This window comes from Malus domestica, chromosome 03, assembly GCF_042453785.1.
Source record: "Malus domestica chromosome 03, GDT2T_hap1".
NCBI classification, from domain to species: Eukaryota; Viridiplantae; Streptophyta; class Magnoliopsida; order Rosales; family Rosaceae; genus Malus; species Malus domestica.
This window is the reverse complement of record NC_091663.1, coordinates 35,015,579-35,079,890: the sequence shown is the minus strand read 5'-3', so window position 1 is coordinate 35,079,890 and position 64,312 is coordinate 35,015,579. Positions and strand designations below refer to the sequence as shown.

Below are 64,312 nucleotides of genomic sequence, written 5' to 3'. Positions count from 1 at the left end.
ACACACCAAAACTAGCAATGAAGGATATCACCTGAACAAAATCCAAAACTCTTTTACAATCCTTATCGACTATAAGTATATGCTCTGTTATTCTCATGCTTTGAGCAAATTTGTTCTTTTAAATAATCTTAAGCATTTTTAACACGTGTTTCCTTCTCTTTTTTCCTTGATGACTCCATAAAATAATCTTAAGTTTCATCACTACTACAGTGTCGCACTTGCTGTGGACAGTCCTGAATTGTTCAATCGGATTGTAGAAGCATTTTCGTCCAAGGTTGTCATGAAATTTGTAATTTTGCTTTGGGGGGAGAAGTCAAGCCTGGGTCGAGAGAGTCGTAAGAGTATGCTCGACTTTAATGATGCCCGTGCAGGGATGAAACCAAAGATTTGTATGAAGTGGGGCATCCTCATACAACAAAGTTACAATTATAAGGCTAAAAAATTTACTAAACAAACACTTATATATTAATCTATAATGTTTTTCATACAAAACACTATCATTGTTGGCGAAATCAGTCATATTGATACTAGGAGAAATGCTAAAGAGACTCTCTCAAAGTGGGACTCTCCGCCACCTCATGTTTTTGGCGCACTTTTTAATAATGTTGGTATGGGGATTGTGCTAAAAATATGAGGTGACGGAAAGTCCATGGAGAGGTCCATTTTTGGAAGAGCGTCCTTAGCATTTCTCTTGATGCCAATTAACATATAGGGTTTAATTTTTATTTTAATTAGGGTTGGTCATTGAGATGCAAAATTGTACAATTTTTCTGCACCCACACACACACAAGAGTGGGGGCATCCGCCCCCTCTAGGCCTATAGTGCCTTCGTCCCTGCCCGTATGTCATCCCTCTGTCTTTGCTAGCAGTTTCTTTTTTGCTTTAAGATAGTACCAAAGATCTAGGATGCTAGGGCTTCAGTAACCTTAGTTTAAACAGTCTATTAGGAGACCTCGTATTCAGTCTATTACTAATTTCATGCCAGTAATCAGATTATAGAGTTTCTCAGAGAAAAACAAACCCAAAAATCAACAAAACCCTAGCAGCAAAGAAACTGATGAACAGCCGTAGGGATCCTTGTGATCCCTAAAAGATGAATATGAATATAGAAGTTTAAATAACGCAGCAAATGCAAGATTAAATAATTATCGATGTCGTCGAAATCACTAAAATAATGAAAACTATGAAGTCATACCTCATGTAAAACTTCCGAAACATAGATTTCGTGTTCCATTTGTCCAAATCAATTTTTCTCAATCAACATGTTTGTAGTTTCATTGGTTAGGGTTTTGTTCAACAATGGAGGGTGAAAGAGTTTTGATAGTTGAGAAGATAAATAATACGCTAAAAGTGATTTGGGGTGTATTTAGAAATATTTTTTTTTAAACCTAATAAGGTCAAAATTGTCATTGTATAGTGGGGTAAAAAAGTCATTTAATATTAAATTTTAATGTGGGGTACATTCAACATTTTGTGAGGTGCTAATAAAAAAAGTCATATCTTATTCCTTTTTAAATTTGAATTACTGTGCAAGGCAAGTAAACCTAGCAATCGGAAACATCATCACATAAAAATAGAGAAATATATATTAACGAAGCAGAAGCTATGGTCATTGTGAAGGAACCAGAAGGCCACGGTGGCATGATCAAGATCGTCATTGTGGTTGCATGAGCAGATAATCTCTCTTTCGTTCTTAGTTCCGGCATTTATGTGTTATTGCATCATATTTTGCTTTACTATTTAGCATGTGAGTTTGTTCGTTTATGTACCATATATTGGCTTTGAGTTATTTTGTTTTTTGTGGTTATACTAGTGAAAACTATGAAATAACCTTAATCTTATCTGTATCCAATAATTCAAAATTTTGGAAGTGATTATGGTTTCTTTCAAGAGTTTTGAATTTTTGGACTTGGGTTATATTGTTATTTCAGTATCTGTGATGGAGATGTGATTTCATGTAAGGGAAGGTAATTCGATAACAGCACAATATTTTTATATATGTGAGAAATCCATTTTCTTGTCATTTTTTCAGAGAAGAAATGTGATTAGTGGAGCGAAATATTAGAGGGACAAATAAATGGGTGATCTAAGCATGAGGGCTGCTGATGCTATATATATCAGTGGTGATGGTGAACTCAATGAACAGATCTTATTTTGGCAATGCTAACTTGGTGTTTGTAGGGTTGATGGTGATGGTGAGATGTGTTTTATACCAGCTAGTAGATGGTGTTTTAGTGGTTGCATTGAGATTCTACCTTAAGCCTAACTTGCTCTTGCATTCTCTTTCTCACAAAGGATGAAATAGATCCTCTATATTTTGTTCTATATACCGAACTATCGACTATGCTGATCTCTGATAGGATAGCAGATTGAACTCATATATTTATCACTTGTTTTTACTTGAAATATTTGTTTTTTCCTTAATTCTGAAATACTATTAAAATTGTTTATTCAACATCCGGAAAATCTAATGCAATTGCAATGCTTTAGTTGTGCGTAAATCATTTTTGCCAGTCCACGTTTGGTATGTGGTCCTAATGCAAAAATACATTGTTGCACTTTATTAGAATTAGACTAAAAATTGTTAGGTTCGCTTGATGTAGATGATGAAAAATAAATGAAATTTCAGATCGAGCAATATTTTCAGTTCTATTTGCTATTTTTGATTCAGAATTTGATTTTGGTTGTGCTTATTTCACTCTTTTACTAGTTGCGTAATGTAGGAAAGGATGAATATGGTTGGAGTTGGGTTGATGAACATTCCATTCCCCTTATTTGTCCCTACTACCACTATCTTTACCATCTTCTCACAGTTTTATCGCTAAATTGAATGGTAAACTGTAACGCTATCTAGTAAACCTAAAAAACATGTGCTCAATTGCACATTGACTGGACATGATTTTGTTGCTAATATGATTGAACAATCCCATTACTGGAAACGGAAGCAAAAGATATGAACACTGCTTTTATCTACTAATAAGTCGAAGACTTAAGAATGAAAAGCAACATTGCTAATGCAATAGCCGTGACAATGGCATATTGGCAATGCATACAATGCTAATTTGGTATTGGCAGTGTGAGAGTCAAGGATGGAGATGTGATTTTGCAGCTGTTGGTGTTACCTTGGTTGTAAATGAGTCGGTTGTAGTTTTTTGCCTATTTTTTGACGACGTTTTTGTACACTTTTCTTTATGAAGGATGAAAACACAGTTATTTCTCAAACTTCAGGCGTAGCAGACTATGTAAGATGAAGTACCCATAAGTTTTCTCACCAAAAAGAAACGGGTATATAATTGGATCGCTCGTTATAAACACCTTGAACATTTTTTATTTTGCCCTGAAATTTTCCATTATCTAAGTGTCATTTTATGTACTCGTGCTTTTACTGTTGTTAATTTTGTGTCCTTGTTATAGTGTGGATGAGGGACCCTAAATTATTATGAAACTTTAGACTCAATTGTTAAAAATACATTATGGGAACACTATGACTCCAAACTACTCAAGCACTACAAAACTACTACTTGAACATTATAAATGCACTACGTAAACACTTTTCCTACCAAATGTATTGCATCTAGTCATTTTTTAAGTTCCTATATCCGTATTTTGTAGTGCATTCCTACCAAATTAGGCTTAAATTCCATGCAACTTTAAGTCCCTCTTCCAAACGCCTTTAACTGGTATATCGAACATTTCCGCTGCAACTCTAGTAGTTGCAAGGGAGAGGTAAAGTATCTAATTATGCACCAAGTAAAAACTCTCTCCTTTTCCATAATGAAAAGTTTATTTCCCTCCAAACAAACAGTCGAAATAGGAATACTGGTGCATGCATTCAATCCTGTTGGAATTAAATAGAATTTGGTTTTGATCGAATGGTTGAGAAGGAAGAAACCAACAGTTAAGTGAATGCTTAGTCTCATAGGACAAGTGTATGCTTTAGATTACTGTTTGTGAATCAAGGGCTGATATTGCTCTAGAGTAGCTTGTAAGACGAAAGTCCAATGTGTTGATATAAAATGAAAATATATGTGCTTGCTCCAGAGAGAGAGCACTGCACATTCCTCTGAAATTCCTAATTCTTGTTCCTTGTCAATTTCCAGAAATACATCATACCAACTACAAATTAACACACAAGAATTTATCATGGTATCAGAGTATAGGTTCTGATCAATTTCAGGACTGGGCGTTTTGTGTGCTTCATATCTCTGAAAAGAAAAGGGGAAAAACAAACCCAGGTTTTGAAAAACCTCATCTGTTCTTACAAAGTCTCACATGGCTACCTCGAGCAATGGAGGAGATCTGAGGGCTCCTATCTTTAATGGGTCCAACTATGATTTTTGGTCCATCAAGAAGAAGACCATATTCAAATCACATGATCTCTGGAATTTGGTGGACAAGGGTTTTGAAATCGCAGAAACTGAAGATGAGTCTAACGATGAAGATCAACAGTCTGTGAAGAAAATGTCAATGAAGGTTAATGAAACCAGAGATGCAAAAGCTCTTAGTGTCATTCAAGGGGCAGTGTCTGATGAGATTTTTCCTCGAATCTCAAACTTTGAAACCTCAAAGGCTGCGTGGGATGTTCATCAACAAGAATTTCGTGGTGATAAAAAGGTTAGATCTGTCAAACTACAATGTTTAAGGAGAGATTTTGAGTACACTAGGATGAATGATGGTGAAGCTCTATCTGTTTATTTAACAAGAATGACTGACATTGTGAACCAAATGAAAACTCTTGGTGAAGAACTGTCAAACCAAAGATTAGTGCAGAAGATACTTATTATAGCTTGCCTAAATCCTATGATTCCATCGCATCTATTATAGAAGAAACTAAGGACCTTGACTCCATTGAGGTTCAGGATGTGATTGGTACATTGAAAGGCTATGAGCAGAGGTTAAACATGCACTCTGAAAACTTAGCTGAAAAGGCTTTTGCTAGCCTAAGTGTGGCTGAGGGAGATAGCAGTTACAAGGCTCAGGGGAACAACTCAAATCAAAAGAAATTCTGGAAAGGAAAAGGGAAGAAAGTTTTTGTAGGTGAAGCTTTAGTGTTGAAGTTTTTGTATTGAAGCTTTGTAGGTGAAGCTTTGGAGTTGAAGCTTTTGTTAGGTACCATGAATTGATTTTGCTTCACACTTTCTTGATCAAGAGTGTTTGAAGCTTTTGAGAATTGCAGTTGCCCTCTATTTGTTGAAGCTTTGTAGGTGAAGCTTTGAGGTTGAAGCTTTGTTAGGTACCATGAATTGATTTTGCTTCACACTAGCTTGATCAAGAGTGTGTGAAGCTTTTGAGAATTGTAGTTGCCCTCCATTTGTTGAAGCTTTTGTAGGTGAAGCTTTGAGGTTGAAGCTTTGTTGGGTACCATGAACTGATTTTGCTTCACACTATCTTGATCAAGAGTGTGTGAAGCTTTTGAGAATTGTAGTTGCCCTCCATTTGTTGAAGCTTTTGTGGTGAAGCTTTTGTGTTGAAGCTTTGTAGGTGAAGCTTTGAGGTTGAAGCTTTGTTGGGTACCATGAATTGATTTTGCTTCACACTATCTTGATCAAGAATGTGTGAAGCTTTTGAGAATTGTAGTTGCCCTCCATTTGTTGAAGCTTTTGTGGTGACGCTTTTGTGTTGAAGCTTTGTAGGGTACCATGAATTGATTTTGCTTCACACTATCTTGATCAAGAGTGTGTGAAGCTTTTGAGAATTGTAGTTGCCCTCCATTTGTTGAAGTTGTTGAATTTCCCAATTTCCTCTTTTTTTTTTCTTTTTTTTTTTTTTTTTTGGGAAAACTAGAAATTTTAAAATGTGGGAGAGACAACATATACAAATTTTTCTTCCACATTGTTGAGCAAGAGATTGTGATGCAAGCCACACCTTGTAGTAGTCGAAGGTTTGGATGAACCATATAAATTGAATTTGCTTTGAACAGTCTTGATCAAGAGTGTGTGAAGCTTTCTACGAGTTGTAGTGTTTGCATTGTTACAAAGGAGAAATGTCTGAAGCAGATGCAAAAGGGCTGAAGAGTTTGATCTTCGTATACCATGCACTGAATCCATTGTTGGCTTGCAATAAGACTTTGTTGGTGACTATAACTCTTGTTAGGCATAAGTGCTCCCCTAGTTGACTTGTAAAGCTTGAGGGTTTTTGATTATTTGTGAATGCTAGGAGTTACATGTACAAGTTGTACCACTCGTCTTCTGGTTGGTGGAATGAATGGTGAGTTGCTTTCATCACTTGGTTGGTGGTACAAGGTGAGTTCCTTCATCACCTTTCATCACATTTCATCACCTGGTTAGTGGCACGAAGATGAGTTCCTTCTTCACCTGGTTGGTGGCATGAGTGGCAAGTTGCCAAATGATATTAGAGTACGGGTTTACATTTCATCACCTGGTTGGTGGCATAAAGGAGAGTACAGGTTGTAAATTTCATCACCTGGTTGGTGGGATGAAGATGAGTTCCTTCTTCACCTGGTTGGTGGCATGAGTGGCAAGTTGTCAAATGATATTAGAGTATGAGTTATACATTTCATCACCTGGTTGGTGGCATGAAGGAGAGTACGGGTTGTACATTTCATCACCTGATTGGTGGTATGAAGATGAGTTCGTTCTTCACATTTCATCATCTAGTTGGTGAGAATAAGGGCAAGGTGTCGAGGCACATTGTAGTAAGTGTCCAATGACACAAAGTATGTTGAACCCTTTCGAAGCACAGTTGGCTTATGTATGGATGTGTTGGAATGTATGATGTTTATGTATGAATGTGTTGGAATGTATGATGTTTATGTTGATTGACATGAGTGATGCTTATGAATGTTTTGCTATTCTTTCGATATGTGAACCATGTTGGTTGTAACACTTAGTATCACATACTTTGTGTCAAAGTACGCATGTTGAAGCTCTGAGTTGGAGTATAGGGGTAGGTCAGCATAGACCAAGTGCTCTAGTGCTAAGAATGCAAAAGACTCAGAAGAAGTTGTCTGAATTCCCTCTTCTTTAAATATTTGCCGAATGGCTTTTGTGACAAGAGATCTCAATCATTTGTAATGTGTATGCCTTCTTATAATAGCATTTCCTTCAATACCTATTCCTCCACTTTGAAAGAGTGAGGCTTGGCCCCATAGTCATAATAGTCGACGGTACGTTCACCCCTGGTTGTCTTGATACGAATTTTTATCCCTCTTGTTGTAATGGGCTTGCTGAGAGTAAAAATCATTCCTCTTACCAATAGACAAATACGTTTGGTGACTTAGCGAGTAGCTAAATGAGGCAAGAGATGATGCAATGGGTGTCTGAATGGCCAAGATCTCCTCACTTGGTAAAACTTGACTTCCACTTCCCACTTGTTGATAGGGGTTAACCATATGGGGGTTCCCTTGGTATGTCCTTGCTTCGGCGAATGTGTGGTTGTAAGCATGTGCCATCACCTCAGAGTAAGTCTTCCAAGTGTTGGCATTGATCATGTACTTGAAGAAACAATCACGTAGGCCTGCCGTGTAGGCTTTGAGGGCGGTCTTGTCATCTGCCTCAGCGCAGCGAAGATACTCATGGCTGAAGCGACCGGCATACTCTCGTAGTGACTCGTCCGGCTTATGGCGAATAGTGTACAAGTCATATGCAGAATGTAAGTGATCGGTCTGGAAGATGTGTTGAGAGACAAACAGTTTCCTTTGTTCCTTAAATGAGTCTACTGTCTTGGGTGGAAGACAACAATACCAATTTAGAGCTCCGCCAGAGAGGGTGGAAAGGAAGAGAAGACATCGCTCTTCATCGATGTGCATCCGATATGCCATGGTGGACTCAAAGAGGTTAAGGTGTTCAATCGGGTCCTCCCTTCCAATGTAGAGTTGTAAACCAAGCTTTTGTTTTATCTTCATTTGAAGGGGGGTGTCAAGGATCCTCCTTGTGAGAGGGCCAAGCGTGGGTTGGTTCCAGTCAGGTATCTCGGCCTTACGTTTAGCCTTCAACTTGTTTACTTCCTCAATGAGCTGTAGGACAAGGGGGTCTTAAGTGGAGTCATGTACCACTGGAATTTTCTTCCGTAAGTCTTCATCATCTCTCGGAAGTAGGAAAGTTTGAGCAAGAGCGTGTGATTTTTCCTTGGACTCGCCGTACTGACTTCTAGGGCGAGTCTGTCAGAATACCTCTGAGTCCCCTGTACATTCATGTTCCTCTGGGACCTATCGTTCCTTCCTTAGATGGGCAGCTGGCTTGGCTCGTGGGAGGGAACCGAGTCTTTCAGAAACCCTTGGGTCATTGATCTTCGAGCTTATGTGGAAAAGATTCTCTCGACGTTGCTTAAGGAAGTCTCGGCAGTCACGATAAACGACTTTCGATCATTCCAACCCTTCTGCAATGAGCTGTTTTCCTCCACTTCTTCTGCTTCGGGTTGAAGCAGCTGGGTTGAGAGAAGTCTCATGTTGATCAATGTTTTGATGATTAGCTCGCTCCTCATCAGGGATACCCATGTCGAAGGAATGTGACCCTCCGTGTTGGGGGGGCACCCAGATGATGGTTGATGTTCGCAGGGGCAACAAGCTCGCATGTTTGAGTACGCCTAGTTTCATGGAACGTCTCGAAGAGCTTTTCATAATTGTTCTTGGAGGATCTCATTCTTTATTGCTATCTTGTTGTTCTGAGCCTCCAGCTCATCGACTTTAACTTGAAGAGTATGCTTCTTTCCTTCCTTCTTTCATTGCTTCGCACTAGGTGCAAAAGGGGTGTCATTCTGTGTGCCATGGCTTCCTCCGCTCCCCATGTTGGAGAAGGATGCCTGGTCAAAAGAGAGTGTACGAATGGTGGAAACCAGCTTGACAAAGCTGAAGAAAGTGGGAATAAGTGTCGTTCCCACAGACGACGCCAAATGTTGATGCACAAAATCAGTGGGGACTTTGGTACAACAGAAAGTGTTAAGTTTGTGACCTTCGCTAGATTGCTCAGGTCACTAGTGTGGATAAGTATGCAAATTGATAGAGACAGGGAAACAAACACAAGATGTACGTGGTTCACCCAGATTGGCTATGTCCACTGAGTAGATGAGTTCTCATTAATTGTGAAGGGTTTACACAAGTACATAGGTTCAAGCTCTCCTTTAGTGAGTACTAGTGAATGATTTAGTACAAATAACATTAGGGATTATTGTGGGAGAATGATCTCCTTTTATAGAAGAGAGTTTCTAGCTTTGTTCTGGCCTTGACACGTGTCATGCTGGGATTGGCCTTTGATGTTAACATGTGTCGCCCTGTGATTGGCCTCTTGGTGTTAACACGTGTTGCGCTGTGATTGGCCTCTTGGTTGGAGGGAAACTCTTCTGGGTCCTTGACGGTATAACGTTGACCGGTGTTTGGTAGTTTCGGGATTGATCAAGTATGGTACAAACATATAATTTTCCCAGAAATAGAATATAAACATATGCATAAATATATATGTAAATATCTCAATTCAAATCTTGCTTCACATAATCATATTTAAGTATGTCATGCCAAAACATAGAAATAGAATAAGTAACTCAGGTGAGAATAAATTCATGGAAAATAACATATTAGTCGGAACCCCTGCATAAGTTTGTACGGCTGAATTCATAGCTCATTATTCAATCTAGCCGGAGTCACTACAATGACCTATGCGGCACTACACTGCACATAAGTCGGAACCACTAAAAGGAGTCTGTACTACAAGACTGGGTGTAATATAATTATGCTCAATACCACGCTCTCATGATAGTTGGGCGATAAATCGCTAGTCCCCTACAAGTCGGAACCACCTATGATGGTCTGTACGACAAGACTGTGCACCTAAATTGGATCCAATGTGAGCATATGGTGCGGGAGGTGACATTATAATAACAGGCCTGTGTCATATATTTGGCTAAATCACAATCACCCTAGGTGCAGGTTTATGAGCTCAATGTTTCTCAATCACAACTTTAATCACATTCATAATTCATAACTCACCTGAGCTTACCTGAGCATCCACAGCACCACAATTATATATTATACATCATATACCAATTCATATACAGAATATAAATTTATATGCATGGCATTTCAAGGCATACTTTCATTTAAATGCATTTTCTGGAAAAAAATATCAAGTATATAAGTATATACTAACAATCAAAAGCCCACTCACTGGTATGTAGAAAGGTCGTAGCCCCGAGTCGCCCTTGACTGCGCTCGTCCTCGAGATAAGTCTCCCCTATATACGAAACAACTATAAAAACGTTAATTTAAAGCACATAACCAATACAAGCTAATAACTTCTCATACATTGCTCAAATGGGATGTTTGAATATACCAACGTGATCTACACAACCTCACGAACATCCCCATATTTTTAGAAAAACATTTCGACGTCCCACGCGCCGCCACGTGCCGACCAAGGCACGGCTAGACGCGCCGCCCATGCGCGGGCATGTGCCAGGCACATTGACGGCGGCAGTTAACATCGTCAGGAATATTTCGTCCAAAATTAAGCATATACCGTTAATTATTAACGGCATCATCTAACGCCGTTAGCATATTCCGTCAAAACTGACTGAATATGCCTTCATCTTCTCCGACGAGTCGCCGGACGCCGGTGACTTCGCCTATTTCTGGGTTTTATTTCAAAACCTTATATCTCTCTCAATTTAACACCAAACTTCATGAAACTTGAACCATTTTGAAGATCTCACCAAGACGAACAAAATCATACCTGAGTCGAGCCCTGAAACCACCGGAAAAAAGCCTCGATATTCAGGCAATTCTTAAAACTCGTCGTTCTCGATAATTCGACGTCCAAATTCTTCCAACGAACCACTCCGATCCTCGTGAGGACCTCCTTAAGCTACCTATAAGCTTGAAATCCCCAAAAACACACGATTTTACGATTGCATGAATAGTGACATAAATCGGGTTAGGGTTTTCACGAGTTTTCGAAGAAGTTCTTACCTAAAAATGGTACCATTCAACTCGTATGAACCTCAGGAACACAATGGTGCCCTCTGAACCCTCGATCTGCGCGTGAAAGGTTGGTTTTGAAGTTCGTCCGTACGTTTTGTACGGATTTTCTGAAAAATCCGAGAGGAAGGAGAGAGAGAATGCACGGGAGAGAGAGAGAGAGGAAGAGTTTGTGTGTGTATGTGAGTAGTCCACGTGGGTCACCAACCAAAACCACAAAAACTAAGTTCTAATTTGGTCCAAAAATTAAGGAAAAATATAAGTTTGGACCACCACTAACATGCATAATACACACCACAACACTCACGTCCAAGGGTAAAATAGTCAACTCACGTCATCGATAATTTATTTCGGGACGGGCTATGACATTTATAGACTCTTTTTTTTAATTTTAATTGGCTACCTCTGATTTGGATTTAAAATCCTCTTGAATCCTTATTTTTGTGGATGCAAATTTCCGCCATTTTTTCTTTTGACGAAAATGCACCTGCAAAATAATAACACCTTCGATTAAGGCTAAAAGCCTTACGCGCCCATGATGAATGGGGGGAGGGCTTTGGCCGAAGAATCTTTGATGCCAAAATTAGAATTTTGAAAATAATGTGTTTTAGGAGTTTGTGGATAGCAAATGACTTAGCATTTTAGTGGGATAAGAGAGGTATTTATAGAAGAGTGATTGGCCCTTTAGGTGGAGAGTGGCCGTCCATATTTGGTGATAATGGGTGAATAATTGCAAGATATGATATAAATTCAATTGGATTCAATTGTCAATTGTTCCTATCGGAATCGGAAATAGGATTGACTATGGATTCGAGCCATAACACATGGTTTCAGAAAATCGTACGATTTAAGTTTTGGGAGTTACCTTTTGAATAAAATAAAAAAAAACATTCAACAAGAGATCGCAACAAACAGTTTCGTGTACTTGTCATTTGTTTTCTACAATAAAATTCCTCATGTACTTTTTCTATGAATAAAAACCTTCACTATCAGTAAAACGGTGTACAAGATAACTTTAATAATTTGTTTCCTTCGATATTGTATGAGTTCAGTTCAGTGTGAACGTCCTATAGAAAAGTAGCAAGTTAACAAGTTAACAATATCAGTAAAACGATGTACAAGATAACCTTAACCATCCCCTGTTTGTCGCTGTTTGACTACCCTACCACAGCCACCACCTATGCTACCTCCACCGAGCCCTGCAGATCCATTTCTTGATTATTCGTACTCTCAACCTCATCAACATGCATTGGAGTTTTCATGGACCACCCCTGCGATGGATTCAACCCAAATCGTTTACCTTGTGGCTTACAATAATTATCACCCAAAACATCATTCTAAAACCAACAACCGTACGGCTTCAATAGGTCATCATCGTTTTTACCCTTAAACTGCATACATCGTTCTTCCATATGTCCAATGATCCTACATAAGAAGCAGAATACTGGAAGTTTCTCATAACGCAAATCAATCCCCACCTCGGTGCCCTCGAGTAATAACAATAAACTTTGCCGTAAAGGTTTTGTAATGTCCATTGCAACTCAAATACGCAATAAGCTTCCTTGGAGATCACCCTTCCTGCTCTAATCAATTAACACATGTTCTCCTATCTGATTTCCGATGAACTGTCCCATATGGCGAGTCATATATGAAAGAGGCAAGCCCTTAACCTGAATCCAAAATTCCTGAGAACACAATGGAATATTGGCAGGGTGCTCCAGATTATTAGCCTCCGCCAGCACCAACAAAGCGCCATCATACAACCAAGGACCACCCTTCTGCACCAACGCTCTTTCTCGTTTATTATCAAACCCAAACGAAAACAAACCATCCTTCAATTCCACAATCGCAACTCTGGCCTTGGGGCCCAAAATTGACTAGGCTATTTAGTTTTAGGGGTGGAGATGCATTTGGCCAATTACTGTTCATTGAAGTTAATTACTATTTATTTAGGTGCATTAAGTAGATTTTGAGCCATCTCATTTTTTAAGAGTGCAGTTGCTCTAAAGTGTGATGTTAGAAATTGAGAGGAAAGGGTTGGCTGCACGGCGGCTTGAAATTGGCTAATGTGGGTGGCTCCCAGACGTGCTGCCTTACTTATAAGTTGTGTTTCAGTGAGTTGAAATTGGCTACCACAATTAATTTAAGGGTGATCCCTGGCCATTTGGACCACCACAATTAATTAAAAATCCCTTTTGTTTTAACTCACTGTTTAACCTTATTTTGTTTCATGTTTTGTTTCGTGTGTACCAAACAAGTTGAAGAATCCAAATTACGTGGCTCAATGCTTTTTTTTATTCTCTTTAGGTAGTATAAGAACGTACCACAGAAAATTACATTAATTCACCAAATTTATTTTGTACTTTCATCACCATGCTAACCCCTTCCGCAAGTTGCAATTAGCCTAGTGCAACGAAAGATTTTCAGGTGTCACTGGATAATGATAGACATGTAATTGTACAAGTACATATTATTTCACAAATTTTTAGCATGTTGAGATGAATCTTACATTGATAAAAAAAAATGGAACTTTACATAAGCTTATAAGTAAGTTTGGCTACTTCATATATTGCTAATTAGTTTTATGGTAGAATTTCAACTTCTTTCATGATATCAAATCAGCAGTTTGTCCCATATGTGAAACTCAATGTCATACATCCTCCACGTCACGCCAATTATGTTGTTCACTTGTTTGGCTTAAAAATTCGTCATATGTGAGAGGGTGTGGTGAGATGAATCGCACATTAACGAGAGGATGGACCTTGCATAAGCTTATAAGTAAGTTTGACTACTCTATCGACTTTGATTGCTTTAAATCCAATGTCAATTTCATAGTTATTTTAAGTGGGTGTGCATCGCAATCCATGCATAACGTCAATTGTCCTTTTCTTCTTCATTTTTCTTTTGGTGTGAAAATAATTGATTAGACACAAATACTTAAAGTCTGCCTAAAAATGAGAGATAACTTAAATAATACAGAATACTAAGATGGCGACATGCTTTGTGTAATGGAAGTCCTTCTCGGAAAGACATGATATAAACGAAGATATGAAATCAATTAAGTCAACCAAGATATGAAACCAATTAAGTCAACGAAGACATAATATTCATGAAAACCCTAGAAACCCTAGCATCAATACATAAAATTGGTCTTAGTTTCAATATTTGATGCTATATGTAGACATGGAATGCGATTTTGATTCTGGTCAAGGTCCATAATAGTTTTTATAGCACACTTTTGGGGGAGTGTCTTTCTTCAAGATCCTTCCTGCAAAATAAAATACAAAAACAACATTTTTTTGCAGTTGTAATTGACAGTTATAAATTGAATTATAAAAGTCTAACTATAATAATATTATACCTAAGACAACCCCACCGCAATGGGGATCCAACATTGCAGCATGTGTTAAGAGTGACATGGTGTCGTGAACGACGTGCCCTAATTGTTCATACGGATGGTCTCTCAGATGGTTTAGATGGTCGATTGGAATGCTGAAAATTATTAAAAAAGTATTTAGACTCTTATATATATATATATATATATATATATATATATATATAAACAATTAGTTAAGTTATTTTTAAAATAATTCACTTACTCATTTGCCCCTGATCCTATGGCAAATGTATGGTCGTCAATAATTCTATCATCCGATGTGGTAGCACAATACATATGCGGAAGTACGCTCGTATTGTCCCAGCCCATCACCAGGGACTGAGCCGGTAAATGACCAGGAGGAACCAAATATTTCGAAAAATGATAAGCAATTTCATATACTGTACGATCAGAATGTGGGAATGTTTTAACCTGACAACATGATTAAAAAGTTAATTAGCACAAGAATAAACTATTTTAACAATTTATTGATACAATCCCACAAAATACTTACCATAGTGCTTAATGTTTCCAAAATTGTATGAAAAGTAGCGGCGGAGCTTGCTGCAGTCATATAGATATTATCTGTCACCCTATAAAATTTTAGACTATCATAATTAACTACTTCTTTGGTTCGAAGATTTGTAGCTTGTGAATCCACACCTACACAAATGCTATTTCCCCAAATTTTTGCCAGGTTTACAGTGCCGTGACAATCCCCTATAAAAGAATTACAAATTAGAACAATTTTTTAATAGTTAAATTACAAGGTAAAGTGAAACGTCTGCAAGAACAATCTCCCAAATATGAAATCATTTACTAGCTCCGTTTAAATATTTTTCCATCTGAAACTGAAAATCAAATGGGGTTTATGTAATTAACTCCCAAAAACTCATGGAGCATGCTCTCGAAAATTCATAGCGCATATTTTCTTAATCCTACACTAAGGATACTAGAGGAAATATAAGGACTGAAACCCAAATAATTCAGAAAAGCATAGGACAGCCACATATATGGGATAAAATGCATAATCCCTTGAAAACTAAAGTATTTCCTATGAAAGAAAAAATGAATAGAACAGCCATCAATGTAAAGAGGATATGTAAACAGAAAACCTTCAATTTGTTCTAACTGGAGTGTGCATCATCGAAATGTGATCACGTGGGTCCCAAAGAGGGAGAATCGTGGAGGATATGGTAGTGTGGTCTAGCATCCATTTTACCAATGCCCCAAAGACTTGGTGTTAGGATGCCAAATGGCATCATCTTGTGGTGACAGCTAGAGTTGAGTATTAGCATAAATAGTACATTGTAAGAGAAGAAAGACAGTTAATAAAATTGTATTGTTGTTCTCATGTTCTGTTACTATCTCTCTATGCAATTGTGGAAGATGTAGAGTAGGGTTCTAACACTTGGTAAGAAAGGAAAATAAAAAGCAGCTTCAGAAAAACGTTTAACAGTTGGATAACTTAGCCTGGTAAAGATTAGTTATAGTTACAATCATTTCAATTTTCAACGCAATAATTTACTTAGTTACAATCTTTTGGTTTGATTATCCATGATGAATTAGCAATATGATTTTATGTTTATATTTAGTTATTATTATCTCAGAGAATTAACAATGCTTACCCCATAACGTGTCAACTAATTTACATATACAATAACCAACTATGATACTTAAATAATATTATCCTTGGACAAAGCGTCCAAAATGACCTCCCGTACAGTAGTCCGTTCGGAGGCTTCATCTATTGTGACAGTTTCAGAACCTAGTATTAGCCAAAATTCTTCGAATCTTGATGTTTTTTTTTTCTTTCTTTATTACACAATGATTTTCTATTAAGAAGGATTCAAAACTGAGATAAAAGTTGCACATTAACTTTGAGATACCAAATCAAAAGCTCTAGTACTCCCTTGCTATTTTCAGCTTCTTATGTGTTACTGACTACTACAAGTTTTAAAATACGAGTCTCGTTGTCTTTGTCTTAGGTCACTAGTGTGACCAAGGATTCACAGTAGAAAATTGACTTAAAAGAACAATACCATAACATATTCAACTGCAAAATTGGCATCAAATTTACTGCTAGTGATGAATAAAAAGGTATATCTTTGGTAAAATTAGCATCTAAATTATGAACAATTAAGCTAGCATGAAAAAGGAAAATAGTATTGTTTAAATTTCAGATAGTTTCGCTGTTAACTTGATATTTTTAAAATCAAAATACTACTTTTTATTATTGATGCTATGGATGGAGATGTAGAAACTTGTAGTGGCACTACACACATATATATAAGAAAAAGAGGAAAAAAAAAATAGAGAGAGAGATTGGGGCCGAATTAATCACCTTCAGGGACAAACGGTGGCGTAAATCCACCAGAAGCTACATTTTGTATAGGGAGATCATACCAAGGCGTCTCCGGCAGCGTTTCCCTCTTACCATCACCGTCCGACAGAGGCGCTGGTAAAGGTGCCCCGCCTGAAATTGGCCTTGAACCTGACCCTGACGCCATTGCTCTCTCTCTTTCTCTGAGAATGCAGAACTCGATCGGGACTTTTAGGGTTTAAAGATTTTGACTGGTAGGTGGGGGTTCCGGGTTCCCTTATAAATATAAAATTGGGCTTGGCCCTTTCTTCTTTCCCTTTTTCCTCTCAAATGGGCTCAGCTTTTTTTTTTTTTTTTTGTAGGAAAACTAATAAAATGCCTTGAAAACTTTGAGTTTTAATGATAAGGATAAAATAAAAAGTAAATTAAATGGTACCATGATTGACTTTTTAGTGTAAAAATGTGATTTTTCGTTAAAGTGAACAGTACAGAGAGTTTTTCGTTAAAATTCCCTTTTTTTTTTCGTCAATCAAATGAATTAGCAATATGATTTTATGTTTATATTTAGTTATTATTATCTCAGAGAATTAACCATGCTTACCCTATAGCGTGTCAACTAATTTACATACTACAATAACCAACTACGATACTTAAACAATATTATCCTTAGTAGCCTACAAGCAAAAGATCGACAAAATTGCCTTCTCACACATTTTATTTATTTTTTGCGATGTTGGTGACATTGCAGCGTCATAGAGCCATTGAGCTCTTATGTCGCAACGGGGCCTACCACTACACTCTACGTCCGCTCACTCTCCCCCTTGAAGCGTTTGTCAACATTACCAAATTAAATAACGTGGCTGACGTCCACCTTACCCGCTGACGCAAGACCATTCTTATACTTTTGGGCGAACATTGCATGGCCCACCACTTGCCCTCTTCCAGTTATCCCATTGGTGGGTTTTATTATTTTTTTTTATCCTTTTTTTAGTTGAAGACCATGTTTCGAGTCCTTGTCAAAGCCCTTGTGTACTTGCTCTTACAACCAATCAAGCATTATTATACATACAAGCAATGACCAAAATATCGATATTATCGGCGAAATATCGCCGATAATATCATTTTTTTAGAGGGTGATATTTTCAAACGTATCCATTTAATTATCGTCAATATATCGCGATATTATCGATAATATAGCCGAGACTAGACTTCGTCCGTCGTCGCAACTGCAGCCGAGGCTCCGTCGTCGCAGCTGCCAAGGAGAGGAATGAGGGAGAAGGTTCGAGGGATTGGGGAAGGGGGAAACACACAAAACCTTTCTTGAGGGTTTCGATCTCAGCTCCGGAGCGGGGAGCGGCGTTGACGGCTTTCTCATCCTTCTTGGCGGCGGCGTTGGGTGCCTTCTTCCTGATGACAACGGGCTCTTAGTCCTGTGTGATGGGTCCTCCTGACATGGCGATCGGCTGTGGGAGGGGTGTGCGCAGTGGCGAAGCTACGTGAGGGCGAGGAGTGGCGGCCGCCCCTCTCCTCGCTGGAAAACACGCCTAGGAGCACTGGTCTAGCCGGTGTTCATCTATCTGCTCCCATCTCCACCTTGGTCTCGTCTGAGTCCTCATCCTCTCCAACCAATAGTTTCATTAACTTCATAATTTTATATGTTTTCATGAGAAAATATCAAAATAAAATTTCTTGGCAAGGATTGGGGAAACGGTGGTGCAGGCGATGGGAGAGGAAGGATGAAGGGATGTGGGTGGGATGATGGCAGTCATGGCGGTGGGTGAGTGGTGAGTGGTGAGTGGTGAAGATGTGAAATTGAAGGAGTAAGTATGCTACATCATAGAGTTTTTTGGTGAGAAAGAGCCCAGCTCGGCCGTCGAAATCCTTGTCGCTGCGTTCTTGGTCGGTGGTGGCAACCCTGTTCAGGAAACCACTGCAGGCGAGCAGGCGAGAAGGCGAGAGAATTCGAGGATGTAAACGAGTGTTTTTTTATTCCCAAGATGTAAAAGAGTTAAAGAACGGGTCTTTGTTTTGCGTGAAAAGTAGAGAAAATTCCTGGGTGTAAGATGTATTTCGAACGGTTAGGATTTGTTGATCCCCGGATCCAGATAGAGTTGATTCAAAGAGGATCTCGTTCCTTTTTTTAATTTTTTATTCTTGAATGTATTATTATTTTCTCTTTTAAGACTCCCACCGTATTTATCTTAAACTTTCACATTATTTATAAATATTGTATTACTTTTTAAAAACAATGTAAATATTGTTTAATGCTTATTTTACGATAATTTAAATTCATCTAGGCTCCTGCCTAGATTTTGCTTAGGCACCTAGCTGCTAGATCACAGTTTGCTGTTTGACTGGCGCCTAACATTTTTTAGGATCTAATCCTAGCCAATTTAAGCTTCTTGCATTGACTTTGATATTATTGCTTACGACCGCTTTGGTGGAGAGACTATCTTCTGCACAAACGTAATGTACCTACAATATATAATTCCTACTAAAACTAATATATATTTGCACATATATATATATTAGTAGTAAAATGTGCCCAGTATATGTAATAATGCTTTAAAAAAAATTATCTACAAAATAAAGGAAAGTAATTTGATTGATAAGATAATATATCTACTACTTTTTGTTTATAAATTTCAATTTTTCTTTTTTTATATAACAAAACATAATGTACCTACAATATAATTTACCTACTATTTAATTCTTATAAAAAACTAATTTACTTATACTTTACATATAAATATAGATAAATTATTTTTGACACGCATATATAATAACAAATCAAAATGGCTAATGTATGTAATAATCTGTGTAAAATAATTTACCTATAAAATAAAAGGATATTAATTGATTCTTGTTTTTTTTTATCAAACAATATTAGTTAATATAAAATAACTGATTATACAAGGGATCCTTTTTTTATACGAAAAATTTGCCTATAATTGTTTATGAATATGGGTAAATTAATATATATATATATATATATATATATGAAACAAAAAAGGTAAAATTTCCAGATGGGGTTAATTGCTAATCATAATTAGGGTTTTGTGGCATAAGTTGTAAATATGTTGTAATAATTGGTTATATATTTATCTACATGGTAGTCTATTTGAAATTTGGGTTTTATTTGAATGTTTAATATTAATTGGGTTTTTTGTTTGAAAAATAGGAATTTCAAGGGCCTTTCTCTAAAGAACCCTTTTTTTTTTTTTTGTACAATGAGTGGGGTGCATAAAGACTAATTTAGTTTTATCCCATTTGGAAAAGGGCGGATTTCAACCATTTAGGATGATCTTTGTTAGTCATGGATGGTGGAACACCATGATCTTGCTGCACCACTGTTTACCTTTGACAAATGATCAAAACAAATATTTTTATACGAACATATCTCCCGAGATGGATTTTGAGGAGTGTTTTTCGTTACAAATCCAAGTGTTGAGACTCAAAAATGTCACATGCCATCCCCTCATGTCAAGCCCAAGTACATGCAAAAGTGCGGAAACCAGAAAAAAAAAATATTTACAATCATGTCACACTACGGTAAATAAGCCGAATATTTATAAATAAAAAAAACACTTAAGAAATAAGGAAATAAATAAAGCAACACATTTAGAGGGGCCCGTGATGAAAAATGCCTCTTGCATGCGCGTGAGCGGGTGCGAGAGACTAGTTTCACATTTTATAATAACTTCTAAATTGTACGATATTACAATTTTAACCCTAATTTTATTGGACAGTTCAACATTGGTATAGTGTATGAAGTGAGGACATTTTTGACATTTTAAAATGCTTCACCTATTTGGACTTCTTACTTTTTATACATATAGGCCCCTTTTGGCACACTGTATAAAACACCGGATAGTACTAATAATACGGAGTACGGTGTTTGGTGTCCGTTGGTATTAAATAGTCACCGGATTAAACAATCTGGTCCCACCTACTTTATACGGTAAACACCCACTTGTTTATCCTCTCCAAAACCACGGTACAATTTAGTGTTCTTCCTCTCCAGACGCAGCCGCTGTCTCTGCTCTAGGATAGTCGTTTTCTCGACGATGATGATGTTGCCTCCCACCCGATCCCTAGCTTCCGTGACTATGACATTTGGGACGACGTCGCCGTGCTTGGTAGCCAGCACCTGAGCGATGCAGAGCCCATTGATTCCACCACCCACCACTACGCAGTCAACAAAGATGAACTTCTTCTTCTTCGTGTTCCCTCCCTCTGTTCTTCCCCCTCCTTCCCACAAATCCCAAAACCAAATTCCTCCACGGGCAAACCTGCAAAGCAGAAACGCAGGTTCCCTTCCATCGTATTCTTCTTCTTCTTCCTCCTCAATTCTTCCAGCGAACCCAGTCCTCCTACTCTGATTCTTCTTCTTTCCGCAGCTACTGTTTGACGGGTTCAATATCACCATCTGCTCGATTGGAAAATTAGCAATTTGAAACGTGAATTCTTGCAATGATTCAGAAAGTTAGCAATTTGAAAGAAAAAAAAAATTCCTCCACCTGCATCTTCTTCTGCCTACCGGAGCTCCCTCCCTCTTCTCCGCCGCTGCACCTCCGACCCCTACAAACAAACAAAGATTTCTCATATTTTTTTTCTTTTTTTTCTTATCTGTTTCAGTACCAAACACAGTATAAATAAAACGATCGTTAGTCCGATACTGCACCAAACACCCGACTAATTTAGTCAGTACTATTCGGTAGCTAGTTATCCTATCCGACAAAAACAATCAGTACAGTCTGAGCTGCCAAACGAAGTCATAGATTCTAGCTGGTGAGCAAGGAATACAAAGACAAAGAAATTTTTGGTTGAGTACCTGATTTCTTCATGGTGTGGATTATTTCTGCTATAAATTCCAGATCTAGGAGTAGTTGGAGCTCCATCTTCTTCATTAATTGCAAGAGCTAGTTGTAGGTAATAAAATCCCCCAGACCCACCCATTGTGGGTAGTTGGGGGTAATAAAATCACCGGACTTTTCCAAAACTCTTGGTCGAAAAGGCCACTAACTTCAAATCAGGGTAGATATGGTGATAAATGGGAAGGGCACGACACTTAATTAGATTCACAAGGGCTTGTCTATTGATACAAAGAGATTTATACAAAGAAAAATACTTGACAAAGAAGTAAACTATCTTACTTTCTAGGTATACAACAGGAAAATAAACTTACACAAATCAATTACAAATTTGTTTCCTAAACTAAGCCAAGATATCAGGAATGATATGTTGACTTCTCTACAAAAGTTGTCTAAAAATGAAATACTTACACTATCAACGGGAGAGAAGGACATTGCACTGCCAGAAAACAAAACTAGCCGTGTATGAATGATCAACATCACCTGAGGTTTGTACACGATCACTAGTAAAAACTTAACTATTAGTGTTACATTAATTAGTTGGCCAGTCAGTGTTCACTTTTTTTTTTTTAATTTAGTTAAAACTTAAAAGTAATGCTAAGTAGATCGATTTTTTAAATTGAATTTATAAATTATATAATGTGTGACCAATAAATAATAAGTACATTTGTTAACACTCAAATAATAATTTAATTATTTACAACCATGTCATGTGTTTTACAGAATTATGTTTAAATTTTTTATTTCCCTAATATTACATGTTTATGTTATTATTTTACCCGAAATGTAAATATTTGGCATTCTGTTTGTTTAATAACCATAAATGGCTTCTCTTCCACAATTAGGATAACTGACCACTTGCTTAAATTTCTCCAAATCTCATGTCTTTAAATTCAGAGTTCCGCGAGGAATGCCATATAGACCCTACTAGGGTTTATTATTCATAATATGGATAAAATTAAGTTAATGACGATCAAATTCGGAATTTATTGCATGTTACCTAATATTTATTAGATTTAATTGCAGTTACTTTTCTTATATATATATTCATTTTCCATCTAATAATGTTTGGCTACTCAAAGATGAGTATGAACTCATACTCAAAACTCTTCATATTCGAATACATATCTTTGTGCTTATGATCAGAACCGTTCATATTACAAAACATACTGTAAAGATCATCTCTGTAAAAAATGAATTAAAACTAAGGTGGTTTTGTTAATCTATTTTAGCAAATACATAGACGGTTCATAATGGTTTTACCAATTCTGTTAATTTATTTTTATACAGTTTGATGACTAAAAGACCTTAGTTTTAATTGATTTTTTACATATGAGATCTTTATAGAGTGATTTATAATATGAACGATTCTGATTATAAAAATGGAGCTCTATAAATCGACAACGAATAATTTTAAGTAGGAACTCCTATTCTTTGTTTGAGTAAGAAAGTATTGTTCTTTTCCGTCAACACATGGTCATACTTCTGTCAGTTAATTGGGTTAAATATAAGGAGAAATTAGTTTCACATCATTCTTTTTGCTACTCCATTGATTAAAATCCTATTCATTTTCAATTTTTGATCAAGGTCCTTGATATTAATAACATCATTAATTCTTTGAATAATAAAATATTTTTATTTTTAAATATATTCTTTTAGTGTTAAAAATGTTACAATTAGTATATTTATATTTATGGCTAAATTTTTATCATATATTTTTATTTTTAGTTTGTACCTATTTTTAATTTGTACCAATTTTTTTTTTCATTTTTAATTTGTACCCATATATTAGTTTCTTTTTGTACCCATATCTTTTAAAGTTTTATTTGTGTTTGTACCCAGGTGTTATACTCATGTGTATACCGTCACATGACATTGTATATTTAATCAATGATTGAAAAATTACATATGGTATATTTATGTTTTATGCCTAAACTTTGTATCATATATTTATATTTTTAGTTTGTACCCACTTTTAATTTGCAACATTTTTTTTTAAATTTGTAGTATTTTCTTTTTAGTTTTATTTTGTACCCATGTATTAATTTCTGTTAGCGCCTATATTTTTTTAAAATTCATTTTTACTCATAATTTTTTAATCTTTTATCTGTACCCTAATTTATTTATAATGTACCCATTCTTCTTTATTAATGTACCACTTTGTTATATGTGAAATGTACCAATTTTTTAAAAACTATGGATACATTCTTTTGCCATTTATTATTTCTTATTTTTACATAGTTTTTATCCATTTATTCAATCAAATTGTTTGAATTTTTTTTATTGTAACCGTTTCTAATAGTATTATAATGAGGAATTTTAAATTTATAGGATTATAAATCTCATAAAATATCAAACAATTAATGTCAAAACTATAAAAATATAAATATTAATTGTAATATAATGAGGTGTACAAAGTCAATGGACTTTGATCAAACTTTGAATACCATTAGGGTGCGTTTGTTGCACCGGACTATCTCGGACTGGATTAGCTTCAGGGACTAAGCTGGACTGGCTTAGACTAGACTAAGCTGGACTGATTTAGTGAACCGTTTGGTGCAGTGTCGGATTAAGAAGCAAAATAATTAATAAATTTTAATATTATATTTGTTTAATTCATAAAAATTATATTATATTATTAATTTATCTTTTTCTTTTTGGAAATCTCTTCCTATCTCGAAACTTCTACCATTTTTTTCTTCTTCCTTCCCACTCTCTCACTCCACTCTCCCTCATTTTCTTCCCTTTTTTTTCTCCGCCCCATCGTTTTCTTCTTTCTTCCCACTCTCTCATTCCCCTCTCCTTCATTTTCTTCCTTTTTTTCTCCGGCCGACCATCTCTCTCCTCTTTCTCTTTTTCTCCCCCATTTCTCCCAGTTTTCTTCCTCAAAGGAGGATCTGTGCATTTTGCTCCTAATTTGGATCGAAAGACCTGCATGTATTTCTTCTTGTTCCTCAAAGCAGAGAGAGCACTGCAAATTCAAAATCACATATCAAATATCTACTATAATTTATGTTTTACAACTCCAAATTTGATTTCGTTTTTTCCTACAAATTTCTGGAGAAGAGCACTGCAACCCAAGGTAATATATTTCTGGGTTTATCATAGATTTTGATATTTTCTGTAATTGGGATTTTGATATTTTCTGTAATTCGAAATCGCATATCACAGATTTCTGGGTTTATCACAGATTTTGATATTTTCTGGGTTTATCGCAGATTTTGATTTCGTTTTTGCCACAAATTTCTAGATAAGAACATCCTTTAATTGGGGTTGGATTCGTGGGACAGAGACGGAACCGAAATCTCGTACCCGATTTCTGGGAAGGGAAGGACGGCGAAGCAGGGAAGGGTGAAGCGAAACACAGATTGGGCGAAGTGGGGAGGGGTGAAACGAAGCAGAGATGGGGCGAAGCAGGGACTAGTAGTCTGCTTCTTTTCGGGGGGTCTTGCTAAGACCCCCTAGCGAGCGTTTTTGTCGGAGCGAGTGAGACTTAGTCTCATTAAACCTAGTCTTTGTCGAGAACAAACATGGGATTGGACTAACCCTTAGTCCAATCCAGTCCAGTACTCTTTAGTGAGGGAAAACAAACGCCCCATTAAGGTTTTAGTCAAAGAATGTTAAGGATTAGGGACCGCATCCAAAGTATCACTAAATATAATTTATTTCCTGTCGAGTCAATATAATTGATATGGACCCCTCTTTCCTTTGGAGGCAGATTGTCTGCCATCCTGTTTGGGTGCCATTCCCATCCCCTCCTGTTTTGTGCAGTCACGGTTAAGCCACGTCAACATTTTATATTAATTTTTTTATAGAGATAATAAGACAAAAAGCAATAAGAATATAAAATGTTGACGTGGCTTAACCGTGACCGCACAAATAGGAGGGGATGAGAAGGGCACCCAAACAGGAGGGCAGACAATCTGCCTCCCTTTCCTTTTCCTTTCTGCATTCTGACCTTATGAGCGGACTTGGATTGTCTACCCTCCCCATCCCATCCCCTTCCCATCCATTCCTATTTGAACGGTCACGATTAAGCCACGTCAACATTTTATATTCCCAATACTTTTTGTCTTATTATTTTTATAAAAAAATTAATATAAAATATTGACGTGTCTTAACCATGACCATTCAAATAGGAGGGGATGGGATGGGGGAGGGCAGACAATCCAGGTCCCTTATGAGGTGTGGTGGTCATCAGGATATTACAAGTAGGGGTGTTATTGACGTGTCTTAACCATGACCATTCAAATAGGAGGGGATGGGATGGGGGAGGGCAGACAATCCAGGTCCCTTATGAGGTATGGTGGTCATCAGGATATTACAAGTAAGGGTGTGATATTCACACATTTTTTTTTATTCTTCACACACTTTTTGAATTTTCAGTCGTCGGATCTGATGAATTGAAGAAGATCAAAGGACAAAAATTAACAAGAGGTGTGTGAGAAGTAAAAAGGAATGTGTGAATAGCACACCCCTATAAGTAAGCCAAAGTACATAATAAACTAAGCCTATTTGACACGAGGCATTCAATAATTTATACATGCATGATCTCTTTTATTAGAGAATAACTTGCATGTGACACGAAAATATACCAATGTTCTAAAAATTCCCGCCTAGGCCCCCGTCTAGGCGCTAGGCAGTTGGTCATTGCTCCGATTAATACCTAAGCATTTGAAAATTAAAAAAGAGCGCCTAGACCTGCTGAGGCACCCGCCCAAACCTGCCTAGGTTGCATCTCACTTAGACAGGAAATAGAGAACTTTCATTTTGCATTTTATTTTTTTAGTAAATTGTAAGAAACTTGTTGAATACTTAAAAGAACACACATTATATGCTTGTTCTCCATGTTTTCATTATGTTGTAATACTACATAATATATATGTCAATTATTTTGTAGTTTATAATGAAATTATATATATTTTAAGTATGAACAGACACTTAATACACGAAATATAATAGATTCAGTTAAATCCACCAATCCGCCTAGGCACTAGGCCCCAGCTCGCCGCCGAACTAGCATCTAACGTATTTTAGAACATTGAAATATACTGTAACCGTGAAATATCGTGTTAATAATACGGTGGCATGTAAAAGAAATCTAAAAAAACCAAAGTATCAGTATATACCTATCATAACGTTTCTCTCAATCCACTGACTTAAGGATTGTGCGAAGCAAGGAGGAAAACACAAGAAGAATACAATAGAAGCAATTTCAGTTGAGGTTCTTTTGGCATACAAGATCTTGAGATCTTGCTGGATCAAATTATGTTGCCGAAGCCAAATACCAACAGCCAACCAAGCCATATGTAACGGGCAACAGCAAGAGAAACTTCCTCAAACAAGGGTACAATTATTAATTGCAAATTATTAGTATTATCCGATCCTTCTAAATTATTTGGTTTTATTATAAATGATTCATCTACTTGCTGCTACACCCAACAGAGTCTCACTCTTCTGCTACTAGTCTTGAACTTCAGTTTTGTGCCTTAGCTCAAGGTAGACGTGCAGTTGACTAGAATAGCTATAATTGCATTTTACCAGCATAACATTATAAAGTTAATATTTCTAACAAAACAAGAGAAACGTGTTGACATTAAACGAGATATTTACATTACAAGGTTGATTTTTTATGTCTACATTCTTGTAGAAACGTAGTAGTACAACAAAAGTAACCGCGACTTATCCACACAGAAAACTTTCAACCCATATTCTTACGCCCAAACTTCAACATGCATGCATAAATGTACAATATTGAAATAGTAGTAATAAGTTTATCCCCCATTCTGGTTAAGCCCAGCCGCTGCCGCCAGCGATTCAACAACTCCGCCTGGAGTGGTGGCCATATTTGGACTGTTCCGTATCTCTGCTCCTATCACCGCCTTTGCATCCTCTCTAGTCACAGGTTTGTCCGCAGGCAACTTCTCAGTTGCATCTTGCATTATTTTCACGAAAAGAAAAACGAAATTGATTAAACACCCTAGAATGTTAAACATAATTACTGATGTACCAAATTAAATGTTAATTTGTACCTCTAACACGTCACCAAGTTTCGTTTTATTGACGTCGCGCGGGTTAACAGAGGCTGCATACTGAGCTACAGCCGCCACACCTCCGGGTGCTATCTCATTGGGTCCAGTGGCTCTCATTTCAGCAGCTTGTATTGCAGCGGCGTCGCTTTGTTCAATTGGTTTGTTTCCTGCCGTCAGAGCACTGGCCTCCAGCGCTTCACCAATTGTAATTGCATCTCGATCAAGCGATCCTCCTGGAGATGCCATCGGCACCGGTGGCTCCACATATTGGGCCACAACCTTCAAACGAAGGTAACCAATACATACAGTCATATACATATACATAAACGCTCACTTTGTTTTTTGAAGCCAACAACGTTCACTATCAATTAGATGTTCCAATTCTTATATTCTTAAAATATAAAGGGAGACAGAAAATAAACACAACATGTAAAATATCTGAAGATAACATATGTACAAAGTTAAAGAAAAAATTGCAAGTTATCTGTTGAGATCCAACGGGAAATTAGAGAAATTACATGTACTTATAAGGAGTTTTAGTTATTGTCAATATCCCTAATTAGTTTTATATCGACAATTAGATATGCAAAAAGAGTTGAGTTACTCTTGATACTCGACTTTTTGTGATTATTGTATCAGAGCAGGTTAACTTCTATTATATGTGAAAAACCCGACATGTTTGTTCGTGATACACATAAAATGACGTGTGACATGTGCTCTTTATGTGCTTACGAAGTAAGACTCCTTTCTATGTAACCAATATGGTTTTACGTTGGAACTGTTAGACGAAGCCAATATGCTGAGCGCATCATCGCAACTTGAGGAGTTTGACTTAGTTCAAACTCCTTATCCTTTCAGCCATTCCTAGTTTATAGAACTTGTTTTGAATTTCTGTTGTAATCTGTTTGTATTTTTTGATTTTCAAAAACTCCTTGTATCTAGGTTTTCAAACCCAAAACTGTAATCATGAAAGTATTATAAATACATGCATCCCACGATTGTTTTGGGTATGCAATTGAAGTGAAACACTGAGTAAGTTTTACATGGTATTGAGCCCTTTTTTTGTCTAACGACACTAATCTTTTTTTTTTTCCACCCTTCAATGGCTGAAAACAATGTTATCTCCTCATCCTCCGATCCCACCCCACCTCCTCCTTCCCCCACTTTCAATAATTCATTCCACCCATTCTCCACTGTTGTCAACATCAAACTCGACAGGACCAATTACCCACTGTGGTTGGCCCAAATTCTCCCAATTCTCAAAAGCAGAGATCTGATGGGATACGTTGATGGTACCTTAGTGTCTCCTCCAAAGCACTTGCCTGGTACAACAACCGTGAACGCTGTGTACACTGCATGGGTTCAACAGGATCAATGGATCATTGACTGCTTCTGTACTATTTGTCATGGCGAGCAAGAGGGCTACTCGAGCCACCTGGGAAGCACTCGAGCAAAGGTATGCTTCTACTTCCCAAAACAGGATTTTATTTTTGAGAAATGAATTGCTGCAGACAAAGAAAGGTGACCTTACTGTGGCGGATTACCTGGATCGCATGAACGTGATAGCTGACAATCTTGCCCTAGCCGGGCAACCAGTGAGTGATGATGAACTGGTCTAGATTGTGTTGAATAATCTTGGACATGCCTTTGAGATGACTGTCAGTGCTGCTCAAAATAAGAAAGAGCTAGGTAGTTCCTGGGATTGATATATGAAAGAATATGTGAAGGAATAATATGGCTGAATGCTTTTTCAGTATTGAACAGAGGCTATGTAGCCCATATATATACAAGTACAAGTGGTAAAGTCAAACCCTGATTATAATCCTATAAAGCCGTGATCCGCACAATACATGGAATAGCCTTTCCTAGTTTAGACAAATACAATATTATACATTAATTACAATATATTCTTAATACTCCCCCTCAAGTTGGAGAGTGAAGATTACGAACGCCCAACTTGTCTCGCAGCTTCACAAATTGATCCTTCCCTAAAGCCTTCGTGAATATATCAGCTAACTGAAAAAGCGTAGGCACATACGTAGGACGAACTATACCAGCTTGTAATTTCTCTCGAACTATATGACAATCTATCTCAATATGCTTGGTACGTTCGTGAAAAACAGGATTTGCTGCGATGTACAAGGCTGCCTGATTATCACAAAACAATGAAGCGGGAGTTTTCTGGGGAACTCGTAAATCTTGTAATATGTAACGCAACCAAGTTATTTCCAAGCAAGTGTTTGCCATAGCACGGTATTCTGCCTCAGCTGATGATCTGGACACATTATCTTGCTTCTTGGACTTCCACGAAATGAGTGAATTGCCAAGAAAAACGCAATATCCAGTAACTGATCTTCGCGTAGTACGACATCGTCCCCAGTCAGAATCACAAAAAGCTTTCAAGTCTAGATTATTGTTGGCAGAAAATAGTAAACCTTGACCAGGAATCCCCTTGATATATTTAAGGATTCGCATAGCTGCATCCCAATGCAGTTTCCGTGGCTCGTGCATAAATTGGCTCAAAGTACGAACAGGATAAACGATGTCCGGTCTAGTAACAGTGAGATATATCAATCTCCCAACTAACCTTCTGTATTTAGTTGGGTCATTCAACAATGCTCCATCTGTGGATGTAAGTGCCAAGTTTTGTTCCATCGGAAAAGAATCTGGTCGTGCACCAAGTAACCCTGAGTCTTGTAAAATATCAAGTGCATATTTTCTTTGTGACATAAAAATTCCCTTTTCTGAGCGTGCAAACTCAATACCCAGAAAATACTTTAGATCACCAAGGTCTTTGATGCGGAAGCGCTTGAGAAGAAATGCTTTGAGTTGTTCCATCTCTTGGATATTATTTCCTGTGATAAGTATATCATCCACATAAATAAGAATGACAGTGATTGAAGTACCTTGGACCTTGGTGAACAAAGAATAATCCGCTTTCGATTGAAGATATCCGGCGTTCTGAATAGCATCCGAGAAGGTGGTGAACCAAGTTCTGGATGCCTGTTTGAGTCCGTAAAGAGACTTGTTGAGCCGACATACAAGATTCTCCCCCTGTCAGCGAAGACCCGGAGGGGGATCCATGTAGACCTCTTCATGGAGAGTGCCATGAAGAAAAGCATTTTGAACGTCTAACTGGTGAATGAACCAAGTGCGGGCAGCAGCAACGGTAAGGAGACAACGCAGAGTTGTGAGTTTGGCAGTGGGTGAAAATGTTTCCTGGTAATCAACTCCCTCAACCTGTGTGTATCCTTTGGCAACAACACGAGCCTTGTAACGATCAAGAGAACCGTCAGACTTGTATTTCTTTTTGAAGACCCATTTGGAGCCGATAGGCTTATGACCAGCAGGAAGAGGAACCAAGTCCCAAGTGTGATTATGATGTAATGCATCTAATTCTGTTTGCATAGCTTGTTGCCAGTTTGGATCAAGGATAGCTTCAGCATATGTGGTGGGCTCAGATGGACCTGTAATGTTAGCTAAAAAAGAGCAATGGGCAGAAGAGAATTGAGAGTTGGAAAGAAAATCAGAGATGGGATAACGGGTACCTGTCGCAGAACGTGGTGCCAAAGAAGAGTGATTGACCTGGTTGGACATGTGGTAATCTTTAGTCCATGCTGGTGGCTGTGTGTGACGAGTGGACTGACGGAGAGAAGGAAGAGTGGGTGGGGAAGAGATGGGAAGTTCAGGGTCGGTATGAGAGCCAGTGAGATGGTTAGGAGAAGGTGCGGGGGATGCAGGAGGGGTGGGGACATGTAGTAATGGAGGAGATGTAGGCACGGGTTGGGGAATGATGTCTGAGAGAGGGGAAATATTTGGGATATGTGGAGTGGAAGTGTCGGCCGGTGAGGGGACAAGAGTGGGGTCAGCACCATGTGGAGTGAAGGGGGTGTGATCGGTGATGGTGTCAGATTCATGAAGAGGTGGGGTTAAATGAGAAATGGGGGAAAGAGAAGTGGGGTCTGTATTTATGGGGTTAGTGGTAGGAATATGAGAATCATGAGAGGAAAGATTAGAAAATGGAAATGAAGTTTCATGAAATTTGACATCGCGACTGATCAAAAATTGGTTAGTTTCCAAGTTATAAAGTTTATATCCTTTGTGGCATGTGGGATAGCCAACGAAAACACAGCGGTGAGCTCTAGGTTCAAATTTGTGGGTAGGATGGACAACGGTAGCATAACTGAGACATCCAAAAACTCTGAGATGTTCAAGGGATGGGGGACGGTTGTATAAAAGTTCAAAGGGTGATTTGTTGGAAATGAGGGGTGAAGGTAAACGGTTGATGAGATAGACGGCAGTGAGTACGCAATCGCCCCAAAAGATGAGGGGTATGTTGGACTGAAAGCGTAAAGCACGGGCCACTGTAAGAATATGGCGATGTTTGCGTTCAACGACCCCATTCTGTTGGGGGGTGTAAACACAAGTGCGTTGAAGTTCAATGCCGTTAGATTGAAAATAATCTCTCATGGAGAGGAATTCAGACCCATTGTCTACTCTAATGGTTTTAACTGTAGCATGGAATTGAGTGTGAGCAAAAGTGATAAAAGACTTTAAGAGATTTTGTGTCTCAGATTTTTTAGACATTAAAAATACCCAAGTACATCGGCTAAAATCATCCACAATTGTAAGGAAGAAACGAGCCCCAGAGTGAGTGGGAATTTTGTAAGGACCCCATATGTCACAATGTAATAAAACAAACGGGGCATGAGTTGATATTGAACTTAAAGGAAATGGAAGTCTGGTCTGTTTGGCTAAAGGACAAACACTACAATTATTGTCAAGGGAAATAGCATTAGAAAGTAATAAAGAAGAAGCTAATTTAAGACGAGAAGGGAATGGATGTCCGAGTCGTTGGTGCCATAAATTGGAAGGATGAGAGACATGATGAGAGGCAGGTGTCCGGTGGATAGGCGACATGTAGTAAAGACCACCACGCATCTTACCCGAACCAATCATCTTCCCTGAAGCCAAGTCCTGCAAAACACAAAAGGTGGGAAATAAAATGACACAACAATTGAGAGAGTCAGTGACTTTGCTAGCGGACATGAGATTGAGATTAAAAAACGGAACACACAAGACATCGGTTAAAGTTATATCAGAATTAAATGGTATTGTACCAGTGCAAGTGATTGGGATGGAAGAACCAGTGGGCAAATTAACGACGGGTACAGAAGGAGATTTGGTGTTAGAAAATAAAGTGGAATCAGAAACAATATGATCAGTAGCTCCGCTATCCAAGATCCATGGCTTAGTAAACACATAATTAATGGAAGTAACAGAAAAAGAATTCGAACCTGCGGCGTTTGCATAAGTGTTCCCATTACCAGAAGAAAGCAAAGAGAGAGCATGAGTTAACTGTTGAATTTGATCCGCAGAGAGTGCACTCAATGGATTGGAAGATGCAGGAGGATGTGTTGGCTGCGGCATGGATGGCCTTTGAGGGCCTGGAGTTGTTTCCGCTACATGGGCAGCAGGACGGGAAGAAGAGCCTCCTTGAGGTCGTTGCTTTCGACCAGTTTTGTTGCCATGGCTTCCATTGGGATTGGGCACCCATGTTCCATTCTTAATTTTGCACCTGTCCTCTGTATGTCCTCTTTTGTCACAAAAATTGCAATGGTATTTTAGAGTGCGGCAATTGTCGATGGTGTGTCCCTCGCGGTTGCAATGATCGCAGCGCTGATCAGAGCGAGTTTGTGCCGCGGCAGCAAGAGAAAAATTGTCGGATGGCAATTGGTTGCGTTGTTCCGAAGACAACTGGCGTTGTTGTTCATGATTGCTGACGAATGAATAAGCTTGATGAATATTGGGCAATGGTGTCATCATGAGAATGCTGGTGCGAACAGTGTCATGAACATCGTTGAGGCCCATAAGAAATTGCATAAGTCGGTATTTTTCTCGCTGCTCATGATGCTTATCCATCAGGTTGCAGATGATGGGGTCTTCATATGCATCGAGTTGAGTCCAGAGATGCTTGAGTTCTGTAAAGTACGTTGAGACCGTCATGGAGCCTTGGGATAGAGAAGCAATTTGTTTATGGATTTGGTAAATTGTTGGTGTGTTTTGCTGTGAGAATTGATGCTTGAAATCCTCCCAAATCTTGTATGCAAATTGGGCATGGACAACGCCTTTAGAGAGATGAGACTCTACTGAATTTGAAATCCATGATAGTATCATGATGTTGCATTGTGCCCATAAGGCATAGTCACCTGGTTTTTCGTCTTCTGAAGGGGGTTTGATGGATCCATCAATGAACCCAATTTTATTTTTGGCTCGTAGGGCATGAAGCATAGACTTGCTCCAGGAAGAATAATTAGTCCCATTCAGTTTTTCAGAAACAAGCACATGGCCAGGGTGATCTGAAGGATGAACATAGTATGGATTTGATAATTCGATACTGGGGTTGCTGGAATTGTTTTTGTTGGGATTGGATGTTTGGTTGTCTGTCATGGTATTTGTATTTTGCTAGGGTTTGATGAAGTGGATCGAAGAGCCTGTGATGATACCAAAATAAGAAAGAGCTAGGTAGTTCCTGGGATTGATATATGAAAGAATATGTGAAGGAATAATATGGCTGAATGCTTTTTCAGTATTGAACAGAGGCTATGTAGCCCATATATATACAAGTACAAGTGGTAAAGTCAAACCCTGATTATAATCCTATAAAGCCGTGATCCGCACAATACATGGAATAGCCTTTCCTAGTTTAGACAAATACAATATTATACATTAATTACAATATATTCTTAATAGCTCAAGCTCGTGATTCACCAATCACTTACCCAACTCTTGAGGCGCTGCTATTAACCACTGAGCGTAGAATGGCTGAGCACACTGCTCCCTTGGTGGAATCTACATCAAACGAAAATAACTTGTAACAATAATACAAATTGAAATAGAAAAATATATAACTGTCCAGCAACTTTTTCAGTGACAACGCGGTTGCCATCGGGATTAATTGTTTCAGTAACGGTGACGCTTTCCTCTCGGGCGACTTTAGTGGCGTCAAGGTGGCCAACAGGGCCAAAGCGCTCGTTGTACGTAGCTGCCGACTGCATGACAGCAGCTGGGCCACCCCTCGGATTCTCTCCAAGGACTAGGTTTTCAGCAGCTTGGGCAGTGGCGGCATCGCGTGGCATGACGGGCCTGTCACTGTCAGCCAATTCGCCGGAGACATTGAAGACGTCTCTGTATTTTATGGGTTCCTGAACCTCGGACTGGTCCGGTCGGCGTCTATGTGGCTGTCCCTGGCTCATGTTTTGTACTTGAATATGACAGATTAGGTTACTTAGAATGTTATTTTACAAGTAGTGCAAGTATAATGAATAGAATTTTACGGCTTAATTTTTATTGTATTGCATAAAGGAAAAATATATACAAGATACAATCCTTATTCTACAAGGTAACAATAAAGGACTCACAAATCCTTCCTAATAAAGGATTCCTAATATTTACAATATATTTATATGCCCTTTTTTACAAAAAACCCCTCACGGCAACACTCCCCCTCAAGTTGGAGCATAGATATCACACATGCCCAACTTGACAAGTGAGTCACCAAACAACCTACTGCACACGCCATGAGTGAGGATATCTGCGAGTTGCTTTTCCGAGTTCACAAACGGTATTGACACAATTTTCTTCTCAAGCTTTTTCTTAATAAAGTGACGGTCAACCTCCACATGCTTTGTTCTGTCATGTTGTACCGGGTTCTCTGCAATCTCCCGTGCGGACTTATTATCACAATACAAGCTTATTGCCTCATTTGCTTTGAAACCTAGACCGCCAAGTAACTTACGTAACCAAAGAACTTCACATATCCCATGTGCCATACCTCTGAATTCGGCCTCAGCTGAAGACCTTGACACCACATTTTGCTTCTTACTTCTCCAAGTAACTAGATTTCCACCAACAAACGTAAAGTATCTAGAAGTAGAGCGCCTATCAGTCACATCACCTGCCCAATCAGAGTCAGTAAATCCCTCAACCCTCAGATGACCTGAATTTTTATACAAAATTCCTTTTCCTGGAGCCGACTTCAAATAAGCCAAAATTCGCATAACAGCTGCCATATAATCCACACTCGGTGAGTGCATAAACTGACTCACCACACTTACTGCATAGGCTATATCCGGACGAGTATGAGCTAAATAAATTAGTCTTCCTACCAGTCTCTGATATCTGCCTTTATCCATTGGTTCTTGATCCGGATAAATTCCCAAGTAATGTTTCTCCACAATAGGAGTATCCATGGGTTTACACCCAAGCATACCTGTTTCCTTCAATAAATCTAGAACATATTTTCGTTGAGACAAGAAAATACCTCTGGACGAACGAGCAACTTCAACACCAAGGAAATACTTTAAGTCACCCAAACTTTTCATCTCAAACTCGGCAGAAAGGTTCTTCTCTAGCTTGATAATTTCATCCGAATCATCACCTGTTATTATCATATCATCTACATAAATAATCAAGGCTGTTACTTTACCGTTTCTCCGCTTCATAAATAAAGTATGATCAGAATGACTCTGAAAATACCCATTCTTTCTCATGGCCTGAGTGAACCTCCCAAACCATGCACGTGGTGACTGTTTAAGCCCATAAGGGGACTTCCGCAATCGACACACTCCCATTTTTCCTCCGTTGCTATACCCTGGAGGAAAATCCATATACACTTCTTCTTCTAGATGTCCATGAAGAAACGCATTTTTTATATCAAATTGTTTCAGTGGCCAATTCAAATTTGCAGCTAGTGAGATAAGGACTCGTACCGTATTCATCTTAGCCAAGGGAGAGAAAGTTTCCTGATAATCAACTCCGTATGTTTGAGTATACCCTTTCGCCACCAACCTTGCTTTATACCTGTCGAGTGATCCGTCAGCCTTGTATTTGACTGGAAAAACCCATCGGCACCTAACTGGCTTTTTTTCCTTTTGGCAGCTCAACTACTTCCCATGTATTATTTTTCTGCAATGCCTTCATCTATTCATCCATTGCTTCAGTCCATTCTCGACTCTTCAAAGTGTCTTCTACTCGAGTTGGTACTTGAATTGAATCCACATTATTCACCCAAGCTTGGCGTTCAGATGAAAGGTTTTTGCAGGACACATAATTGGCTATGGGATACTTTACTTTTCCTTCCGGAGAGAACCTATCAAGAGGTACACCACGATTTTGCCTTGGTGGCAATTTATATGTACTTATAACATCATTAGTTACATAAGTATCACTAGTACTTACCTCAGGGATATCCAGAGAAGATGTATTAGACAGCGGCACTGTTGAGCTAGAGAGAGGAGAATAAGCTTCTTCGGCAACAGCTGGCTGACCATCAGTGCACTCCTCTTCGGCAACACCAACACACAGACTGGCAGCCTCTTCTTCGGTGAGAAGTTGCTGACCACTCACAACAGGCTCTTCTGCAGGAGGAGATCGAGCATCAACTGCATCACCCGGCACGGCACCATGCATTCCCCCTGACACAGTTACCTCTTGTACATCCAACCATTCAAAAACACCATCAAGATCACAACTAGAACTCTCCCCTTGTGATCGAAGGGTGGTGATACGGGAGCATAAAAAAATCCTTCCTAATAAAAGATTCCTAATATTTACAATATATTTATATGCCCTTTTTTACAAAAAAAAAACCCCTCACGGCAACATAATGTACTTTCCAAATTAAGCAAAATATTTAACTAGATATATATGAAATTTGTTGAGGAAGGATGAAGATGTATGAGTACGGATTGGGATAAGTGAGAACTGAACAGCAGGATTCTTCAAGTATACAGGTGGCAGATGGAGAATGAGGGTTTTGGATATAGCTCACAGGTGGACACCATGTTTCATGTTGAACGCAATCTCCGGCGACTCTTGGACTTGGGTCGGTGTACGGCTTTATACTACTATAAGAACTTTGACACGTGTTATAATTGGCCTTGATAAGTTAGTTAGGGCAACTCTTACACGAAGTGAGTTACAACAAAGCTGAGTGTTATAGATGACATAATCGGGCACCGATTTGAACACTCTCAAGACACAATCACATCAATGTAAGAGGAATGAAGTAGAAAATAGTGGTCCAAGTGAAAAGGATATCAATGATTAAACCAATGCCACATGTCAAGAGACTACAAAGGCTGGTATATTAGTTGGAATCTTGGTTGTTAGAGATATAGTTAGTTGGAATAAGGAGATATTCGGTTGACATAAGGAGGTAGTTAAAAGGAGGTTTACTTACTCTGTAAGATTGAGTTTTGGAAACACTTATATAAGTGTGGATTGTAAAACAATACAAAGTAAGGAAAAAGAATACATTTACATCTATCAATCTCTCTCAATATTTCATACAATTTTTCTGTTCTTCTCAAGTTCATACATTCTGCTATCTTCATATGGTATCATCGCCGGCCGATCGATCCGGTGCTTCCGCTCAATCTCTAACACATTTCTTTCTCTTCTACACCTTCTAGTTTGCATTTCTGTGTGAATTTTGGCGTCAGGAAATATACAAAGTGCTTAGAAAGTTGGTTTCTTTTTGTCTGCCCACCAACGGTTTGATTAAACGCATCAGTGAAAGTGTTCTTCAAGAATTTGCAAAAATGGTTATAGCTGCTCAGTTACAGATTGTTCAATCACCCATCACCAATCTTCTCTCCACAATCTCCACTTCGGTCACAGTGAAATTGGATGACTCCAACTATCTTACTTGGAGTTTTCAGGTTCGGTTGCTTCTGGAAAGTCATGGGATCATGGGATTTGTGGATGGTTCAAGAAAGTGTCCATCAAGATTTGATAATGATTCGAATGCTGAAGGGGTCGAAAACGATGAATACCTGGTCTGGAAGATGCACGATCGTGCATTAATGCAGTTGCTTATTGCTACACTGTCTTCGACTGCCATGTCCTGCATCATTGGGAGTAAGAGTTCTTGTGAGATGTGGCTCAATCTCACCGAAAGGTTTTCTGCTGTTACAAAGGCTACAATCTTTCAGATGAAGACAGAACTTCAGAACATCAAGAAAGGGTCAGAATATGTGTCTGTTTATCTTCAAAAAATCAAAGATGCAAGAGATCACCTTGCTGCAGCTGAGGTAATTTTTTATGATGATGATATTATCATCCTAGCGTTGAAAGGTTTATCTGCAGATTTCAACACATTTCGATGTGTGATCAGAGGAAGAGAAAATGGTATATCTCTCAAAGATTTTCGATCTCAACTATTGGCAGAAGAAGCTATCATTGAGCAATCTTTTGACAGTTCCTCTGGATTGTCTTTTGGCAGTGCCATGGTTGCTAGCACCCACTCCGATAAAGGGAAAGCTCTTGTTCTCGATCAAGATCAACCAAGGTCCTCTTCTGATCAGTCATTCAAGTCCAATGGAGGATCAAGTTCTGTTAATCATAGTCATGGACATGGGTCATATAACAATTTCAATGGTGGTTATTCTAACTATGGAGGATATGAAGGGAATAATTTCAGAGGAAAATGCAGAGGGAGATTTCAATATACTAGTGGTCCAAGATTTTCAAATGGTAATCCTGGTATTCTTTGTACTCCCAAACCATACCAATCTCACTGCCCAGATCATCCAGCTGACATTCTTATTTGTCAAATATGCAATAAAAAGGGTCATGTTGCTGCAGACTGTTTTCAAAGGCATACTACTCCAACCTCGAGTTCTCCTACTCCTACTCAATGTCAAATTTGCTGGAAATATGGGCACACAGCAGTTCAATGTTATCACAGAGGCAATTTTGCATATCAAGGAAGGCCTTCAACTGCTCATCTCTCTGCAATGCATGCAAATCATCAACCATCAGCACCATCTGAACAGTTTTGGATTGTAGACACTGGTGCTACATCACATATGACATCTGAGTTGGCAAACTTGGAGCTGTCCACTCCATATCAAGGCACAGACACCATTACCACTGCAAGTGGTGCAGGTTTGAGTATTTCCAATATTGGTACCTCTAAATTGGTAGTTCCACAACACTCTCTTACACTTAGGAATGTTTTACATGTTCCAAAACTTTCACAACACCTATTATCTATCTATCAACTCTGCAAAAACAATAAATGCAGATTCATTTGTGATGATGTTTCTTTCTGGATTCAGGATAAATCCACAGGGAAGATCCTACTCAAATGGCTGTGTAGTGCTGGTTATTACCCTATCTCATTCAACATTTCACAGAAGACATCATCTACCCTACCTGCATCACATTCATGTTTTCTTGCAAAACCAATTCAGTCAAGCATATGGCACAAAAGATTAGGACACACATTCAATGTAATCACTTCTGCAATTCTACATCAATCTCAAGTCTCTACATCAATAGATCCATGTTCATCGATCTGCACACCATGTTTAGAGGGAAAATTTACCAAGTTACCATTTGATTTTCCTGTACACAAATATGTCATACCATTGGAAAAAAAATACACAGTGATGTATGGGGACCTGCCTCTTTACTTTCATATGAAGGATTTAGGTATTATGTAACCTTCATAGATGATTGTACTCGATACACATGGATTTTTCCATTAAGAAATAAATCAGAAGTGTTTGCAACCTTTGCTCATTTTCATGCCTATTTGTGTACACAATTCTCTGCTATAGTTAAAGTTTTCCAATCTGATGGGGGTGGTGAATTTACAAGCATTAAGTTTCAACAATTTCTATCACATCATGGTATTTTACATAAAAAATCATGTCCTTACACACCTGAATAGAATGGATTGGCAGAAAGAAAACATAGACACATTGTAGAAACAGCAATTACACTTCTTCAAACTGCAAAATTATCAAACCAATTCTGGTTTCATGCATGTAGTACTGCTTTTTATTTGATTAATAGGATGCCTTGTGCTTCTTTACATATGCAATCACCATTTCAAAAACTATACAACATAGTTCCCGATATTAAACATCTCAGAGTTTTTGGGTGTGCATGTTTTCCACTCTTAAAACCTTACAACACTTCTAAACTTCAGCCTAAAACTGCAACTTGTGTGTTTCTGGGATATGCAGGTCAATATAAGGGGTTTATTTGTCTTAACATTGCAACTGGTAAAATTCTGGTGTCTAGGCATGTCTTATTTGATGAAAATAGCTTTCCATATTCCATTTCCAGTATGTGTCAACAGTCAAAATTGATTTCTGCATCATCTCCATTGAATGAATCCCATGCACACATCCATTCCTCATCTGTCACTCCAGTCATTACATTAACCAATCAAGCATCTACACCTTCATCTCATTCATTGTCATCTCGAACTACAAACTCCTTGTCTATGCATTCATTTAGTGCCTTAGATTCCTTGTCTGCATCCAGAGCCTCAGATTCTTTGGAAACAGTTGCATCTAGTGCTCCAGAATGTGTTTCTTGTCCCACAAATCATATTCCTCCATCACATATATATTGTGATCCTGCAATACATCCAACCAGCTCCACAACACAACATCCTTTCCATGTGGATCCTGACTTTCAACAGGAGCAACTAAGTGTTGTTCTACCAATACCAATGAATATACATCATATGCAAACCCGATCTAAGAATGGGGTGTTCAAAAAGAAAGCTTTTACTGCTACTATTGCTTCAGAACCCAAAACATTCAAAGCTGCATCTCAAGTTTCAGAATGGCAGGTAGCAATGAATGAGGAAATAGCTGCTCTTCACTCTCAAAAGACTTGGTCTTTAGTTCCATTACCACCTGATAAGAACTTAGTTGGATGTAAATGGATTTACAAAATAAAGAAACATGCAGATGGGTCAGTGGCAAGGTATAAGGCTAGACTTGTGGCACAAGGGTATAGTCAAGAGGAGGGTGTTGATTACCTGGAGACATTCAGTCCTGTTGTCAAACCTACAACTATAAGATTTATTTTTGCATTGGCTGCTCAATTCAAGTGGTCTCTTCGACAGCTCGATGTAAATAATGTCTTTTTACATGGCATACTTCAAGAGGAAGTTTATATGGCCCAACCTCCAGGATTTGAAAGTGCCACACATCCTTCAGATTATGTGTGCAAGCTCCAGAAGTCATTATATGGGTTAAAACATGCTCTCATAGCCTGGAATGAGAGATTTACCTGTTTTTTACCAAGTCTCGGATTTCAAGTCTCTCCTGCATATCCTTCATTGTTTGTGCAACAATCTTCAAAGGGGACAGTGTTATTGCTCTTATATGTTGATGATGTTATTCTCACTGGTAGCAGTTCATAATTAATCAGTCAAGTCGTCCAAGCTCTTACTCAAGAATTTGAAATGAAGGACTTGGAACAGTTACATTTCTTTCTGGGATTGCAGATTACTTATACATCTGAAGGCTTGTTTGTATCACAAACAAAGTACATCACTGAGTTGGTTGATAAAGTGGATTTACATGATTCTAAACCATGTAGCACACCATGTCTACCCTATCACAGGTTACTCAAGGATGATGGACAGCCTTATCACAGTCCTGAGCAATATAGGAGTGTTGTTGGTGCACTTCAGTATCTCACGTTTACAAGACCTGACATAGCATTTGCAGTTAATCAGGCTTGTCAATTTATGCATAATCCTATGGTCTCTCATGTCATTGCTGTAAAGAGAATCATTTGATATCTCAAAGGAACATCTACCTATGGTATTCATTTCAAACCAGGACCACTACATCTGCAATCTTATAGTGATGCAGATTGGGCAGGTGATCCAAATGACAGGAGATCCATTTCAGGTTTTGTTGTGTTTCTTGGTTCAAACCCTATTTGGTGGGCGTCGAATAAACAACACACTGTGTCTCGATCTTCCACAGAAGCTGAGTACCGTGCCCTCGCAATTACAGCTGCTGAACTTGCTTGGATTCGACAGCTCTTCTGTGATATGCATATTCCTTTACATTCTTCTCCCATAATATATTGTGATAATATATCCGCTATTGCCCTATCTACAAATCCTGTGTTCCATGCTAAGTCCAAACACATTGAAATAGACTATCATTTTGTTCGGGAGAGGGTCACTCGTGGAGATCTTCAAGTTCAGCATATGTCCTCTGCCGATCAGTCTGCAGACATACTTACAAAGGGTTTGTCTGCACTTTTATTTCAGCAGCATTGTGCCAATCTAATGCTCAGTGCGCTCGAGCATCAGATTGAGGGGGGATGTAAGAGGAATGAAGTAGAAAATAGTGGTCCAAGTGAAAAGAATATCAATGATTAAACCAATGCCACATGTCAAGAGACTACAAAGGCTGGTATATTAGTTGGAATCTTGGTTGTTAGAGATATAGTTAGTTGGAATAAGGAGATATTCGGTTGACATAAGGAGGTAGTTAAAAGGAGGTTTACTTACTCTGTAAGATTGAGTTTTGGAAACACTTATATAAGTGTGGATTGTAAAACAATACAAAGTAAGGAAAAAGAATACATTTACATCTATCAATCTCTCTCAATATTTCATACAATTTTTCTGTTCTTCTCAAGTTCATACATTCTGCTATCTTCACAATCACCAGTAAGCATGTATTTAGTTTTGATTGTCAATTCAACAAGAAAGGATATAAGTCATTTTCTAAGGGCATGGCTTGCACAAGGTGGGAGGTTAGCAAGCCAAATTTAGGGTCCACAACTTTCATAGCAATCGCATCCATATTTTGTGAGTGGGTGATATTTATACATACATTTTTTATTTTATACGTATGTTTCTTAATTTTGACCGTCGAATCAAATGAATTAAAGATAATTAAAGAATAGAAAGTAATAATATATGTGTTAAAGGTACAAATAGTGTGTAGATAGCACCGCTATGTAATAAAAATAGAAACCTTTGGATGATAATACATTTTTAATATCCGATCCACCAGCATCAATCCAAAGAAAAGTGAATCAAAAGATAAAGATGAAGGTGTTAATAAACTTACCATAGGAAAATGTAACGAACCACATGAACAACCCGACGTAATTAGAGTGTAAATTAACCAGATTTTGTATAGCGTAGTAAAATTGGTCTAATTTTTCTTCATTCAAAACGATGCTATAAGTGTTTCTGGTTATGAAAGTGAGTTTCATAGACTACTGTGAGAAAATAAAATAAAATAATTGTTTTATTTAAACACAAAAAAAATAATACGTCTAAAAGACGTGGAGTTGTAAGTACATTAAAGAGCGCGTCAGCAATAGTGTTAATTTTGTACACTTACTCAAAATAATATTACTCCTACTGTAACTTCACCTTCAATTGTTTTTCTCTGCGTCTATTTTTGCCTTCTTGCTTAGGTGATGAGCCTGTCAAAATTTTTAGATACAATTCAGTAATTTACTATCAATTAATAGCGATATTATCCTCTATTTATCGCTTATATACAAAAAACCTCAATTAATTCAATATTGAAACCGCTCAGTATATGAGAGAATTTTATTTTTGTCAAATGATAGATTTTGTTAGATTAGATGTTAGATTAGTCACCGACAGAATTCGAACCCACACCATCATGCAATGGCTTAACTCCTTTCCACTCAGTATGTGAGAGATTTAACATACGCCTCTACAGAGCCTAATATTCATACTATGATTAACTTCATGTCCCCACAAGCATGCATGAAGATAATTTAGAAACTCATCACACAAGAATATTACAACATTCATGTGCAAAACATATTGTAGCAAATAACAAATAATTTTGAAAATTTGATCTCGAAACGTTCATATGCATTATTATTAGCAAGATATTCGAACTTGAAAGAGAAATATTAATTATTGTCCAAGAATTAGCCTCCCATTGTCTTCACCCAAAACCTCCTCTCCTTCGGAACTGTTACAACCAGTTTTTCCCCAGTACACCAGTACACGTAGTCCTGGCCAACTCCGGTCTCGTCGAAGCCGGCAGCCAATACCTCCAGAGATCAAGATCGTCCACTACTCCTCCGTCCAACCACCACAAATCACCACCGTCCGTTTTCCTTTTCACAGTCTTTGTCACTCCGGGATAAATCTCTATCGTGTGAGCTTGGACAGCAACGTGGTCCCCAGTTATTCGTTGGGTGGTGGGCGACGGCACATGCGTGGGCATGGAGACGGAGAAAATGAAAGAGTCAAGAGGTTTCTTGGTTGGAAACGTCGGCGTTTGAGTGGAAGGGGAGCTCGAGGACGCTGGCGAATAGGTGGGGGAGTTGTGGAGCCAAAAATAATTACAAGGCGACATGTGGATTTTTGGGTTAAAAGGACAAAATTACCCTCAAGGCATACCGGGATTCCTACGCGCAAGCAGTAGGCAATCAACCCTCAACCAAGTCAAAAGTGCCCAAAATAAGTAACAAATTCAAAATTATTTTATCCATCCTCATCCCATATTCTCCACAATGTAATTATTCCATAACCTCCAAAACATTCCCTTTCAATTATGTTAATTGGCTAATTAATGCATTTATTACCTAATTAATCCATTAATTGCCAATTAAATCACCTATTACACCCCAAAAATACACAAAGGGGCCGGCCATGCCCTATATATATTACCCCATTTTCTCTGAAAACCTAATTCCAACACTCTTGCAAAACTCCCAAAAGCTCTCTAAACACTTTTCTCTCTAAATTCTAACTTTGGCATCGAAGGTTCTTCGGCCAAAGCCCCCCCCCCAAATTTCATCGTGGGCGCGTGAGGCTTTTGGCCTTAACCAAAGGTGATAATTGTTTTGTAGGTGCAATTTTGTCCAAGATCAAGGAGGAAGAATTTTGCACCACAAATTGGTGCTTTCATTGAGAGTTAAGTCCCACACTCGTAGAAGACTCTCGCATCCAAGGTTTTTTATTGTCTTGTCCATTTGTAGATTTTTCGTACGTTCTTATTATTAGAATTTTTTATTTGCAAAAATTCTTTGATAAAACGTAAAAGAGAAGTACAATGGCTAGAAATTTAGAAAATTCAACAAATGAAAATTTCAACATTCAAGAGATGGGACCACGGCGATCCACGAGGCTAAATGTGACAATAAGTGGAGCGGCACCACCACCACGAGTTTCCACCATGGGAACCACCGTGGTGGCTACCTCGGTAGCCACTTGTGGCGAGGTCCATGGCACCACTACAACAGCCCGAGCCGTGCCATCAAAGCAATCCCAAGCCATGTCACTCCAAGCCCAATGCAAGCCCAACGCATTGCCAAGCCGAGCCCTAGCCTCGCGCCCACATACGCCACACGCCGAGCAGCCTGCTCCAATGGCCCAGCCTGCTCCTGTGACCCAGCCTGCTCCCATAGCCCAGCCTGCTCCCGCGGCCCAGTTTGCTCCTGCGGCCCAGTCTGCTCCCATGGCATTCCAAGCAGCCCAAATCGGTCCAAGATTAGTTCAACCGTCCGGTTTTAAATTTCTGGGCCTACGATTGAACCGGGAACATTTTAACCACATTTCTCCACGGATTTGACATTTCCCAATTCAAATCTCGTGTTCGGAGCCTACCACACTTCCACTGCTCAATGAGGCATATTCCTTCCAAGCTCTTCCAATCCAAATGGCAAACAACACTTGCCTCGACAAGTCATAGAGTTGACGAGCGCCCTTGCACAACATACAACCTTGGTGAATCAACTCTTGCAACACACCGAGATCCAACGTGCCCCGGACGAGGTGTCTCGAAGAAGGACAAGGGCAGACGAACCTTTCCACCAGCGTCCCGGCAAACAGCCACTTGACCAGTCACGAATCGAGCGTTCTAATGGAATACACTCCCGACTGGACCCCCAAGATAGTGTATACTCCCGTCTTAGCGCGTAGAGGAGCGTGCAATCTCAGTTAGGCCCACGGATAAACATACATTCACGGTTGGGGCCACACTCTGATAATCAACATGAGCAACCTTCTAGGCGAAGTGTTCATTCGCTGCAAGGCCCGCAATGAGCATCATCCACCTCACATCGGAGTATGCAGCACAGTGGACGGAGAGAAGCAATCACTCAATCCGGCTCAAGTTCAACCAGCAACCTGCGACTTACCCACTCTCATGCTAAGAGCATACCACAACCACACAGTCGGGGCATAGACGAGCCAAACACATGGAAAAGTAGCCTAGACCAACAGGTCACGACAGGGGGCAGCCGAGAGCTCTGCCACCCCCAACAAAGGCAAATTCAGGAAGAAGTAGAAAGGCTCATGACCGAGCGATTACGCGATTTCCCGTGCAACGAAGCTATTGACAATGTGTTTTGATGAGACATGACTAACATAAGCGAGTCATCTTTCAATGACAAGATCGAGTAGACGGGACTACCCCACATAGATTGCAGGATATAAAGACTACTTCTGTTTCGACAAACGCAGCAGCTCAACCTAATGGCACGCCGGGGGTAGACGAGTACCAGAAAGATATACCAGCCCTACCAAGAATCAGGGGTAGGCCTTGTTCTCAACACTCTAGACAATTCATCCTGCTGCGCACAACCTAGCCCAAGCCAGCCCTATCTCTGCTTTCACAGCCACAGCTGTCTGCTCTACGGCTCCCAGCAGCCATTGATCTATCACCATGGCTCATAACTGCACCAATCTTGCATCATGGCTCCTAGCCATGCCGATCTTGCCATGTGGCTCGTGCCTACCAAGCCTTAAAAAGACACACGACGAAACACCTAATGATGGCACTATAATTATGGGAGCAACTCACTGCACTTACACCCTTACGTAAGGTCTACAAGCAGTTCGAAGTCTCAAGCAGATCGCCAAACATGACCTCGCATGCTAAGGATTATTTGGGTTGTCCTAGCAGTCCAGTTTTCCTCAGCTGCACTCACAACAACAACTTTCATGCTCTCTAGTGTGAGAGGATAAACTAATTGATCTCCAGTGCGAGAGGGTAAACCAATTCCCTGACACCCACATGGGTTTGCTCTCGAGTGCGAGAGGATAAACTAATTGTTCTCCAGTGTGAAAGGGTAAACCAATTCCCCGACACCCGTATGGGTCTGCTTTCCAGTGCGAAAGGATAAACTAATTGCTCTCCAGTGCGAGAGGGTAAACCAATTCCCCGACACCCATATGGGTCTGCTCTCCAATGCGAGAGGGTAAACCAATTCCCCGACACCCATATGGGTTTGCTCTCCAGTGCGAGAGGATAAACTAATTACTCTCCAATGCGAGAGGGTAAACCAATTCCCCGACACCCATATGGGTCTGCTCTCCAGTGTGAAAGGATAAACTAATTGCTCTCTAGTGCGAGAGGGTAAACTAATTCCCCGACACCCATATGGGTTTGCTCTCCAGTGCGAAAGGATAAACTAATTGCTCTCCAGTGCGAGAGGGTAAACTAATTGCTCTCTAGTGCAAGAGGGTAAACTAATTCCTCGACACCCATCTGGGTAAGCTCTCCAGTGCGAGAAGGTTACATAGCTTAAAGATCGAATGCTTGAAGATCAACTAGGCAGTAATGGTCAGGCGGCAACAACCACTTTTGCACTTAACAGTTCGCTCATCCGACACTTCATCTTCAGCAGCTCCAATCTTGGCAGCTCTATCCTTAACTGTTCCATTTACGGCAGCTGAGAAATCAAACTCAAGCAGTTTCCTCATTTTTGGCAAACAGCCCAGACATGGCAGCCCAAACCGTTGCCCATGCCACACCACTTCCTCGGCCCATGCCGAGCCAATCCTTGGCTTCAATCAAGCTGAGCAGCACAAGCAATGGCCCATGCCACACCACCTCCTTGGCCCATGCCAAGCCTACTCTTGGCCTCTGCCAGCCGACGCGCCACACCACCCTGACAGCTGCCCCGTGGCAGCACCTCCCAAGGGGAAGACAAAAAGAATTAAGTTTTTCTTACATCAGTGCGGCGCGAAGAAGACAAAGAAATCAACGGAAGACAGTTCTTTGCACGGGCAAGCAAAGAAGAGTACTAGGGGAGGGGGAACAAATATCATCTAGCTTTCTCTCTTTCTTGTAGGGATAAGTAATTGCCCTCCGAAGTTGATTTAATCCCCTACTTAATGTAGGTTTAAATAGGCTTTGGAGGCGATTTATTTCCCTTTCCTAGAAGAATCTAATTCCAAGTCCAAGAAAGAATTTACATCAAAGATGGATATCTATACACCTGCTGCCCTTTCCTGCGAACAGCCTAGCAGATGTGGGGGCATTTGTGGAGCCAAAAATAATTACAAGGCGACACGTGGATTTTTGGGTTAAAATGACAAAATTACCCTCAAGGCATACTCCTAGGCGCAAGCAGTGGGCAATCAACCCTCAACCAAGTCAAAAGTGCCCAAAATAGGTAACAATTTCAAAATTATTTCATCTATCCTCATCCCATATTCTCCACAAGGTAATTATTCCATAACCTCCAAAACATTCCCTTTCAATTATGTTAATTGGCTAATTAATGGATTTATTACCTAATTAATCCATTAATTACCAATTAAATCACCTATTACACCCAAAAAAGACACAAAGGGGCCGGCCATGCCCTATATATATTAACCCATTTTCTCTAAAAACCTAGTTCCAACACTCTTGCAAAACTCCCAAAAACTCTCTAAACATTTTTCTCTCTAAATTCTAACTTTGGCATCAGAGGTTATTCGGCCAAAGCGCCCCCATTCATTGTGGGCGCGTGAGGCTTTTGGCCTTAACCAAAGGTGTTAATTGTTTTGTAAGTGCAATTTTGTCCAAGATCAAGGAGGAAGAAATTTGCTTCCACATGAGTCTTCGAAGCTTCTTTGGCGGCATCACGACGTCGTATAACGTATTAAGGTTTTGGGACGAGGGGAGGACTTTCATCTTCATGGGTTGCAGCGAAGAAGATGAAGAAGAATTTGGATTCAAGTTTGTTCACAGTTTGCTTCTTGCAGCTTAATTGCAAAAGTAATAATTTAATGAGGGAATTTGCAGCAGGTTGTAAAAATTGGGCTCTAAAAATGCCCATGTTTTTGTAGATTAAACATAGAGCCCAAATGGATTGTTTGAATCCAATTTTTAGCCCACTAAATAACCCTTGATATCACTTTCGTGGTTAAGAGTATTTACTCTTGTAGTTGCATCTAAGATCTTATGATCGAATCATTTCGTTACCCGTTATTATTTGTATAAACAAAAACACATACAATTTTTTTTTATCAATCGTAGTTACAAGTTATCTGTCCATCCAACTTTTGTCTAATTTTATCCATCCAAAATAGTGAAAGTCATTTAAAAGTATTTAAACTTGGTTAAGCCATTTTGTACTATGGTAGAGTGGTATTTCTTTTCAATTCTCGCAAAGGCGAATTTGAACCACATTAACGCTAGCTCATGGTGAGACTTAACTTACTCTCCCACCTCCTTAGTGTAAATAATATCGATTGTTCTAAAAAAATAAAAACATCTTGGTAACCTTTAAACTATTCTTGAATTAAAGTATTTATTTTCAATTTGAATTTAAAACATAACCACAAGGGTATTATTAAAACTTTATTTTAACTGTTTTTACCACAGTAGTAAAATTGATATAAGACCAACACCAGAGAAAAAAATGGACAAAGATTATACCAAAGATCGGTTTAAAATACAATATATTTAATTAAAAAAAAAGACAAGATATTTAAAAGGAACATGTCTTGTTTGTTACCTACCACTACAATTAAGTGTAAATGAATTATGGAAAGATTATGCCATCTTTTGTTTACACTTGATTAAAATGGACCCAAAGTTAAAAAATTAATTTCATTTGTCTAAAAGGAAAACTAATGAAAAGGACTTGAAAACTTTGAGTTTTAATGATAAGGACAAAATAAAGGGTAAGGTGAATAGTACCAGGATTGACTTTTTAGTGTAAAAATGTGGTTTTTCGTTAAAGTGAACAGTACCAGGAGCTTTTCGTTAAAGTTCCCTTGTCTAAAACCCTAAAGTGTGTTTCTGAGTGTTCTAGGCAGAGGTAATTTGACTTTTATGACCCTGTTGACCTCAAAACTAGCATTGTTGTGTCTTTGGTTTGAGGGTGACATGATTGACTTTTCACTCTCTGAAGAAACGGTGCCGTATAGTCCATGCCAATTGGCAAGGGAATAAAAAAAAGACAAAATTGGAGAAGTGGGGTATCGATCCCCATACCTCTCGCATGCTAATCGAGCGCCCTATCATCTGAGCTACATTCCCATTTTAATTATTGTATCACATTTATAATTATTCAAAGGGTAACTGTGGTAATTTAGGTATCTTTTCTTGGGAGCTTTCAACTTTTGAAACCCACCCACCGAAGCAAAGATCCCCACTTTGGTAACGGGTCTAAGTTGATTTTCCTTTCTTTAACTGTTCAGATGTTTCAGTTCGCTAAGTTTTTAAAGTCTAATGAGCGTAGACTAGTGTTAGAATACTGTTTTCCGATTGGACAATATTTTTTTTTCTATTTTTCTTAGTCCATACATATTTTTGTTCACCATACCAAAAAAAAATTAAATAAAAAAAAACCCTCTCAGTCTAATTTTAAAATATTACATTACAAACACTAAACACTAAGCTAACGCTAAACGTGTTATACATAAGTTGTATTCTTATTGAAAAAATGTTAAAGAGAAAAAGAATGCGGAAATTATAATTTTTTTAATATATTTAATATAAAAATGAAAGATACGACTAATTCTAAAAGAGGTAGATTACAATTTAAAAAGATCTATAGCTAGAAACGATTTATTTGTGATATACGGAGATTAGATACAAAAACATACTACTCATGTGAAGCCCGTTGGCTACAAGTAGGTTTTTGTTCGGAAGTATAATAAGAAGAACGAAATTATGCGTTACAAAGCTCATTTTGCTGTGCAAGACTTCTCACAACTTATAGACGTGATTACTTTTCGCTATCTTATCAGTTTGGTTGTTTCCGAAAAACTGAGTATGCAGCTTATGGACGTAGTTACTGCATATCTCTATGGGGATCTTGATATGGAAATTTATATGAAAGTTCCCGAAGCACTTACGTTGACTGGATCAAATAGTTCCAGACCTCGGAACACATTCTCAATTCGGTTGAAGCATTCACTCTACGGTTTGAAGCAATCCGGAAGAATATGATATAATCGTCTGAGTGAGTATTTGACTAGTCAAGGATATGTGAACAACGAACTATGCCTTTGCGTGTTCATTAAGAAGTCACATTCTAGTTTTGTGATTGTTTCAGTTTATGTCGACGATATGAACCTCATCGGAACTCCTGAAGAACTCGAGAGAACTGTCGTGCACCTGAAGTCGGAATTTGAGATGAAAGATCTTGGAAAAAGTCGATACTGTCTCGATCTCGAGATAAAGCACCGTTCAGATAGAAGTACATCAATCGAACTACACACAGAAGGTGTTGCGCCGCTTTAACGGTGATAAAGTGAAGCTTTCGAGTACTCATATGGTCATTCAATTGCTAGATGCAAAACGAGATCCCTTCCGTCCAAAGAATGATGAAGAAGAGATTTTGGAACCCGAAATTCTTTATCTAAGTGCGATATGCGCTTTATTGTACTTAGCTCAATGTGCTAGACCAGACATCTCCTTCGCTGTTAATCTTTTGGCAAGATACAGTAATGCACCAACACGCAGACTCTGGAGTGGTGTTAAAGACATTTTCCGTTACCTTAAGGGTACTACGGATTTGGGCATGTTCTATCCCTACGGATCCTCGAGTGATACCGCAACCCCCCTCGGTTCCCTAGTCAATTCCTGCCTTGTTAGTTATGCCGGCTCAGGTTACATATCTGACCCGTACAAGGAGCGCTCTCAAACGAGTTACGTCTTTACCGTTGGAGGAACCACAATATCTTGGAGGTCAACCAAACAGACCTTAGTTGCCACTTTGTCTAACCATGCTAAAATACTTGCCTTACATGAAGCTACTCAAGAATGCTTTTGGCTGAGAGCAGTTGTGGGCCATATTCGAAGCTCATGAGATCTTTACCCTGTCAATGATGTCCCTATGATGATCTATGAAGATAACGCAGCATGCGTTGAGCAGCTCAAGAAGGGTTACATCAAAGGAGACAACACCAAGCACATTGCGCCGAAGTTCTTCTTCTCACATCAACAACAAGAGCATCAGAAGATTAAAGTCACGCAAATTCGTTCACAAGACAACCTGGCGGATCTATTCACCAAATCACTACATAAGGCAACGTTTCAGAAGCTTGTTCAAAGAATAGGTATGCGTAAAATTTATGAGTTCTAACATTGTTAATTCTCTTTAGAATTATGTCGAACTCAGAAGGAGTATCTTGAAGTATACTTGCTTGATCTTAATGTACTCTTTTTCCCTACGATTAGAAGCATTTTCCCTTTGGGTTTTTGCTACCTAATTAGGTTTTGACGAGGCAACCACCTTGGGTTGGTCATATCCCTGATGAAGTCCCGTAGACATTTCATTTAACTTTGTATTTTCTCATGCACTTTTCCTAAGACTATGGGTTTTGTTCCTACTCGGGTTTTACCATAGCCATTGGGTTTTTTGTGAGACTTAGTTCCATATGCAAGTTCCTTATTTGTTTGAGACTAGAGTGTTCCCAGAATCAGTGCCGACGAGTTGCTTTCCTTAACTCTACATGATGTCGAATCTACTTGAGTATTTACACACTCAAGGGGGAGTGTTATAAACATTGTATTAAAGTGTAATTGTGTAAATCCTATATTATATTTTATAGTAGTTATTCTTCCCTATTAGGACTTGTGTTCCTTGGAGAAGAATGATTCTTCCCTCCCTTATTACTATAAATAAAAGCACTGCGTAGGGGGAATAACACATCCTCTACACAACCCTACAAATATCTCTCTCTTTACTATTACGGCTGCACCCCTCTCCCTTGTCAGATAAAATAAGCCACCACATTGGAATAATTGTAAAGAAATCCCAGAATAAATGTGATTGGGATTACTTACTTGAAAAAGTTTGTCTTCAATTGAGAATGTATTAATGATAGAATTTATGGATAATTTTATCACTAAATACCTTAACTTTTTTTATTTGTAAAGGAACTTTGAGCAGTCATAGTCTGCTGCTTGCATGTCCTAAGATGTTGAGCTGTGCGTGAGATTATTTTTAACTCCACTCTGCTGTTGTGCCGGCAACTATTTTGTTTGTTATTGATGAACTTGTTCCAAGTTCACCACATCCCAGAAGCTTACTTGAGTGTTCTAGTTAGGCACCATTGAATGGCTGGTGTTTTGATCACATGAACATCTAGTTAGATACTTTAATAATGTGTTGAAAAACTGAATATTTCATTTTATGACTGATTGTTTGATCACATGGATGTCTACAGTCTGAGGTAGTTAAGGGTTTACAGTATGCTTGTGTACACGAAAATCAATCAACCGCTCTAGGCATTCCTAATTAGCGTCCTCCGAGGTCAGTCATTCTCAACTCATCGGAACCAGCGTTTTTCTTCTTGCTTAATGCTTTCGAAGCAAAACGAATAAGTTTAGTAAATAAGAGAGCTTTTATTTGTCCTCTCGTAAATGTTGGCTTCTTCTTAAGCCTTTTTTGCTCCTCGTCAGCAGACTCCCCTTCCTTAAATCGTTCTTTGTCAGCCTTCCTCACGGCTTTCTTTTCCACTGCCTTGAACTCACTCTTCTCTGCTGCCTCCTCCTTAAGCTTCTTTTGGTCCTCGTCTCCCTTTCCTTAAATTGTTCTTTGTCAAGCCTCCTCGTGTCTTTCTTTTCCAGTGCCATGAACTCATTCTTCTTTGCTGCCTCCTCCTTAAGCTTCTTTTGCTCCTCGTCAGCAGACTCCCCTTCCTTAAATTGGTCTTTGTCAGGCTTCCCCACGTCTTTCTTTTCAAGTGCCATGAACTCATACACTTTCAGGATTTCCAAATTTTCAGGTAAATCTGGGAGTGCCCCAACCTCTTTACAATTACCTATCAAGCGTACCATTCGAAGTTTAGAAAGGCCACTAAGGGAAGGTAGCCGGTTAAAAGCATTGCCTCTTAGATCTAAAACTTCTAAAAAAGATAGGCCGCCAAGATCCTTAGGAATTGCATCATTTGTTAAATTGCAGTTCACAAGCGATAAAAGCTTAAGGTTCTTGTGTTGTACCGTTGAAGGGAGAAACTTGGACAAACTCTTGCAGTCATCGTTTATCAATTCCATCAGGAAGTCCGGAGATAAATAATTAAGGTTAAACAAGTGCGCTGCGGAATGGTGAATCTCGGACAAATCCGACAAGTCTTTGAGTATCAGTTTCTCTAGTTTTATGATTTCTTGAAAGTCTGGGGATCGTGTCAGGCGAGTGGAATGATGCATGCAACTTCTAGTGAGCTTGAGCACTCTCAAAATTTGCATCTTTTGAAATGATTCTGTACTGCAGCCAGGCTTGTCAGAGTCATGCAAATCTAAACTGAGTCCTATAATCTTTCTCGTATCCTGTTAGAAATAAAGAAAGATTTCGTATATACCATGCTCTGAGCGCATGATTTCAGTAAAAAAAATAGAGTCAAACCATTTTAGAAAACTCTGATTTGACTGACATGGTAGGTGAAGAATTTCTACTTTGTACAAAAGCATATCAACAGTTTGTAGCTTTTTGATTGGGCGGTCTGATTTCTGGAGTCTCTAACTTGCCGAGGAGCTAGCAGTGTAGCTAGCACATAAAAATTTAAGTAACCAAATAAGTACAAGAGAAATTCTTATGAGAGTTCAGAAGTGGTCAAAGCAATGGCATGATAAACGTTTCAGATCAAATGAGAAAGATCCAACGATGACTGCAAAGACATAGACCACAGGCAATTTTTCCTTTCTTTTTTTTAGTATATCGATATTTTTACACTAAGGGAGGGAGAGCTCGGCTAAACCACACAATAGGCAGCCTAATTTGATATCGAATTTGCCATCCATGAAATTCAAACATAAGGCCTCTCACTTTCAAGTGAAGAAAAATACCACCAAACCGTAGTACTGAGAGGAATATTCAATTAAATTAGGCTCCTTTTTTAATCTTAACTCTCACTCATTCAATATCTCCCCCTCCAATGGCTTCTTCCAGTTTCTTCAAGATTGTCATGGAAAAAGATCTTCAAGAGAAAAAGCTTGTAAGTTGATCAAAATTTTGCTTCTTATCATTTTTCTTATTTTTTCGTAACTTGAAAGTTGGGACCTTTATAAAATGCTCCTTTTTTTTGGCCTTTTATTCTTCATTTGTTTCCCTTCATATGAAATTTTAGCTACTGTACATGCAGTTTCTTGAGAAATTCTTAACCTTTTTGGTTAATTAGCTTTCCTTTCAAGATTAAAAAAGCACAACTCTTTTACTTATTACTTCTCCTAAATACATAAGTTGTTGTTTTCACACTAGAACTTTGATCTGCTTCCTTGTGGAACTTATTATTAAGCCAAAAGCACTCATTTCAGCTTTTAACATAAGCTAAAATATGGCTTCATTTTTGGCATCCCAAATGAACCATTGTTATAAAATCAAATCCGATGCCGATGAGCAGTCCAAATCATAATGTCCTTCGTTAATTTACGTCACATGTAGTCTTGACATTGTAGATACCTATAGATACATGGACATATTAATCAGAGCAAGTTATCCATTACAGAAACTTCCAAAGAATGTTGTGGTTATGTATGGAGATTATCTAGGAGACAAAGTAGTTCTCAAGGCTCCAAATGGAGAAAAATGGCCGATAGGATTGACTAGTCGTGATGACAAAGTTTGGTTAAACAAGGGCTGGTCAAATTTCGCAGAGCTTTACTCACTAGACCATGGTTACTTACTAATATTCAGCTTTGAAGGAGATCATTCTCACTTCCACGTGCGGATTTTCGCAATGAGTTATTTAGAGAAAGACTTCGGTTCATTTTTTAGTGTTGAAGACAACTTAAGTGGTGAGACATATAATGTTGGTTCATCAGAGTCACCTTTGATAGGGTCGTGTAGCAAGAGAAATGGTAAACCAACATTATCTTTCTCACCACTTAAGTTGTCTTCAACACTAAAAAATGAACCGAAGTCTTTCTCTAAACAACTCTTTGCGAAAATCCTCATGTGGAAGTGAGAATGATCTCCTTCAAAGCTGAATATCAATAAGTAACCATGGTCTAGTGAGTAAAACCCTGCGAATTTTGACTAGCCCTTGTTTAACCAAACCTTGCCATCACAACTAGTCAATCTCATCTACCATTTTTCTCCATTCGAAACCTTGAGAACTACTTTGTCTCCTAGATAATCTCCATACATAACCACATCACTCTCTGGAAGTTTATGTAATGGATAAGTTGCTCTGATTAATATGTCCATGTATCTATAGTTATCTACAATGTCAAAACTACATGTGACGTAAATTAACGAAAGGACATTATGATTTGGACTGCTCATCGGCATTGTCACATCCCGGCCCGGGGCGGACCACTTCCCGGGCCCATTCCACCACCGTAGCACGATATTGTCCGCTTTGGACCCCGACTACGCCCTCACGGTTTTGTTTCTGGGAACTCACACGAGAACTTCCCAGTGGGTCACCCATCATGGGATTGCTCTCGCGCGTTACTCGCTTAACTTCGGAGTTCCGATGGAACCCGAAGCCAGTGAGCTCCCAAAAGGCCTCGTGCTAGGTAGGGATGGGAATATACATTTAAGGATCACTCCCCTGGGTGATGTGGGATGTCACAGGCATCGGATTTGATTTTATAACAATGGTTCATTTGGGATGCCAAAAATGAAGCCATATTTTAGCTTATGTTAAAAGCCGAAATGAGTGCTTTTGGATTTAATAATAAGTTCCACAAGGAAGTAGATCAAAGTTTTAGTGTGAAAACAACTAATGTATTTAAGAGAAGTAATCAACAAAAGAGTTGTACTTTAATTTTGAAAGGAAAGCTAATTAACCAAAAAGGGTAAGAATTTCTCAAGAAACTACATGTACGACAGTTAAAATTTCATATGAAGGGAAAAAAATGAAGAATAAAAGGCCAAAAAACGGAGCATTTTATAAAGGTCCCAACTTTCAAGTTACAAAAAAAATAAGAAAAATGACAAGAAGCAAAGTTTTGATCAACTTACAAGCTTTCTCTTGAAGATCTTTTTCCACGACAATCCTGAAGAAACTGGAAGAAGCCATTGGAGGGAGAGATACTGAATGAGTGAGAGTTGAGATGAAAAAAGGAGCGTAATTTAAATGAATGTGCCGCTCAGTACTACGGTTTGTTGGTATTCTTCTTCACTTGGAAGTGAAAGGTCTTAGGTTTGAATTTCGTTGATGGCTAATTCAATATCAAATTAGGCTGCCCATTGTGTGGTTTAGCCGAACTCTCCCTCCCTAGTGTAACAATATCGATATACTAAAAAAAAATGCATGTGGTCAGTGTTTTTGCAGTCACCATTGGATCTTTCTCATTTGATTTGAACCGTTTATCATGTCATTGCTTTGACCACTTCTGATCTCTCATAACAATTTCTCTTGTATTTATTTGGTTACTTAAATTTTTGTGCGCTAGCCACACTATTAGCTCCTCAGCAAGTCAGAGACTCCAGAAATTAAACCACCTAATCAAAAAGCCACAAACTGTTGATATGCTTTTGTACGAAGTAGAAATTCTTCACCTACCATGTCAGTCAAATCGAAGTTTTCTAAAATGGTTTGACTCTATTTTTTATCTTTTTTTACTGAAATCATGAGCTCGGAGCATGGTGTACACGGAATCTAAACTTGGTCCCTTGAGCAACACTACTTACCTTTATCATGTTGGTCCTGTCCAAGACATCATTCACAAGTTGTTCTTGCAATTCAACCAGGTTCTTTCCCCTCGTGACTTGAAGGAAACTTTTACCATCAAAACCATGATGATATTTGTCGAAAATGGCTTTTGCAACCGTTGTTTTACCTATTCCACCCATACCATAAATTCCAATCATGTGAACATCATTTGATCCTTCAACACCATCTAAATAATTACAGATTTCTTGCACACGAGAATCTAATCCTACTTGAACAACTGTATAGTAACTGATTTCTTGTAGGTGAGAATCTATTCCAGCTTGCACGTGACAATGTATTCCCTCTTGTCCCGTGGCTATGCCTAAGGATGTGCTCTTCAGTTTTCTAGTAATCCCGTCAACAATTTTTGTGATAAACACTCCTTGATACCTTGTAGTTAAAACCCAAAATTAAAACGAAGTATACTTTTTTTGCAATTGAACTTATACCTTAATGCAATATGTATGCACAGCTTGGGAGTCAAAAAGGGATTGAGCAAATGTTGAATAGACATGCTAATGAAGAGATGCCACTGAGACGACATTCAGTAGTCTTAGTGTACAGTCCAAGAACAACTCATATGATGGGGGTTCCAAGGGCAGAAAACCCTGGAAGAACAAAGATAAGAAAGGCAATGTAAAATTTGGTGAAAAACCAAACTATGTGCCTAAAGTTGGGGGAAATAAGGAGAATACAAAAGAAGGATGCAAGTACTGTGGAAATCTGCACTATGGTGAATGTTGGTTTAAAGGGAAATCTCACATGGGGTTTGTTAGACTATAGGCATGTGAGGATCACGTGTAGCCTAACGGCTAGATTCCCCTTGTATACCCTCACACTTCTTGCGTGAGTTTTCAACGGATTCAGTGTGTGTGCACTGCGAGAGCCATGTACTCTCTGAAACATTCTTTCTGAAAATTCTCCATTGATTTCATCCTCGTTTTCTTCCTCAAGTTCATTTTTCCGTCACCAGATAACCATTTTTAAAGTAATTCAACATAAAATAAATTCATCTTTTTTATATTTATATTTTCAACATTTGGTAAATAGAGGTTTAAGAAACCAATACTTTGTTAAATGAAATTAAAGAATATGTTAAAAGCCGAAATGAGTGCTTTTGGATTTAATAATAAGTTCCACAAGGAAGCAGATCAAAATTTTAGTGTGAAAACAACAACTTATGTATTTAAGAGAAGTAATCAACAAAAGAGTTGTGCTTTTTTAATCTTGAAGGGAAAGCTAATTAACCAAAAAGGGTAAGAATTTCTCAAGAAACTACATGTACGACAGCTAAAATTTCATATGAAGGGAAAAAATGAAGAATAAGAGGCCAACAACGGAGCATTTTATAAAGGTCCCAACTTTCAAGTTACAAAAATAAATAAGAAAAAAGAGAAGAAGCAAAGTTTTGATCAACTTACAAGCTTTCTCTCATGAAGATCTTTTTCCATGACAATCTTGAAGAAACTAGAAGAAGCCATTGGAGAGAGAGATCCTGAATGAGTGAGAGTTGAGATGAAAAAAGCAGCGTAATTTAAATGAATGTGACGTTCAGTACTACGGTCTGGTGGTATTCTTCTTTACTTGGAAGTGAGAGGTCTTAGGTTCGAATTTCGTAGATGGCTAATTCAATATCAAATTAGGCTGCCCATTGTGTGGTTTAGCTGAACTCTCCCTCCCTAGTGTAACAATATCGATATACTAAAAAAAAATAAAAATGCATGTGGTCTGTCTTTGCAGTCACCATTGGATCTTTCTCATTTGATCTGAACCATTTATCATGCCATTGCTTTGACCACTTCTGATCTCTCATAACAATTTCTCTTGTATTTACTTGTTTACTTAAATTTTTGTGTGTTAGCCACACTGCTAGCTCCTCGGCAAGTCAGAGACTCCAAAAATTAAACCACCTAATAAAAAAGCCACAAACTGTTGATATGCTTTTGTACGAAGTAGAAATTCTTCACCTACCATGTCAATCAAATCAAAGTTTTCTAAAATGGTTTGACTCTATTTTTTTTTTTACTCAAATCATGTGCTCGGAGCATGGTGTACATGAAATCTAAACTTGGCCCCTTGAGCAACACTACTTACCTTTATCATGTTGGTCATGTCCAAGATATCATTCACAAGTTGTTCTTGCAATTGAAGGAAACTTTTACCATCAAAACTTGCAATATCTTGTGTTGTACAAACATATAACACACCTAATTTCAGGGAAGAGATCCCCTCCGGATCTCTTCCACCAAATCCACACAATCATTAAAAAATGCATGTGGTCTATGTCTTTGCAGTCACCATTGGATCTTTCTCATTTGATCTTAACCGTTTATCATGCCACTGCTTTGACTACTTCTGATCTCTCATAACAATTTCTCTTGTATTTATTTGTTTACTTAAATTTTTGTGTGTTAGCCACAATGTTAGCTCCTCGGCAAGTCAGAGACTCCAGAAATTAAACCGCCTAATAAAAAAGCCACAAACTGTTGATATGCTTTTGTACGAAGCAGAAATTCTTCACCTACCATGTCAGTCAAATCAAAGTTTTCTAAAATGGTTTGACTCTATTTTTTTTTTACTCAAATCATGTGCTCGGAGCATGGTGTACACGAAATCTAAACTTGGTCCCTTGAGCAACACTACTTACCTTTATCATGTTGGTCCTGTCCAAGATATCATTCACAAGTTGTTCTTGCAATTGAAGGAAACTTTTACCATCAAAACTTGCAATGTCTTGTGTTGTACAGACAGATAACACACCTAATTTCAGGGAAGAGATTCCCTCCGGATCTCTTCCACCAAATCCACACAATCATTAAATCCGAACCCTTGAAATTTGATCAAACGGCTCAAATTATTATCTTTTAAAGAGACTCCTTGTTTGTAGCCGTTAGATTAAATTTCAAGAGTCCGGATTAATTGATTGTGTGGATTTGGTGGAACCTACTTTCATAGTTGCAATCTTACAGATGCAAAAGAAAATTTTATGTAACCGTATTAACTGTCATTGGAAGGCAAGTAGGAAGAATAATACTTCCATCCTTCCCGTCAACCAACAGATAATAGTCCAGTTGTAAGTTTGTAACATACTCATAGCATAGACTACAAAAATTTTCAAGAGAAATATTTCTAATATAAAAATGAAAAATACTACTAATTCTAAAAGAGATAGATTACAACTAAAAAAGATCTATAGCTAGAGACGATTTATTTGTGATATTTAGATACAAAAACACAAAAACAGAGATAAAATTTTCATTTTAGGATTATATTACAGTTATTAAAATTTTCACTTTTATCAGAGAAACAACAAAAAAATTCTTTGACCTTTTTCCAATTGAGTCGAATATTTCTAATAATAGCTCACGAAATTAGATTTATATTGAATTTTATCTTCTTTTTTTTCATTCATATAGATGACTAAACAATCTCTTAGATCGAATTAATATTTCCATAAAGAATAATAATAACAGAAATAAACGATTCAGATCATTACAATGAAACGATGTCTCAGGAGAAGGAGGGAAATATTGACCAAACTACAAGTCAAGTCCAAGCCCTTGGTTTCAGCCCAAAAAATAACAGAGTGAAAATGCTCGATCAAAGACAAATCCAACAGCCAAGTAAAATTAAATGAGAATTCCAGAACTAGATAAAAAAAAATAAAGACGATCGAAGGAGAGAGGAACAACCTGTACGATCTTCAGCCTCTGACGGATAAAGAGAAAGAAAGCCGGATGATACGAAGAGACTTGCAATTTGTAGGACTACTTGGGGCTCCAGTACCTGTTGTTGCATTTTGCAGGTAGTGATAAAATGAAACTGCATGAACCATCAAACATTTAACTTTCCCTAGTTCTCCAAAAACCTAACCCGGGCCAAATTATTGGAACTCTCATCATCAAATACTTATTCTCTCCACTGTGAGAGTAGTTCTCCGAAAACCTAACTCGAGCCCTTGTGAATCTAATTAAGTGTCGTGCCCTTCCCATTTATCACCATATCTACCCTGATTTGAAGTTAGTGGCCTTTTCGACCAAGAGTTTTGGAAAAGTCCGGGTGATTTTATTATCCCCAACTACCCACAATGGATGGATCTGGGGGATTTTATTACCCACAACTATCTCTTGCAATTAATGAAGAAGATGGAGCTCCAACCACTCCTAGATCTGGAATTTATAGCAGAAATAATCCACACCCTGAAGAAAACAGGTACTGAACCAAAAATTTCTGTCGTTGTATTCATTGCTCACCAGCTAGAATATCTACTAGAGGGAGACCTGTTGGTGGAAAAAACATACTACCCGACACCAAAAATCGGAAACAACTCTGCAAAACACAACACCTTTACATCTGTAAGAGGTACACAAGCAACACGTAATCAGTGGCGAAGCCAGGATTTGCCGTGGGGAAGGGCAAAATTCAAAAGAGTGTAACGTTCAATCAAAATGTTGCTTTCACATTGGAAAGTACAAAATTTTGAGTCAATATTCATAACAGAAAATAGTCTCTCCACCAAAACGGTTGTAAACAATAATATCAAAATCAATGTAAGAAACTTAAATTGGCGAGGATTAGATCATAAAAAAATTTAGGCGCTAGTCAAAAAGTGGACTGGGATCTGGGTTCTGGGCCGACGAGGCTGCTGTTGCAGCATGAAAGGGAGAAAGGGAGAGAGAATACGGGAGGAAAGGGGATGGTAGATGAAAAATCCCAGGTGGGTTAGGGGGGTTCTGGGCACGGCGAGAAAGAGAACTGGGGGAGGAAGGAGATACGGGTGGGTTAGGGGGGGTGGGTCCCCCGTGAAAAAAGAAAAAATATTAAATGATTTTATTTTTTTAAATTTTTTAAATATTTTATTAATTTTATTAATTTTTTAAGCCACGGCACTATTTAACGGAAGAATTGACAGACAAACTGACGGAGGTATGAAATTGTAACAAATTGTAAGATAAGGTATGACATTGAAACTTTTTAAAGACGAGGTATGAAACTGTGAATGACTCAATAGTTGAGATAGTTTTATATAATTTACCCAATCATTTATAATAAAACCAAATAATTTAGAAGGATCGGATAATACTAATAATTTGCAACTAATAATTGTACCCTTGTTTGACGAAGTTTCTCTTGCTGTTGCCCGTTACATATGGCTTGGTTGGCTGTTGGTATTTGGATATAGCTCACAGGTGGACGCCATGTTTCATGTTGAACACAATCTCCGGCGACTCTTGGACTTGGGTCGGTGTACGGCTTTATACTACTATAAGAACTTTGACACGTGTTATAATTGGCCTCGATAAGTTAGTTAGGGCAACTCTTACACGAGATGAGTTACAACAAAGCCGAGTGTTATAGATGATATAGTCGGGCACCGATTTGAACACTCTCAAGACACAATCACATCACCAGTAAGCGTGTATTTAGTTTTGATTGTCAATTCAACAAGAAAGGATAAGTCATTTTCTAAGGGCGTGGCTTGCACAAGGTGGGAGGTTAGCAAGCCAAATTTAGGGTCCACAACTTTCATAGCAGTCGCATCCATATTTTGTGAATGGGTGACATTTATACATACATTTTTTATTTTATACGTACGTTTATTAATTTTGACCGTCGAATCGAATGAATTAAAATTAATTAAAGAATAGAAAGTAATAATATATGTGTTAAAGGTACAAATAGTGTGTCAATAGCACTGCGCTATGTAATAAAAATAGAAACCTTTGGATGATTATACCTTTTTAATATCCGATCCACCAGCATCAATCCAAAGAAAAGTGAATCAAAAGATAAAAGATGAAGGTGTTAATGAACTTACCATAGGCAAATGTAACGAAGCACATGAACAACCCGACTTAATTAGAGTGTAAATTAACCAGTTTTTGTATAGCGTAGTAAAATTGGTCTAATTTTTCTTCATTCAAAACGATGCTATAAGTGTTTCTGACTATGAAAGTGAGTTTCAAAGACTACTGTAAGAAAATAAAATAATATAATTGTTTTATTTAAACACAAAAAAATAATACGTCTGGAGTTATAAGTATATTAAAGAGCGCGTCAGCAATAGTGTTAATTGTGTACACTTACTCAAAATAAAATTACTC

At 38.4% G+C, this 64,312-nt stretch overlaps 5 protein-coding genes and 1 long non-coding RNA gene across 7 annotated transcripts; 1 reads left to right on the top strand and 5 right to left on the bottom strand.

Annotated features, from left to right (window-relative positions):
* The first annotated feature begins 4,272 nt into the window (after nucleotides 1-4,272).
* LOC139194853 (uncharacterized) lies at nucleotides 4,273-4,824 on the top strand. The gene has a single exon (XM_070819781.1). The coding sequence runs from the start codon at nucleotides 4,273-4,275 to the stop codon at nucleotides 4,822-4,824; it is 552 nt and encodes a 183-aa protein (XP_070675882.1).
* Nucleotides 4,825-13,964: 9,140 nt separating this feature from the next.
* LOC139194572 (uncharacterized) lies at nucleotides 13,965-16,863 on the bottom strand. 2 transcript variants are annotated; one of them, XM_070819412.1, is made up of 6 exons: nucleotides 16,648-16,863; nucleotides 14,967-15,023; nucleotides 14,818-14,867; nucleotides 14,527-14,735; nucleotides 14,289-14,419; nucleotides 13,965-14,195 (listed from the first exon to the last, which is right to left on the bottom strand). In XM_070819412.1, the coding sequence occupies exons 1-6, from the start codon at nucleotides 16,811-16,813 to the stop codon at nucleotides 14,134-14,136; spliced, it is 675 nt and encodes a 224-aa protein (XP_070675513.1). In that variant the 5' UTR covers nucleotides 16,814-16,863; the 3' UTR covers nucleotides 13,965-14,133. The 2 variants fall into 2 exon arrangements, with proteins under 2 accessions (XP_070675513.1, XP_070675512.1); XM_070819411.1 differs by having other exon boundaries at nucleotides 14,818-15,023.
* A 3,397-nt stretch (nucleotides 16,864-20,260) lies between these two features.
* Nucleotides 20,261-21,685, bottom strand: LOC139194293 (uncharacterized). Its single transcript, XM_070818610.1, has 3 exons — nucleotides 21,461-21,685; nucleotides 21,147-21,207; nucleotides 20,261-21,055 (listed from the first exon to the last, which is right to left on the bottom strand). Exons 1-3 carry the CDS (start codon nucleotides 21,583-21,585, stop codon nucleotides 20,576-20,578), a joined length of 666 nt encoding a protein of 221 aa, XP_070674711.1. The 5' UTR covers nucleotides 21,586-21,685; the 3' UTR covers nucleotides 20,261-20,575.
* A 5,574-nt stretch (nucleotides 21,686-27,259) lies between these two features.
* LOC139194571 (late embryogenesis abundant protein D-34-like) lies at nucleotides 27,260-34,788 on the bottom strand. Its single transcript, XM_070819410.1, has 5 exons — nucleotides 34,445-34,788; nucleotide 34,320; nucleotides 27,533-27,811; nucleotide 27,480; nucleotides 27,260-27,435 (listed from the first exon to the last, which is right to left on the bottom strand). Exons 1-5 carry the CDS (start codon nucleotides 34,786-34,788, stop codon nucleotides 27,275-27,277), a joined length of 786 nt encoding a protein of 261 aa, XP_070675511.1. The 3' UTR covers nucleotides 27,260-27,274.
* On the bottom strand, nucleotides 32,372-34,105 carry LOC139194570 (uncharacterized). The gene is made up of 2 exons (XM_070819409.1): nucleotides 32,830-34,105; nucleotides 32,372-32,509 (listed from the first exon to the last, which is right to left on the bottom strand). The coding sequence occupies exons 1-2, from the start codon at nucleotides 33,980-33,982 to the stop codon at nucleotides 32,475-32,477; spliced, it is 1,188 nt and encodes a 395-aa protein (XP_070675510.1). The 5' UTR covers nucleotides 33,983-34,105; the 3' UTR covers nucleotides 32,372-32,474.
* An 18,924-nt stretch (nucleotides 34,789-53,712) lies between the features above and the next one.
* On the bottom strand, nucleotides 53,713-62,972 carry LOC139194569 (uncharacterized). Its single transcript, XR_011579540.1, has 2 exons — nucleotides 59,630-62,972; nucleotides 53,713-58,598 (listed from the first exon to the last, which is right to left on the bottom strand). It is a non-coding gene; the product is annotated as an uncharacterized lncRNA (long non-coding RNA).
* Nucleotides 62,973-64,312: the final 1,340 nt, after the last annotated feature.

Bases quoted from the DNA above. Each gene is read 5' to 3' on its own strand.
- LOC139194853 (XM_070819781.1), top strand. From the start codon at position 4,273: ATGGCTACCTCGAGCAATGGAGGAGATCTGAGGGCTCCTATCTTTAAT.
- LOC139194572 (XM_070819411.1), bottom strand. From the start codon at position 16,813: ATGGCGTCAGGGTCAGGTTCAAGGCCAATTTCAGGCGGGGCACCTTTA. The intron at 15,024-16,647 runs GTGATTAATTCG...ATTCTTTTATAG, and splicing joins GCCACCGTTTGTCCCTGAAG to GGGATTGTCACGGCACTGTA. The intron at 14,420-14,526 runs GTAAGTGAATTA...AATAATTTTCAG, and splicing joins ATAGGATCAGGGGCAAATGA to CATTCCAATCGACCATCTAA.
- LOC139194293 (XM_070818610.1), bottom strand. From the start codon at position 21,585: ATGGGTGGGTCTGGGGGATTTTATTACCTACAACTAGCTCTTGCAATT. The intron at 21,208-21,460 runs GTACTCAACCAA...GTTTGTTTGTAG, and splicing joins CCACACCATGAAGAAATCAG to GGGTCGGAGGTGCAGCGGCG. The intron at 21,056-21,146 runs GTGGAGGAATTT...CCAATCGAGCAG, and splicing joins GTAGGCAGAAGAAGATGCAG to ATGGTGATATTGAACCCGTC.
- LOC139194570 (XM_070819409.1), bottom strand. From the start codon at position 33,982: ATGACAGACAACCAAACATCCAATCCCAACAAAAACAATTCCAGCAAC. The intron at 32,510-32,829 runs GTTCGAATTCTT...TGTGTTTTGCAG, and splicing joins CACTTATGCAAACGCCGCAG to GACTTGGCTTCAGGGAAGAT.
- LOC139194571 (XM_070819410.1), bottom strand. From the start codon at position 34,788: ATGAGCCAGGGACAGCCACATAGACGCCGACCGGACCAGTCCGAGGTT.